This window comes from Bos taurus, chromosome 4 (assembly GCF_002263795.3).
Source record: "Bos taurus isolate L1 Dominette 01449 registration number 42190680 breed Hereford chromosome 4, ARS-UCD2.0, whole genome shotgun sequence".
NCBI classification, from domain to species: Eukaryota; Metazoa; Chordata; class Mammalia; order Artiodactyla; family Bovidae; genus Bos; species Bos taurus.
Genome location: NC_037331.1, coordinates 113,501,956 through 113,571,243, shown reverse-complemented (window position 1 = coordinate 113,571,243; position 69,288 = coordinate 113,501,956). Strand labels below are relative to the sequence as shown.

General features: G+C 56.0%; 1 protein-coding gene across 7 annotated transcripts; it reads left to right on the top strand.

Moving 5' to 3' along the window:
- Nucleotides 1-9,084: 9,084 nt before the first annotated feature.
- Nucleotides 9,085-45,058, top strand: KCNH2 (potassium voltage-gated channel subfamily H member 2). Of its 7 annotated transcripts, XM_024990840.2 has the most exons (16): nucleotides 9,085-9,544; nucleotides 12,376-12,606; nucleotides 29,565-29,729; nucleotides 31,427-31,897; nucleotides 32,460-32,671; nucleotides 37,217-37,645; nucleotides 38,364-38,509; nucleotides 38,666-38,751; nucleotides 39,039-39,238; nucleotides 39,692-39,944; nucleotides 41,070-41,263; nucleotides 41,524-41,623; nucleotides 42,220-42,492; nucleotides 42,582-42,768; nucleotides 43,076-43,253; nucleotides 44,512-45,058. In XM_024990840.2, exons 1-16 carry the CDS (start codon nucleotides 9,469-9,471, stop codon nucleotides 44,638-44,640), a joined length of 3,330 nt encoding a protein of 1,109 aa, XP_024846608.1. In that variant the 5' UTR covers nucleotides 9,085-9,468; the 3' UTR covers nucleotides 44,641-45,058.
- Nucleotides 45,059-69,288: the final 24,230 nt, after the last annotated feature.

The following is a 69,288-nucleotide window of genomic DNA, read 5'->3' as shown; positions in this document are numbered from 1 at the left end:
CACATGTGTATGTGTGTCTGCGTGTGCACATGCCCTTAGGTAGTGTGACCCGGGGCGGCTCACTCCTTTCCCTGCCTTCTCTTCTGCTCCCTGCCCCTTCCAAAGCTAACGTAGACCAAGAACATCAGGGTGGAAATGAATGTTTTCACATCCCTGGGGACTAGAAAATGCCCTTTGTTCCTGAGATCCTGAGTGAAAATGAGGTATTTTTAGGGTCAGGCTGAGGTTTCCTGATGGACGACCATGGGGGTCCTACGTAGAAGCGGTGGTTGTCGGGGATCAGCCTGGCAGGCCCTACCCACTTCCTCTCTCCTCCTCTCTCCTTCAATCCCTCTGGCTGCCCAGTTTCCTGGTGTGGTTGCTGGTGTGGTTCTGGGTCTCTAGGGAACGAGGACTTTGAGCATCTAGTGTGCCCAGCATGGAAATTCCTTAGCAACAATCGCTGGGGACTGGCAGGGCAGCATCTCTTCCATTTCCTCTCAGGTGCCCCTGAGGCCAGGGACGGGCTCTCTCTCCAAATCAGAGTGGAAGAGAAGACTTTGTATCCTCGCTTCTGATTTGTGAGATGGAGAGACCCTGATCCCAAGCCCTGGTACATCTTCAGTCGTTTTGTCTTTCTCCTTTCCTCCCAACCAGATCACAAGCCCCTTGACTTTCATCTCATCCTCTGTCGTCCCCTTCTCCTCCTGCCTTCAATCCTTCCCAGCATCAGGGTCTTTTCGAATGAGTCAGCTCTTCTCATCAGGTGGCCAAAGTATTGGAGTTTCAGCTTCAGCATCAGTCCTTCCAAAGAACACCCGGGACTGATCTCCTTTAGGATGGACTGGTTGGATCTCCTTGCAGTCCAAGGGACTCTCAAGAGTCTTCTCCAACACCACAGTTCAAAAACATCAATTCTTCGGCGCTCAGCTTTCTTCACAGTCCAACTCTCACATCCATACATGACCACTGGAAAAACCATAGCCTTGACTAGACGGACCTTTGTTGGCAAAGTAATATCTCTGCTTTTTAATATGCTTTCTAGGTTGGTTATGATTTTCCTTCCAAGGAGTAAGTGTTTTTTAATTTCATGGCTGCAGTCACCATCTGGACATGAGTTTGGGTAAACTCGGGGAGTTGGTGATGGACAGGGAGGTCTGGCACGCTGTGGTCCATGGGGTCGCAAAGAGTCAGACATGACTGAGTGACTGAACTGACTGAATTGACTTCGAGTTACCAGCAAACGGGCCATTCTTGTTATACTTGCTGTCGATGGTGACCTGGGCCTTTCCTGGGTCCTCATTCTGTTGTCTGGCTTCCTTAGTTCTAGTCTAGGCGGCTGTAGGAATTGGTACACCCCTGCTCTGTGTGCATGCGTGCTCAGTCACTTCAGTCATGTCCAACCCTTGGCGACCCCGTGGACTGAAGCCCGCCAGGCTCCTCTGTCTATGGGATTCTCCAGGCAAGAATATTGGAGTGGGCTGCCATGCCTTCCTCCAGGGGATCTTCCAGACCCAGGGATCGAACCCTTGTCTCTGATGTCTCCTGCACCGGCAGGCAGCTTCTTTACCACTAGCGCCACCTGGGAAGCCCATGATTTAGAGGAGCCTGATTTATATGGTGCTTTGCTTTGTGGATCCAGAAGAGGGAGCCCTCCAAGCCTCCGCTTTTTTATTTCCAGGGGAGAAAGATAAGAATCCTGTCTTCCTGGACGTTCCGGGCCCCTGCCCCCGTAATCGTGATCGGCGTCTGCTGTCACTTTCAGAGCATCACCAACTTTGTTTTCCTGCCAGAAGGGCCCATGCTGGACTGATGTTCTCTAGAGGGACAGAGATGAGGTGTCCTGACTGCCGTTCTCAGCTCAGCCAAGTTCCCCTTAAGCCTTGCTCCTTTGTGAAGACTTCCTTTTCCTTTCCAGCCTTAAAATGATCTCTCCCTGTTCTGAAGTCACAGCTTTCATGGTTTGCACCAGTACCTAGTACTTGCGATCTTGGACCATGCGGCTTATCTTAATTGGCTGCCATTATTTGTAGTCGGCTCCTGTAATATTGTCTATTTCTGTGTAAGCATCTTTTCTTCCTAACTAATTACAAACTTTTTCAGGCCCAGGGGCTGGATTCTTCACATCATGGGATGCATAGAAAGGATATTTGTTTGTGAGTAGATTGGGGAGATGTTGGAATGGGGGACTTGGTTGGACCTGAGTTCTTTTCTCCAGTCCTTCATGTCGCCTGATGATTCATGGGGTGGGATGGACACCCTTCATTCAGGATATGGAGCTAGTGATGGGTTAGCATTCCAAAGCTCATCCCTACCATCTAGCTGGGGTAGGCTATGAATTCTTCTTCTTCTTCTTTTTTAAAATATTTATTTTGTTTATTTGAGTGCATTGGGTCTTAGTTGCAGCATGTTGGATCTAATTCTCTGACCATGGATCGAACCTCTACCTCTTGGATTGAGACCTCAGAGTCTTAGCCACTGGACCACCAGGGAAGTCCCGATGCTGTAAATTCTGCCTGATGAATTTAACAGAATGAACAGGGAATAGTTTTGGAGAGCTGACATAGCCGCATCTGTATCTAGAATTCTCTGTGTCTTGTATCTTCTCTCTCTCTCTCTCACACACACCTTGAATTCTCAATTTCTTTTTTTAAAAAATAATTTCATTCATTTATTTATTTTTGGCTGTGCCTCATCTTTGCTGCGTGGACTTTTCTCTAGTTGTGGAGAGGGGACTACTCTCTAGATGCAGTGCGCAGGCTTCTCATTATGGTGGCTTCTCTTGACGTGCAGCATGGGCTTGAGGGTGCAAGGGCTTCAGCAGTTGGGCTTCCGGTCTCTAGAGCACAGGCTCAATAGTTGTGGTGAATGGGCTTAGTTGCTTTTTGGCATGCGGCATCCTCCTGGACCAGGGATCAAACCTGTGTCTCCTGCATTGGCAGGTGGGTTCTTTACCAGTAAGTCACCAGGGAAGCCCCTCAATTTCTTTTAGCTCTTACTGTATGTGGTGTATGATTGTATACCCGATCTGGTATATGCCATGAGGAAATCCCTTGACTGAGATCTAGAGGACCTGCTTCTGTTTCTCACTTGTAGCATAACCTCGAGGAAGGGTCTGTACTGCTCTGAATCTGTTTTCTCATCTGAAACATGAACGTTATTTCTTTCTGGCTCTAATATTTCATAAAGCACCATAAATCTTCAGGGGAAAGAGTTGCAAGGGTAAAGCTCAGAGGAGGATTCGTATCCTTTCCTTGATGACTTGTGTAGGGGTGAGAGTGGAAGGCCCATTCTGGTCATATGGAAATGAGATGAGGCTTCCAGGCACTGATTGGCAAAGCCAGCTCTCGATTCATCATATGCTGCCTCCTGGAGCTACTGACCAGTTCCAGAAACATTTCCATGGCTTTGGGGGACTGTTTAACTTACTTTTTTCTGGAGGAGAGCCCCGGTCTTGGTCACCTGAGCTGCCCTTGCTGGTTTCTTGCTGAGCCTGGCATGAAGGGCTTTCAGCACCCTGGACAGAGACAGAGCTCCTGGGCAGCCAAGAGAGCTTGGGATTGCCTGCCAGGCCAGCTTCTCTGGCAGAGTGGCACCAAAGCCGGTTTGCTCCTTAATATTTTTCAAAGACACCCTAAAATAAACCTCCAATCTATGTCAAAACGGTGCACTAGTTCTGCAAAATCTGATGGCATGGTTTCACAACTGCCACAATAACAACTATATCCTACAACAGTTTCAGGTACGTATTAATAGTAGGTGCTTAGTAAACACTTTAAAAGAACATATGAAAACTCAGCCTCCAGACACGTGTCCTAGCCTCCCCCCCTTATAATCAGGTTTCCCCCTCCTCATTAGCACCTCCTATATAATAATTCTGGAGCTTCCGGTACTTGTTGAGCTTCAGAGCCTCACTTAAGTCCCTTCTTGTGTTTGAGGAGGCCAAGCCCCATTCTTTAATCAAAGGAACAGATGGCTGTTAAGTTCGCAGGCAGAATAAACTTAACTTGGTCCCTCCTCTTTTTCATTTGGGAGTAAGTAGATCGGTGTGAGGACTCACACCTGACGACTATGGGGATCTTGCCTTATGAAGATGTTCACTCCCTTCCTCTGTGCCTGAGAGAAGTCTTCCAATCCAGGGGGGCTCAGCTCTCCCAGGAAGCCCTCCTGGTTCCCCTGGCGCCCTCAGAGCCCTCTCTCCTCTGGACTCCCTCGAACGTGTTGTCAGTAGAACAGCGTCACACCAGATCATTTTCATTTCAGGTTCATTGGTTCTCCCTCCCCAGTTAGATTATGACCCCCTTGCAGGTGGGGGTCCATATCATACATCTGTCTGTTTTTAAAAGACCCCACGGTGAGAAATACACAGCAAGGTGGACTGAGAGATGGATGGGTTTAAGGATCTTCTCACCTGCCCTTGAGGTATCTCCCACTCCACTTATTTTTAGTCTGAAATAAACATGTAGAATGGGCCAAGGTCCTAGCTGCGGAGTAACCAATGGTCTCAAGGATTCCTAAGATCAGAGAGCAAAGGCTGGAGGTGGAAGTAGAGGTGGAGATGGGTAAGGAGGGCAAATGGAGAGTGGATTGGTGGGTAGGGAATGTGGTTGTGTAGAAGGAAAGAATCACTCACTCTTGGGGCTGGAAGGGATCTCAGAGATCAGCTTGTTTGGTCTCCTCATTTTACAGGTAAGGAAAGTGAGATTTAGCGATCCTCCTATAGTTACACAGTCAACAGGCCCCTTTCCATCACCTCTGACCTGGTTCAAGTGTTCCACATCTTTCCCTGGACTGCTGCACAGCTTCATGTGGCAGGTGATACTTTTCCAAGATAGTCATGCCAACAGATCCATTGCACGCGCTTGTCTTATGTCAGCTCCTCCATTGAGAAGAGGGGGTCTGTGTCCCTTTGAATCTGATGGGCCATCGTTATGGCAGAACGTATGTCGTGTGACTTTCTAGGTTAACTCATTGAAGGTGGTGCAGCTGCTGCCTGGACCTCTCTGGGGACACTTGTCCTTGGAACCCAGCCACCACGCTGTGAGGAAGCCAGGCAGCCACGAGGAAAGGCTTCGTGTAGGCAATCTGGCCCCGGTCCTGAGGTCCCAGCTGACAGCCAGCAACAACCACCAAATGTGAGTGAATGAGCCTTTCAGTCCTGGGTTGAGTGGAGCCGACACAAGTGGTCTTGGTGGAACCGGTCCAAATGGCAGACCCATGAGCAAAATAAATGCTGTCATTGACTTAAGTTACTGAGGTTTGGGATGATTGAAACACCTTATGTCTGCCTCTGTTTCTCCAAACTATGATACACATTTCATTAATTCAATGGATCTGTATTAGATGCCGATCATATGCTAGGAGATGTATGAAAACAGACATGATTTCTACACTCAAGGACAATACATTTCAGGTGCCACCACTGTTCCTCTGCACACACAATAAAACCCATACTCCTCAGCCCTCTGCTCATGGTTCCAGCCTACCGCTCCAGACACCACACTGAAATATTTTGTCCCTGAACCTGAATTCACTCTCCACTCTCTGCCTTCGTTCATGTTGTCCCTTCCATCTGCCCCACATTCTCGGTCTTCAAGGACCTGTTCTGGAATCTCGCCCCTTCACCGGGCCCTGCCGCACTCCTCCAGTTGGAGGTGATCGCCACCTCCCTGGAATCCCATAGCACTTACTGCAGACTGCACAGTTTCTGTCTGCACACTGCCTCTTCAAGCTGCAGCAGACTGTGAATCCCTGGAGGAGGGAACCTGGCTTGTCCCTTCTGTCCCTCACAGCACCTGGCAGAGGGCCCAGTACCTAGGAGGCCCCAGCAAACATCTGTTGACGTGACTAGTAGCAGAACCAGAATGGAAAGTCAGGTGTCCTGAACCCTAGTCTCCAGTACCGTGCTTGCTTCTCTGGATAGCACCATGGCAGGGGAAAGTCCCAGCCATGGAGGCTATCAGGTGGGTGGGAGAAGACCTTGGTTGTGGCTGGGGGTGACAGGATCATTGGGGGTGAAGCTGCAGATGGCCGGGCAGGGATGGAGCTCTGGCTCCTGGCCAGGGCTTTGTGGTGGGTCCCTCCCTCTCTCTTCTTGCTCTCAGCAAGCCCTGAGCACCCATTTCTGGAGGGAAAATGTGCTGTTTCTTTGACCTTCCTCTCCTCTAACCCCTGTTCATTTCTGAGAATACCTTCCTTCTCAGGACCCAGTCACACAGAAACCCAGGCCCCACGTGCTATCCATGCCTACCGCACCCCCCCCCTCGCCCCGCACCGCAAGGGCCGGCTCTGCATTCTGCGTTCTTGCCCCGGGTTTCTGAGAAGCCCCGTTCTCTGAGTTCTCTTTCCTGCGCCCACCTGCCCGGAACTGCTCCCTGGTCCTGGTGGTTGTCACTGGCTCTCCTGGGCCCCATGCCCGCTGCAACTCGCCTGGCCTGTCCCTTAGGGGTTCACCAGCTGGAGCAGGCTTCAGTTCCTCTTTGTCTCCAGGGACAGGTGCCCTCAGACTGAGCAGGAGCAGAGAGTGAGGTGGGCAGGATGTTGTCCAAAGACTTTTCTTCCTGCGCTGTCTCTTTCTAGGAGCTGAGAAGGGCCTCTGTGGTTCACTGTCTGTGTGCAGCCTGTTCCCTCTCCCGTTGCATGGTCTCAGGCCGGGTGGGGGAGGATGCTTCCTAGAACTCATCCCTGCAAATGGCTTCGTGAGCCCCAGTGGGGGTGGGGCGGATTCTGGTGGCTCAGGTATTAAGGCTGAGCACTTTCCTCTCTCTGCAGAAACTGGGGTCAGTGGAGGTGGGTGGGTGGGGGCGGCTTCTCTACCACCTCCTCTGCTGCCCCTGACCTCCTGGGGGCCTGGCACCTGTGGCAGCAGGAAGGGTGTCTATGCCGTGAGCTCCTCCATATCTCACAGTCTCTGTTCCTGATCCCTGTCCTGGGCTGCGGGGATGGTTCCACCGGGCTGCCTTCAGGCTCTCTCCTGCTCGACCTCCAGGAAGTCAGTAACCTGCATTTGGCTGTGACTTCTGAGTGAGGTGTGTGTGTGTGTGAGAGAGAGACAGAGACAGAGAGAGACAAAGACTGGCCTCTCCTTAGCCTGAGGCCACAGCTCTCTCCTTGCCTGCCTGTCTCTAAGCACAGGACGGGGCTACCCTGTGCCTGGTGTCCTCTCTGTTGGGAGGACCACTGGTCTCTCTGATTCCTTCATCCTCCTGGGAACACGGGAGCCTCAGGGTAGACAGCTGGCCAGGCCAGAGGAGATGTCCCTTGCACTTCTTCCCCCATGCCCAGTTTCACTGCAGGCCCGTTCTCACTCTCTCAGTCCCTTGACCTGGAGGGGAAGACACCCCAGTTGGAGGTGGATCACCCTAGACTTAGGGCTGGCAAAGCAGCATCTAGGGGGTAGTCAGTCATTGACTGGGTTCCTCCCAGCACCCTGAGGGATGGATGTGCCTCGTGCCGGGTCACCGAAGACAGGTCGCCTGTGCAACCGAGGGCCTTGGGCACCTTGAAGGGCGAGTGAGGAAGCTGCCGGAGGTGGTGAGGGCTGAGGGGATGACTGTACAGACAAGAGCCTCTGGTCTTTTTTAGCATCAGCTGGTGGAGCCACCTCCTTTTCTCCCACTGGCTGCCTCCCTGAGTCACTGCCCACCCACCAGCAAATTAAAAAGGGGTGTCATCTGCTGGCTAGTGGCCCCATCCGGCCCCCAGGGTTTGCCTCTTTCTGCTCCCCGGTGGAAGGTGAAAGTCTAGGTAGGGTGGCCTCCGCAAAACCTTGTTCCCCCGGGCCTGTCTCTTTCCAGCCTCTGCTTCCTCCTCTGCCCTTTGTTCCTCCCCTCCCCCCACATGCCATGATGGTTCTCCCCGGTGACAAGACCCACCCCCTTGCTCCAAGGACAGAGGCAGCTGCAAGGCCTCAGGGGCCCCCCACATGGCCCCATCCATCTCGCCCGGTCTGTGATCTGGGCTGCAGGGGAGGGGACCCGCGAACGGCGGCGGCTCCCTCGCCAACTCCTCCCCGCCGGCCAGCCCAGCTGTCAACACTCGCCTGCCGGCCCCGGCCGTTCTGAGGCCCTGCCTGGTCGCTCCGGCCGGGGACATTGCGCCCCGGAGACCCTCAGGCAGACCCAGGCGGGCGGTGGGCAGGCGGCGGCGGCCACCCTGCCTTGCCCTTGAGCATCCCGGGGCCTCCTTGCCTAAATAAGGGAGCTGCAGCTGGAGGGAGCCAGCTGGCCGCGGGGAGGGGCCTGCGGCTGGGCCAGGGTTTTCCGAGGGGCTGGGCAGCCGCCGCGCCGCAGGGCCCCGAGCCTGCCGATTGGGCCTGCACCGCCGGCCCCGCGCTGCAGCGGGAGGGCGGGCCCTTCGCACAAGGGGATCCCCAAGGCTGGAATCTCGCGTTCGGGGGCCTCTCTTTGATTCCGCAGCGAGGAGGCCGAAACCGCTGTCACCATGCCCCTCTTTGGGCAGGAGAGCCTGAAATCACCCCCAGAAAGGGCTGTGTGTGTGTGTGTTGGGGAGCACCCATACCCTGGGTGCGTGCCCCCCCAATCTCATGCACCCTTATCTCAGATCTCGGTGGCCGGGTGTTCTCCAGGTTGTCTGGCCCTTCACGTTTCTCGGGTCTCCCCTGACCCTGGCCTCGTCCCGCCAGGGCCCAGGCCTCGCCCGTGTCGCCGACATTGGGCGTTGGGCGCACGCCGTGTGTATACGAGCCGGTGCTCGGCGAGGTGGGGGACCCGGGCGTCCGGGCCGGCCCTCTCCCTTAGGGGAGAGGTCAGGTCCCTCAGTCTCTCCAGGAGAGAGCGGGGCGCGGGCGGAACCCCCTCCTCCCCGCCCCCGTCTCCTCCCTGGCGCCCTCAAGGCCGGCCCTCGCACCTGTCTTCACGGTTCCCCTGCCTAAGGGTCCCTTCCCCCTCTTGGGGCGCGCGAGTCCCGGGGGCTCCGGGGCTGAGCAAGGGGCTGGGGTAGGGGGGGAGCCCTCGGCCCAGCTCAGCCAATGGGAAGGGCGGGCGCGCGGGGTGTGTGGGGGGAGAGGGCGGCGCTGCGGGCGCGCGGCGGGCGGGAGGGGGGCCGGGAGGCGGGGGCCGGAGCCCGAGGGGCGCGCGCCGCGTTAACCCTTCCGCGGCCGGGCCGAGCCGCAGGCGCAGCCCGAGCCGCGGGCGCCGGAGCGGCTGTCGGCGCGGCGGGCGGGAGCTGGGAGCCCGGCGCGCTCGGGCGGGCGGAGCGCAGCGCGGGGACGCGGCAGAGCGGGGCCCGTGGCTCGGGCTGGGGCCGGCAGACAGGTGTGCGGGCGGCCGGAGCTCAGGCCGGGCCCGCGGTCCAGAGCCGGCGCCGAGCGGAGGGACCCCGCGCCCGCAACCCAGTCCGGGCCGCGCCCGTGCTCTGCCTGGCCGCGGGGTGCGGGGACCACGGCCGGGCCGGGCCACCCGAAGCCTGTGTTGGGCCGGGCCGGGCCGGGGTGGGTGGGGGCCCGCCCGGCCCGCCCATGGGCTCAGGATGCCGGTGCGGAGGGGCCACGTCGCGCCGCAGAACACCTTTCTGGACACCATCATTCGCAAGTTTGAGGGCCAGAGTGAGTGGGGGAGGGGGCCGGCGGGGAGGGGGCTCTGGGGGCGGGCCGAGCTCTCCGGAGAGTCAATGGGGGGGGGGGCGTGCCCGGGCCGTGTGCAGCCGGCAAGTGAGTCTGTGGTGGCTGGTGACCCCAAGACCCTGACCAGGGGTCGCAGGGGCCGGGGTTGGTGCTGGGGGGCCGTGGGCTTGGGGCCAAGGGTCCTGGGGTTGGGGCGCGCAGGAGGAGGCTCAGGTTAGACTACGATCCATCGATGGGGGGGAGTGTGTGAGTATGACACCCTGAGTGTGCAGGGAAGGGAGGTAGGATGGGAGTGTGCAGGTATCTAACTCTGGGGGCCTGGGTGTGAATGGGGCTGTGTGGACCGAGAACAGAAGAATGTACCTGGCCGGAACTCTGGGACCCTAATACCACTGTGCTTGTGCAGGTCCTGATGGCTTCTGGAGACTGGAAGCCAAGCATATAGGGTCAGCGCCTCATGTGGTCTTGGGAGTGTGTGTGTGTGTGTGTGTGACCCATGAGTTCGACCCTGCATGGGCAGTGGGGAGGTATCTGGGGGCTGTGAGCTCTGGGCCTTGGAGGTGACAGGGAGCCAGGGCCCAGGCTAGGTTTTTGCGGGTCTAAGTAGGCTCTGTGTTGCAACGACCCTATGTTGCTGTTTTTTTTTTCTGTCCTGAGCCCCTTGGTGGGGACTACAGCAGCCCTAATGCCGGATGGTAGGAGAGGTTTTCAGAAGTGTCCCAGGCTAGGTGAACGTTCTGCGTGTGGGTGTTTGCACCCTCCTGGCATGCGTGTGTCTGTCCCCAAGGCTGCATGTGCCATGGTGGGTGTGACTGCCAAGGGCCCTGGGAGCGGGTGACATTCCTTGCCTATGACCCTGTGAGCACAGGACGACATGTGCTTGTAACCGAGGTGGGGGAAGGGAGGGGTCAATTCGATGGGCAGCATTGTCTGAAGCGGAGGAACAAGATGATCCTTAGGGGGAGGAGACTGCTGTGGTGGAGGGTGCTGAGGCCAGGTCTTCCCTTCCCACAGGCTCAGGGGGCTTGGGAAGCAGCTGGGCTGGGAGCTAGGGGCCTGCCTTCTGGTCCTACCTCTGCCACTGACTGCTACGTGACCTTGAGCAATTCTCTTCCACATCTGGGAAGTAGGGGGGTCTGCCAAAGGGGCCTTTCGGGTCCTTTCTGTCTCGATGGTTCTAGGAGCTCAGTGAAGGGGGGGGCGGGTAGGGACTGCCTTCGAAGAAACTGGCTCTTCTCTCCAGGCCTGGGAGTGGGGGCCAGGTGGTTTTCCATCTCCGTGTGGGGCTGGCACCCAGGACTGCCTTGGGCTCAGGTGGAGACGGAGGCTCAGTCAGGGATCATTTCCTGTGAGAGGGCACCCTGCCTCTAGGGTTGAGGGCTGCCGGGGAATTTTTTTTGGGGGGGGGCCTGGGGAACTGACCTAAAGATGACCCGACTTCAAAAAGTAACTTCCTGGAGGTCTGAGGGCAAGGGAGGGGAGGAAGGCAGGAGGAGGCCAGCTCTTGATGCAGCAGCCTTGCCCATGGGATCGCCCAGGGCTGCAGCCTGAGGGCTGTGCCCACTGGCAAGGGAGGGGGCAGGGTTCCCACTGCTACTGAAAGCCCCGGCATTAAAGGCTAAACTGGCCGGAAACTTCTGTGTTTATAAAAAGCTCTTATCCTCAGAGCATCTTTCCTGGCACAAGCTGGTGCCGCTGCCTGCCTGCTGCTCACCCACCAGCCTGGCTCTTGGGGCAGGTGTGGAGGAAATGACCCCAGTCTAGCGGCAGCGGGTCCACTGGGGCAGTCACCTTGATGGGACCAAAGTGGGGAAAACCTCGCATCCCTGATGGGAAAGCCCCTTTCCGGGGTCTGTCTGCTTACATGCTAGCTGGCCCTGGGCTCTGGGTGTTTTCAGGGTTTGGAGCTGTAGGTCCCTTTCCTTGCTCCCTGTGACCTTGGGCCTCTGCCCATGACCCTCCGCTGATTCTTCACCTTCTGCCAGACCTAGGTTCAAAAGCTGGCCCTAGCTTTTACAGGCTGCAAGATGAGGGCACGAACTTCTTTGGAGTCTCTCTTTCTTCACCTACAAGACGAGGATAATGATGGGGTTGTCAAGAGTATTAAATGAGAGAAGGGAGCTGAGGTGCTCACGTGGTACTACCTCCCTCCTCGTTGTCATCTTTGTCGGTGCGCCCACTCCCCAGTCCCTGACTGCCCTTGGAGTGGGTGCAGAAGTCCCGAGAAGTGCTGACCTGGCAGGGGCCGCTGATACTTGGAGAAGTGATTTCCTAGGGATCCCTGGGATAGGGAGTGCCCCCCCACCCCACCGCCCCCCCACCCCGGTCCAAGTCTAGAGAGCCGGGGTCAGGAAGAGAAGCCAGAACCAGTGCAAAAGGGAAGGCTGGCCGCCATCTCTGGCCCTTCCCAGGCTCCGTCTCTAGGCTCAGTGTTTATCCCTCCGCCGCGGCTGCTGACACGCGTTGCCGACACCCGCCCAGACTGGCCTCGGCCCCGGGCGCGCGGAGGGGGCGGCGGGCTGCTGGCAGTCTGCCCGGGGAAGCCACGCAGCCAGCCCGCGGGCCAGGCGGCTGGGGGAAGGGGGCGCGCCGCCCGGCCAGGGCCGGCCGAGGCACCTGTGTCGGGGCACAGCTGCGTTCGTCCCCTGTTGGGGACCCCAGGCCCCGCTGTGCTTCCTGGGGCGGGGAGTCCCTGGGCGGGCAACTGGGTGTGACAAGAGAAAGCGGGCGAGGGCTGGGGACCCCGGGGGGCAGGGGTCCCTGCTCACGTGCCCGCTTATCCCCGCCGCCTCTCCCCCCTCCGCCCACCCCAGGCCGCAAGTTCATCATCGCCAACGCTCGGGTGGAGAACTGCGCTGTCATCTACTGCAACGACGGCTTCTGCGAGCTGTGCGGCTACTCGCGGGCCGAGGTGATGCAGCGGCCGTGCACCTGCGACTTCCTGCACGGGCCGCGCACGCAGCGCCGGGCCGCCGCGCAGATCGCGCAGGCCCTGCTGGGCGCAGAGGAGCGCAAAGTGGAGATCGCCTTCTACCGGAAAGATGGTAGGTGCGGCCTGGGGCGGGGCGGGGCCGCGGGGAGGGGCGGGGCCATGGCGGGAGCGGGGCTGGAAGGCCGTGGGGGCGGGGCCGTGGGTGAGGGGCGGCCAGAGATTGGCCGGAGTCCCGGCCGTTGACCCCAGCCGGGGCCTGGGGGTGGGCGTGACCCCAGCCGGGACCTGTGCGCCAGGTGGGAGGCACGGGCTGCTGGGCCGGTCTGGATCTCTTGGCCTCAAGCACTATGTTGGGATTGTTTTATGGGGTGGCCAGGGTGCTGCTTGGCTGTGGTCTGGCGCCTCTGGTTCCTTCCTCCCTGGGCAGATGTGGGCGCGTTGAGCTGGGTGGGTTGGAGTTTGACGGCACGGCCCTGGTATGGCAATATGCGTGCCCGGACGGAGGTAATGAAAGTCCAGGCTGGTGGGTGGGCGCTGACCTCCGGCCACAGGCCTCCAGTCACCCTAGTCCCTGCCAGGTGACTGGTCTGGGCCTTGTCCTCGAGGCGAGGCGGGGAAGGGCTGCAGGACTCTGGTTGGCTCTCAGCCGCCCCTTTGCTGTCCCCCGTCTCTTCCCCGCTTCACCTGGGCGGGAGGTGTGTGCCTCTCCGCACAACCTCAGTTCCCTTTGTCTCATCTTTTTGCGCGCCCCGCCCTGCACCCCTTCCTGCGCCAGGTGTCTCTGCTCAGCCACCGCCTCCCCGCCCAGCTGCTCTGGGTTTCCGGAGAGCGGATAAACAGAGCCCTGGGCCGGACTGCTCCCACACCCGCTCCTGCCCTGGCCGGGTGCAGCCCTGCTCAGGAAGGCCAGTGCAGCAAGGCTTTGGGGGACCCACAGGTAGCAGGGGGCTGGGGAGGGGCTCCAGATGGTGCCACTGGGCTGCCCACAGTGCTGCTGCCCTGTGGTATGTGACCAGCACTTACTGAACCCCTGGGAGCCGGATGAAGCAAGGTCTGGAGATGGGGCAAGGTACCAGACCAGGGGTTCCTGCCCAATGCCTGCTTACCCGCTGTGGACAGCACTGTCTGTCGCCGCCCCACCCCCCTCCCCGCCCCCGCCCCCGGGGGCAGACTGAGCCAGTAGCCTCTGTGTGCCCCTGGCCTTTGCTCAGGGTTCACTAAGACTGCCCTGCACAGGCTTAGATCCCCAGGTGGTCTTTCACAAGCGTGCCTAGCTGTGAGATCCCTGGACAGAATCAGAGGGGCATATGGTCATGGGGACCCGTGGAAGAGGGTTTGCTCACAGCACAATGGGCATGCTGGCTGGGAGGCAAGGGCTGGGAAGATTAGATGCAAACTCTGAAGGTAGGGTCTTCCTTCCGACTCTTCACTCAAATCTCCCCAGAACCTTAATCAGAGCAGGTGAGCAGGTCTGCTTTTATATCTGTCTGCCTGGCGATCTAGTACTAGCTAATGTCAGTGGGTGCTGTCTATGCACTGGGCCCTGGGCTGACTGTTTCACTTGCTGTCTCTTGTGGAATCTTCACAAGGCTGGGAAGTAGATGCTAGTTTTTCTCCACTTTGTGGGATAAAGAAACTGAAGTTTAGGGAAATTAAGAAACTTCCCTTAAACAAAGATAAAGAATCTGATTGTAATGCAGGAGACCCAAGTTTGAGTCCTGGGTCTGGAAGAGACCCTGGAGAAGCAAATGGCAACCCACTCCAGTTTTCTTGCGTGGAGAATCCCATGGACAGAGGAGCCCGGCGGGCTCCAGTCCATGGGGTCAGAAGAGTGGGACACGACTTAGTGACTAAACCACCTCCACCAAGAAACTTCCCTAGAGAATGCAGAGCTGGGAGTGGAACCATGTCTGGCCCATCAGAGCCCTGTCCACTCTGCTGTGCTGTCATGCGTTGAAAATGACACACAATAGTTACAGGTGTGTCTATATAGACTGCCTGTTGTGGCATGCACACTTTTATTTGGAAAGTGTGCAAACCGCTAGTGTCCTGTAAAGAATGAATATATAAGTCCTGGATTTGGGACTCACACCAGAAATTCTGCGATATGGACCAAGCTGGTTATTGCCTCGGGCCTGTTTCTACTTCTGGGACTGTGTGCCTGCTGGGCTCCTCGGTGGCACCCCGACTGCCTCTGTCTTCGCCGTAGTGTGTGAGGAGCTGGCCCTCCGTCCCTCCTGCCCCAGGCTGGCTCCTTTGGGAGAGGATGGCCCTGGGACCCCTTCTGCTGAGGTGCTATCATGGAATCTGGGTGACCTTGCAGATCACTTAATCCAGTCTACTCAAGTTACAGATGGAAAAACTGTAGAAGCAGAGGTCAAGTTACCCGTGAATCAAAGGAGACAATGGGACTGGAACAGCCCTCCCACCCAAGTTCAAGTTATTTCCCCACCCCAGTTATTTCCCTACTCCAGTTGGGGCTGTGACCCAGAAGGTTCTGTGCCAGCCTTCCCTGCCTGCCTGTCCCCTTCTCTGCTCTCACTAGTTTCCATGGGGGTCAGGTGTCTCCTGGTGGCCAACAGTCTGGCCTGGGCCCTCTGGTCACGTGGGCCCCTGCCTGTCCTGGCACTCGGGGCCCAGGGTGCAGACAGGTCTCCTCTGCCGCCTCTCCCTGTCCCTTTGCTCAGCCCCTTGGGCAGATCTCCATGCCTGAGCTGGGCCGCGTGTGTGTGTTGTTTGTGAGCTCACAGCCTGGTGCATGGGCAGAGGAGGAGAGGCCGGTGCTGCCTCTCGTTTCTGTTCAGGCCTTTCTCAGGGTCTCTGCCCAGGCCGTCCAGGGCAGAGTGGGTCCCTGAGCTCCAGCCCCAGGGAGGTGGGTGGCTGGAAAGGGGGGCAGGGCCTCCTGCTGGCAGGCGCCCCTGTGGACAGCTGTGCTGTGTCGGTGCCTCGAGCCCAGCTCTGTGTAGCATCAAGGCCCTGAGCCAGACAGCCCCATTATTTAGCTGCTGGGACTGCTAGGAGGTGGGGAGGCCCGACTAGGGTGGGGGAGCAACACGGGGTGCCAGGGGTGTTCTGGCTCTGTGTCCATGCCCCTTCACGGCAGGCTGGGGATTAAGGTGGAACTGGGGGCAGGGCCCAGCAGTGCAGGGCGGGCAGATGGCCGGCATCCGCGCCCTGGGCTCGGGGTGCTACCTGGGCAGGGAGCGATGCTGGGGCATACCTGCTTTCCAGGCCACCCCGGAGGGCGGCGGCCCCTTCCAGCACGGCCCCTCCTTTGTCCCCTGAGCTCTTTGTTTCCGCCTCTCCGTCTCTGCCGCCTGCCGGCCCTTGTCCCTGTGGTCTTCATCTCCTTCCCCCCGCAGCTGTCTCTCTTTCTCTCCCCACTTCGGCACCCCGGAGCCTCCCTCCTTGCCTCTGTCCCTCTGCCCTGGTGGCCTCCGCCTTTTGGTGCTCCAAGTTCTCTGTCCGTCCTGGCCTGGTCTCCGTGTCCCCGTGTCCCCAGGAGCCTGTGCGTGGGTGGGGATGGGGGTGTCTCTAGAGAAGAGTCTGTCGGCTTCTTCACTCCAGCTGCAGGCTGGTTGTCATGGTAACAGGGTCAGAGGGCCCCCACTGTAACAGCTGAGCTGTGGGCTGGGGGAGGGGTGGGGATCAGAAGGCCAGCATGCTCCCCAGGGTCCCCAGAACCCGTGGTGAGCCAGAACCCCAGAAGTGGCCCCATGCCTACTGGTCTGCGGTCCCCAGACTCACACTTTAGCTCCTCAGGTGCTTGTGCAGGCACTCCTAGCTCCAGTGATACTTCCTCTGGGCCTCCTGTGACTGGCCACGTGGTGGTGGTTTAGTCACTATGTCATGTCCAACTGCTGCGACCCCGTGGACTCTAGCCCACCAGGCTCCTCTGTCCATGGGATTCTCCTAGGCAAGAATACTGGAGTGGGTTGCCATTTCCTCCTCCAGGGAATCTTCCTGATCCAGGGATCGAACCCATGTCTCTTGCACTGCAGGTGGATTCTTTATCCCTGAGCCACCTGGGAAGCCATATCCCGGGCTATTTCATTATCTCTTCCCTGGTCCCTGAAGGCCGGCCGACTCCTCACTGTGACACACCTCCTTCTCCATCATGGCCCCAAGCTCAGACACCTGCTCCCTGCCACCCCGTCCCCTCCAAGCTGCAATCCTCAGGTCCTCAGACTCCCCTCACTCAGGGTAGTTGGTGAGGGAGCCCTGGGATAGGTTGAGTCTGGCAGGCAGGTTAGATGGAGGCTGGTGCCTGGGTTTGTATTCTGTGTCCTTGAGATGGAGCTGACCAGGCTGAGCCCAAGAGGAGTGAGGTTAGACACAGACAGCCCTTTTCTTGGGGGGCTGGGGAAGCCATTGGGGGCCCCCCTCCACCTTGGGCCTTCTGATCAGGGCCTGGGTCAGGCTGGAGTCGGGCAGATGAGGCCCTTGCACGATGGTGGCTGGGAGCTGGGTGGGGGGTGCTGCATCACAGCCCAGCAGCCCTTTCCCTCCACGGCTCCAGACAGGGATCATTCCGGAGCCGGAGCAGGGTGCCCTGGCCGGTGTGGGGGGCTTCGTGTCCCAGCCCCACCCTGGGGGCCAGGCGGGCCTGCCTCCACCGAGGATGTGGGCCACTCCTGGCCTCTTCTGGGGTCTGGAGAGTGTCGGGAGGGCGGCTCCTCCGTGTTGTGTCTGCTGGAGCCCCCGAGAGGAGCTATGTAAATATTTGTGCAGAGCGCGTCTGGGATGGGAGCAGAGTTTGATGGTGGCCTTGGGCTCTGGGGAGGGGGGCCGTGGGCAGCAGGAGGGCCAGCTGGGGGGCGTGAGACAGGGTGAGCCTCATTCTCTTCTCTGCCCAGAGGTGGCTTCCAGGGAGGTAGGGCTTCAAAGAGCCTGAGACGGTCCTTTCACAGTTAAACATCCTCCCGAGGGGGCTTGGAAGGCCTCCCTTTGGGATCTGCTCGTCTGGGTGGAGAGCGAAACTTTTATAAAGACGTTCTCTCACGTCACCCCTGCCCTGTAAGCGGGGAGGAGTGTGGACACGGCTCACGATCACTGTGAAAGACTTTCACTGACACTTTCCCCCCTGATGTGGCGGGAGGCGCCCATGGGGTCAGGGCCAGAAGAGGGGATGCAGAAGGATACCCGGCATGAGTGATGAGTATGGGGGAGGCTTGGGGTGAACCACTGTCCCCCTAAAGCCCCTTCCTGTCCCTAGCCCAGGGCCCATAAAGAGCTCCACGCTGTGCCTCGTGGTTGGCCTCAATCCGGCCCCTCTCCAAATTCGGTCCTGTGTGTACTGAGCTGGAAGCACCTTGAGGGCCAGGCGGTGTCGTCTTCTCCTTAACCCCCATCTCCCCGGCTCACAGTTCTCGGGGAGGCTGCCGCGTCCGATGCCCCCACTCTAGACTGTAAGCTCTGGGAGGGCAGACGGCGGCCTCTTTCGTGCCCCATTGTGACTGAGTGTCTGCCACATAGGGAGCTGAGTTCCTGCTCTCTGAACAAATGAATGATCGAAAGACTCTGGCTGAGTTACAGGCGGGCTGTGTGACCTTGGACAAATCACTTCCCATCTCTGGGCTGCGATGGCTCCTTCTGTGAAGAGCCTTAGAATAACAGAATGCCGAGGCTGGGAGGGACCTTATAAGAGCATGGGGAGGCTATCAGAGCCAGAGGGAGGTGGGCTAGGGAGACGTGGCCCGAGGTGGCCACCTAGAGCAGCCAGTCCCCTAGTCCTGCTGTGCGGGGGAGGGGGCGTCATTGTTGGGGAACAGGGATGGCATCTGGGGATTCTCAGTCTTCCCAGAGATGGACCCAGGAGGCCTGGATGGGGGGAGCTGAGCTGGGGCAGGGGGCAGTGTCGCAGGCACCCTCGCTGTTGTGACTGCACTTACCATTTGCAAGCTGGGACGCAGGCTGTGGGAAGGTGGTCCTTAGCGGGGTCCTCCCCAGGTGCCAGACTCACTCAGAAAGGCTAAGGGGAATCAAGCAGCTGGCAGGGGCCTGAGTGGGAGCTCCAGCCATTTTCCTCTTTCCACTCAAGTCCTGCCCTGCACAGAACCCCACTGCCCACTCTGGGCCATCCAGGCCCTGGCACTGGGTCCCCACCCCAGTCTGGCTTATCACGTTGGCCTAGAAGAATCAGGACCCCCAAGCTTGATCTCTGTGGCCCCTTCTGATGTGAAGCCTGTTGGTTTGCACCCAGCGTGCTCCTCACCACACCCTGTGCGCAGACCCTCTTGTGCCCCTTGGCTGCCTCCTCCCACCCAGCCTCGACTGCCCTGTCCTCCCCAAGCCCCATCCACCCATCCACTGCACCTGCCCCCTACCAGGGCCTTCCCCCTCCAGGATCTATCTCTCAGACTCTTCTTTCTTCCCAGGGCTGAGACACCACCCCCACCCCCAGCCACCACCTTCAGGAAGCCCTCACTGACTGCACCCCTCTATCCCCGCTTCTGACCAGAGTCCACTCCCACCTCACTTCCAGACGGCCATGTGGGGCAGCAATAGGCCCAGAGCCCCTGGGACATTTGGGTTAATAGAACAAAATGTAGATTCCCGACCAGGGATCAAACCTGTGTCCCCCTGCATCGGGAGGTGGATTCTTAACCACTGGACCGCCAGGGAAGTCCTTCTCTTTCTCTTTTCATGGGTTTTTTCCTCTTTTCCGTTTTTCTCAGTCCCCAGTCCCATTACGGTTCCCTTAGGCAGCCATTCAAATGTACTTCCTGTGAATGTGTTGCTTGCATATGTTCTTGCAGAATGTGTGTTTTGTCTGGCTGCGTATAGGTTTAATTTATGTAAATGATATGTGCTGTGTATTGTATTCTGGTGTTCACTTTTGCTGCCCGGGAGTCCGCCTCTGAGTCCAGCCAGCTTGTTGCTTGACACTAAGTCTAGGGCCCCATATTCTCTGGTGTGCTCCCAGCTCCTTTTACCTGTCCCCTCTTGGGGAGGGCTCTGCGGTTGTCCCGATAAAGGATGTTAAAGTGGACATCCTCACGCGTGGCCCCTTTTGGACTCATGTGAGGACATCTTTGGGATTTATCCCCAGGGGTGAGTGGCGTTGCTGGATCACAGGGTATGTGGACACTTAATCAACCCAGCACTGTCAGGCTGTGTGTGAGCAGGGCTACAGCTAACACCACCCTCCTAAGCAGAGCATAGAATTCCCCTGCATCTCTGACACACTTGGCATTAGCCACCTTGCTAATTTCTGCAAGTGTAATAGGTGAAAGTGATATCTTACTGCTTTAATTTGCATTTCTTTGATTTCATGCGAATCCTGAGTCCCGAGCATCTTGTAAGTGACCGTTCCGGTTTCTTTCCCGTGAATTGCTTGCTCATATCCTGGGCTCACGTTTCCATGAAACTGCTGTCTTTTGTTCTTGTTGATTTGTAAGAATTGCTTATGGATTCTGGAAATACAAATGCATACAGTTAAATATTCAATGCGTATTCTGGATGTTAATCCCTGTTGACTCAAGATATTGCAAATATCTGCTCTCATTCAGTCATCTGTCAGATTTATCCCACAAAGATACTTAATTTTGATACAAGCAAATTCACAGATCTTTTTAGCTTTCTTTATGCTTTTGAAGTTTTTAGAAACCCTTCACCATCCTGAGGCTGCAAAGATCTACATTTTTTTCTCTTCACTTAAAGACTCAGTCGAGTCTTTAATCTATCCTGAGCCTACCTCTGTCTGTGGTGTCAAATAGGGATCAAGCTGTATTTTTTTTTTCCGTGTGCTGAGCCAGTTTTCCCAACACATCAGTAAACAGCCTATTCTTCTCTGTTGATTTGTGGGGCCACTGTTATCACTGGTTAATTCCCCATGTGTCTATGGGTCTGTCTTTGAGCTCTCTTGTTTTGTTTCAAGTATTTATTTGTTCATGCATCAAAACCCCATTAAAAGTATGGCAGTTAGTATGTCTTGGTATCTGGAAAGGCACATCTTCCCTCCTTGTTCTTTTTTCTTAAAAAATGTTATTTATTTCGTTTTGGCTGCACTGGGTCTTTGTTTCTGTGTGTTGGCTTTCTCTAGGTGAGGTGCACAGGCTTCTCATTGCAGTGGCTTCTCTTGCTGCGGAGCACAGGAGTTGTGGCACACAGGCTTAGCTGCCCTGCAGCATGTAGAATCTTCTCAGACCAGGGATTGAACTCACGTCCCCTGCACTGGCAGGCGGATGCTTTACCACTGGATCACCAGGAAGTCCCCTCCGTGTTCTGTTGAAAGATTGACACACATATTTGAGGACCTATCTTCTCCTTTACAAACTCTAGAGAAAGTTTATCAAGTTCCTGGGAAGAAAAATGCCACTAGAATCTTGACTGGAATTAGATTGGTTTTATAGGTTAATTTGGGGGAGAATTGACATCTTTAGATTATCTGTCCCTTCTGAGAGTCTGGAGTGACTCTCCATTTATCAGATTATTTCTGCATCCTGTATTAGTTTAAAGCTTTTTTTTTTCCCTATAGAGATCTTGTGCATTCTTGGTCACTTCCTAGATACTTCAGATTTTGTTGCTGTTGTAAAAGAGATCTTATCTTTGGCTACTTATTCTAATGGGCTTCCCAGGTGGCGCTAGTGGTAAAGAACCTGCCTGCCAATGCAGGAGACATAAGAGACACAGGTCTGATGCCTGGATCGGGAAGATTCCCCTGGTGGAGGACACAGCAACCCACTCCAGGATTCTTGCCTGGAGAATCCCATGGCCAGAGGAGCTTTGCAGGCTCTAATCTATAGGGCCACATGGAGTTGGACACGACTGAAGCGCCTTAGCACACACATGTTCTGATAGCTTTATGCTGGTAGAGAGAAATGCTGTATGTTCCATGGGCTGATCTTGTATTTGGCAGCCTCCCTGGATGAGCTCTCTTATTAGTTCTAATTGTTTATCTGTTGATTTTATTGGTCCTTTAGGGAGATGATCCTATCATCTGAATAACACTGCTTCTCTCTGTTTATGTCTGGGTCATTGCCATATGTGTCGACGTGGGAACGTTCCAGCTGCCTTTTCAGCAGGCTTTCACATGCACATGTATTTGTCTGTTGGAGTCCTGGGAGGTGGGCAAGTCAGGGAAGGGGTGCAAGTCTCCATTTAATGACTGAGAAGCCAGCCCTTCCCTGATTGGGTGACCTTTGGGACAGGCCCTCTAGGGTATGTCAGGAGCCAGGTGGGAGAGCTGTTCTAGAAGCTTGCTGAGCCCTGGATGGGGGCAGAGACCCCAGCTGTCCTAGTGGGCCTTGATTCTGTGTGCCCTTGCTTCCTGTGCCAGCTGGGGTAGGGGTCCTCATGAAGAGGGGTTGGTGGGGATCTGAGGCTCAGAGATACCCCGACCTCCTTGCCCAGATTTCTGGGCTGTCAGCCTCGGTGTTCTGTGCTCACTGTTGACTAGATTGACTAGAACAGCACTTCAGCAGAAAGTGTTAAAGTGTTAGTTGCTCAGTCATGTCTGACTCTTTTTGACCCTGTATACTGTAGCCTACCAGGCTTCTCTGTCCATGGGCTTATCCAGGCAAGAACACTGGAGTGGGTAGCCATTCCCTTCTCCAGGGGATCTTCCCAACCTGGGGATCGAACCCAGGTCTTTCGGGTTTTACGCAGATTCTTTATCCTTTGAGCCACCAGGGAAACCCTACACTTCAGCAGAAGATGCCACCTGTTGCTCAGTCACTCAGTTGTGTCCAGCTCTTTGTGACCCCATGGACTGCAGCAGGCCAGGCTTCCCTGTCCTTCAGTCATCTCCCGGAGTTTTCTTGAACTCATGTCCATCAAGTCAGTGATGCCATCCAACCATCTCATCCTCTGTCATCCCCTTCTCCTCCTGTCTTCAATCTTTCCCAGCATCAGGGTCTTTTCCAATGAGTCAGTTCTTCCCATCAGAATCCCTAGGGGGGAAAATAATTTCTAGGGAATTCTGACTGCTGTCCAGACTCAGGGTGGGTTTGAAATGAGCAGATCCTGTTGGGAAAGGACAGTCAGTGCCCCTGGATCTGAAAGGGAGCTGAAAGGGTGAGGGAGACAGCCCTGTCCCCACCTGCTGTCAGCGTGGGTCCCTGCCCTGAGCCCAGGATCAACTAGACATCTGCCTACCCAGTACTTCCCTTGTAGTCTAGCCCTGGCTTCAGGGCTCTGGCTCTGGGCAGAGGGAGAAAGCTGCCCTCCCCAAGAAGCCAGGGTACAGTTACCTCCTACATTAGAGATGTATTGAGTTGGCCAGATAGAAAAGAATGAACTTTTTCGCCAGCCCAATAGTTTTAGACAAACCTAGATAACATATTAAAGAGCGGAGACATTACTTTGCTGATAAAGGTCCGTCTAGTCAAAGCTGTGGTTTTTCTAGTAGTCATGTATGGATGTGAGAGTTGGACCATAAAGAAAGCTGAGCACCAAAGAATTGATGCTTTTGAACTGTGGTGTTGGAGAAGACTCTTGAGAGTCCCCTGGACAGCAAGGAGATCCAACCTCTCCACCCTAAAGGAAATCAGTCCTGAATATTCATTGGAAGGACTGATGCTGAAGCTGAAACTCCAATACTTTGGCCACCTGATGGGAAGAACTGCCTCATTGGAAAAGACCCTGATGCTGGGAAAGATTGAAGGCAGGAGAAGGGGATGACAGAGGATGAGATGGTTGGATTGCATCACCAACTCGATGGACATGAGTTTGAGTAAGCTCCAGGAGTTGGTGATGGACAGGGAAGCCTGGCGTGCTGCAGTCCATGGGGTTGCAAAGGGTCGGACACAACTGAGGGAAGGAACTGATCTCAATCATTTTAGATGAGCTTTCAATGAGAAACATCCCTGTGGCCCGGATGGAGCCGTCAAGAAAGCTCTGGTAGAGGGGGTCCTCTGGGCACCTAGAGAGAGGGAGGCAAGGTGTGTCTGTGAGCAGTGGGAGGGTCTGTGAAGCTGGGGTCCACTGAAGGGGGCTCTGAGGCCAGCTGGCCTGGGACTCGGCAAGTCTCGGTGGGAGGCCAGGCTGGGAGGGCAGCTGAGCATGCAACCTGGCTGGGGACAGGGGATTCTGGAGGGCTGAGGAGGGCCAGGCTCCAGGAAGCCGGAGGAGGGAGGTTAAGGGCAGAGGCTTCAGGGAGGAGGGGCATGGGATGCGCCCATAAAGTGAAGCTTCCCCCAGATAAACATGGCCTGGTTTCACCTTCCCGGGCCTTGCTGCGGCACAGGGCAGGGCTGTGACTCCCAGTTTACAGATGCGTCCCCGGGGCTTTTCTAGAAAGAGCTCTCCTCGTGAGGCCATCACAGCCACCCTGGGGAACAGTAGCACAGACAGGCCACAAGCAGTGGGTTTGGGCGGGGTCTGGATGCCAGGTAGAGGCCCCCTGAGGCCCTGCATCAAGCCCTGCAGATCCCTGGGAAGGTGTTAGGCCGGCGGGCTTAGTGGAGGGTCTGTTTGGAGATGCTCCTTGCATGTGAGCTGGAGTCTGGACCGCGCTCCCCACGCCCGGCCTCTGCAGCGAGTTTCCCTGGTAGTGGTGGTGGTGGGGGGGGTCTGTTCCACTCAGCTCCTGGAGTCAGGGGATTGGCTACCCGCCTCTCTCTCTCACACACTGACACACGCACGCACGCACACACTCATTCACTGGCTGGCCTCTCAGGCTCCCCTGCGCCGTCCCCTGGGCCTGCAGTGTGCCTGGCCTTCCCTGGGCCCCCACTGCCCAAGAGAGGGATGTTGGCGACACGGTGGCCCCCGGCCAGGACCGGCTCCCCACGGCATCTTCCTGTCGCCGCCACCAGGCTAAATATAACCTGACACTGCGCAGCCCTGGGCCGCCGTAGAGACAGCCTCTGCCGGGGGCGGACAGGCTGACTGCAGCCCCAGCCTCCTGCCCTCGGCGTGACTTTGGGCCCAACTCCTCCCGCTCCAGCAAGGCAGGCCGGTGACCGGGCGAGGACGGCTGCCTCCTCAAGGCCTCCCTCCCCATGAGGACCCAGCCCCCGGCCTTGATGCTGCTCCGGATGCTTCCACAGGCCATCTGTCATCTCATCCGGCACCCGGGGCCGGAGTCGCTTGTCCTTGCAGTACTCAGAGGAAATCTGATGCTCAGAGAGGTGGCTGACCTGGCCACAGTCACACAGCAATGGTCCGGTCCCCTGAGGATGGGGGCAGATCAGCTCGGCTCAGCTCCCCAGAACTCCTCTGTCTGTCAACTCAGCCTGGACCCCGAACCAGGAGTTCCGTTGACTCCTCGACCCAGGGAGGCTGGGGGCCCAGCCTGTCTTGTTCATATGTGTGTGAATATTTTAGGGGGATGAAGGAGCTGTGATGATACCTAGTTTGCAGACGAGCCACTAGACACTCTGGGGAGCTTGTCCAAAGACACTCAGGTCACCTGCTGCCCTCCCCTTCCCCCCTTTTCCCCCCGCCCCCCAGCGGGTGCTGCCCTGAGAGATAAGGCCTGCCCCTGTGAAAGCCAAGGGCAGCTCCTGCCTGGGGCCAAGCTGGCAGTGCCTAGAGGTGGGCAGTTGGGTTTGGGACTGTGAGTGGGGCCCCTGGATGGGCTGGGAGGCAGGGGAGTGATGATACCCAGGTACACTGTTGGGCACGGGCGAACCAGGTGGAAGCAAGCCAGTGTTGCGTTCTGATGAAGACAGTGCCCTTCCCCAGGGGCAGGAGGAGCTGTACCTGCTGCACCTGGGGGGGGGGGGCAGGCCTGGTCCCCCGGGGCCCTCCCGCTGCCCTGCCCCCCTTCTCACACTTTCAGTGGCCTGCAGTGAGCCGTGTGACCTCTGCAGCCCTTATGATCCGAGGCTCAGAGGAACCTGTCCTTGTGTGGCGTCAGTCCTGTGACTGCCTCTCCTCTCCTGGTCATCCCCCCCAGGCCCAGGGCGCCTCCCCTGAGCCCAGGAGGCAGGCAGAGGAGCCTGGGTGCCACAGCTGGGGCTGGGGATTCCGGGGGTGTGAGTCAGGCGTTCTTTGGCATCAGCCATGTGAGCCAGGTGGGCCCTCTCCCTCTCCTCCTTCTCCATTTATACAGACCTCCCTGGGGACTTCCCTGCCGGTTTTCAGCACTTCTGTCCAGGGAGCGAGGATTATATCCCTCGGTTAAGACTCCACAGTTCCCTGGCGGGAGTGAGGTGGGTGTGGGAGTGGTTTGGGGGGTTGGTCGAGGATTCTATCCTTGGTTGGGGAGCTAAGATTCTCCCATGCTGCACCTGGTGGTCCAAAACAGACAGACAAACAAGACCTTCTTGGGTTCTCCTGCCTCACAGTGCCCCGTCATCCATCCCTCCAGACCGTGACATGGGGCGATGGGGCATGGTCATCGCCCCATGTTGCACACGAGCTCTTTGGGGCTGGGGGGTGGGGTGGGCAGGGAACTTGCCCAAAGTCCTTCTGATGCAGTGAGCAAAGGCCGATGAACTCCGTACCGTGTGCTCCCCAACCGCGACCTTTGCGCCCGGGAGCCCCACAGCCGTTCGGTGGGTTGGGCAGGAACCTCTCCCACCCGTTCCGTCCTGCGCCAGCCTTCCGGGTCCCCGCGGCCTCGGGAGCGCGGGCCGCGCCTGCCACCCAGCGGCCCCCGGCGGAAGTGCAGCCTCACCCGGCTCTGGGCCGAAGTCCTCATCGGCTCCCTCCCCGGAGGTGCTCGGCGGGGCCGGGGCGAGGCGGAGGGAGGAGGGGCGCAGAGTGATGAGCAGGGTCTGGAGTACCGGGGAGCGGGGCTTGCGGAGGGCAAGGCGCGGCTCCGTAGGGCGGTGCGCCAGCGCAGGGCTCCCTGGGGGCGAGCGGGACGCCGAATCTCCGTGTCTCTTCTCTGCTGAGCTGCGTGAAGGTCACGGCCACACCGCCCCGCAGGCGGCGATTTGCCCTCTCCGCCCGATGCCCAGTCCTGGCTGTCCCTGTGTCCCTCCCCTGGCCTGCTGACTTTCAGCTGCCCACAGGGATCCCCCAACCCCCCATCATTTCAGCCAGTGATGGGATGGGGTCCTCTGGTAGTTCTGTTTCAAGAGCCGGGTGTGTGTGTGTATGTGTGACATGGCAGCCCACAGAAGACCCAGCCAGCCAGGCAGGGTGGTGGGAGGCAGAGCCTCTCGCAGCCCTGGCCAACCTGGGCCACCTGCTTTCCTTCCTTCCATTATGTCCCGTCACAGACAGCGACCAGAGCCTCTCCATGCTGCCCCCCCACCTCGTCTCCCCCCTACAAGCCATCAGGCAGGGTTCCAGTTCACATTTTTGGAATAACAAGGGCTTTTATAAAGTTATTTGAAAGGGAAAAATTCCTTGAATATCGACAAAGGGAGAGGACCAAGGGGGCTCCGAGTGTCTCATACAGACGCAGCCCCCGGGGGTGGGCCTGCGCTGTAAGGGGGGCTTGTATCTGGAGTTTCTGACATCCCTGGGCTGTCAGGATCCGGGGATGTCTGGGTCCTGGGCTGTCTGGGCCGCGGAGTGCAGTTCTGGCCTCTCTGGCTGAGAATCCGCAACTGAAGCGGGCATGGGGTGTTGAGGCCTCAGGTTCCGAATCCTGAGCTGGTGTCCTGGGGGCAGAATTCCCCAGGCCATCCAGAAGGTTGGGTTCATCCAGGGTCCAGGCTCTGGACTTATCTTAGATAAGTTTCCCAGGGGAGAATGAGGATTCAGGGCCTGGATCACTGAACTCCCAAGGCGTGGGTGTTGGGGGGTGGTCTCCAGGGCTAAGGGTTTCCTGGTCTCTGGCCTCTCCTTAGTCCTTGTGAGGGCCAGTCCCTGCTCAGGCCGCTGCCGGCCATCACCATATTAGGGCATAAACTCCAGGCGGGCTGTCTGGGTGCCAAACGGTCTCCAGCTGGGCCCAGCCTCCTGCAGCTCCCAACACCACGGCCGAGCTTCAGCCGGGCCATGTCAGAGGCCGGAGGTCAGAGGACAGGAGCAGCTACTGGAGGGGAGACCCGGACAGAGCCTCCCAGGTCAGGTCTTGTGCGCTGAGCCATGAGGGCCTGGGTGAGTGGAAGGGCTTTGGGGTGGGGCGGAGAATTCCTGGCCAGCCCCTCCCCTGGCCCAGCCTCCCTCATCTCAGTGCTTTCCTGTTTCCCTTGGTTTTAGAGGATCTCCATCCCGAGATTAATCCCATAGCTGTTAGAATTGCTGCTCTGCTGCCTCTCTTAGCCCTGTCCCCAGCAGATCTTCCTTGAGCCCGGCCAGCCTCTCCTTTTGTGCTGGGACTTGTCAGGTTCTTGGTGAAGCTTCTGCCGTACTCCCCAGACATAGCCCCCCCAGGCCTTTTTAGCCACCAGCCCCTCCAGGTTGTTGGCCTTGACTTAGTTCACCCCAGCCATGGCCCCTCCAGAATCCAGTCCCCATCCTTGACCCCTCCCCTACCATCAGCACCACCCCATCACCAAGCCCTCTGGCCAGCACCTGCTCCCTGGTGCATTGTTCTGGCTGCTAGGCCTGTCAGAGGGGACACAGACACTGGCGAGTTAGGTGCCTGCAGTTCACAGGACACAGATAAGCACCAGGAAAGAAGTCTCTGCCCTGGAAGAGGAGATGAAGAGTATGCTTGGTCCCCATTGGGTCCCTGGAGGAGGAATGGGATGTTAACGCACCTTCTTGTTGCAACAGCAAGGGCTTCCTGCAGGGGGCGATTCTGAGCTGGGCCTTAGGCAGAGCCTGAAAGCCCACAGGGTCTCTTTCAGAACTAACTAGAGAGGAGGGTGAGTGGGCCGGGTCCTGGTCAGGGCAGAGGCATATTGGGTACATTTGGCCTGGTGAACTGACATCACCTGGAATAGGGGCCCTGGTGGCCAGAGAGAGGTTGGGAGGGGAAAGAAAGTCAAGAAGAGAGAAAAAGACAGATGTCTCTCACCAGAGTCAGAGATGAAAGATCTAGAAACAGTGCTTCTTGACTCTGGTGAATTTCTAATGTGTTACAGACCAGTTCTTGTTGTTCAGTCACTCGTCTGTGTCCCACTCTTTGCGACCCAATGGACTGCAGCATGCCAGGCTTCCCTGTCCTTCACCGTCTCCCAGAGTTTGCTCAAACTCATGTCCATTGAGTTGATAATGCCACCCAACCATCTCATCCTCTGTCGTCCCCTTCTCCTCCTGCCTTCAATCTTTCCCAGCATCAGGGTCTTTCCCAATGAGTCAGATCTTTGCATCAGGTGGCCAAAGGATTGGAGCATCGGCTTCAGCATCAGTCCTTCCAATGAATATTCAGGACTGATATCCTTTAGGATGGACTGGTTTGATCTCATTGCAGTCCAAGGGACTCTTGAGTCCTCCAACACCACAGTTCAAAAGCGTCAGTTCTTCGGCGCTCAGCCTTCTTTACAGACCAGTACTGGTGTGAAATGCAAAAACCATATGCTTGGCTATTGTGGCAATGTCAAATTGCTGTAAAGCTTTTGAAACTCTAGCTCTCAACTTCTGCACTTCTTGTGGGCAACACACCATCTGGGGACTGAGAAAGAGGAGCAAAAACAGAACAAGGGGCCAGGGTGCCGGCTAACCTGTAGTGTTCAGTGCATGCCAGGCACTACACTAAGCGCCTGGCACGTGTTGACTTTCTGGCCACAACTCATGAGGAGAGAACGGTCATCGTTCCCATTTTTGAGATGAGGAAAATGAAGTACAAGTAGGGTAAACATGGAAGAAAAGGCACGTGTGACTAGGCAGCAGAGCTAGGATCTGGACCCTGAGATCCTGGGCTTAAAGTCTGGGCGTCCCCTCTGGGCTGCACCGTCTTGCCTGAGGAAGAGCAGAGATACAGCGTGAGAGGAGAGGGGAAGTGATGCAGGAAGAAAGGAAGGAGCAGAAGGCAGTGCGAGGAGAAGGCACACGGGGAGAGAGGCCAGGAGCCGCATGGCTGGCAGAGAGAGAGGAGGGGAGAGCTCTGGAAGGGGAAAGCTGGCGTGGCCCATCAGGGAGGCGGCTCTGGCTGCCACGTGGTAGGAGGTGGCAGGGTGGGGCAGGAGACGCTGGCGAGACGAGGGGGCAACACTGGGCTCGGGAGCCGTGGGGGCGTCAGAAGCGGACAGGCCCCTTCAGGTTCTGGAGTGGGGTGGGGTGGCGGGGGTGTCCATCCCACCTGGGAGCACAGGGGCCCGTGTCCTCACTTTGCAGGGAGCTGCTTCCTGTGCCTGGTGGATGTGGTACCTGTGAAGAATGAAGATGGAGCCGTCATCATGTTCATTCTCAACTTTGAGGTGGTGATGGAGAAGGGCCTGGTGGGGTCGCCGGCCCGGGACACCAACCACCGCGCCCCTCCCACCAGCTGGCTGGCCGCCGGTAAGTGCAGCGGTGCTGTCTGGCTGGTGCAGGAATATATGGTTTCCCTCCCCTGGGGTCATGAGGCTACCCAAGGCCAAGGTTCTGCAGGCAGCGATTCGGAGGCAGGTTCAGGGGGACACCTTTCAGAGATGGGGAGTGAACACGAAGGATATGGCCAGTCCCATGTGGCTCAGCGTGGACAGATGGTGTGGAGTGACCGAGTCCAGACTCCGCTTTCCTTCGGGGGCAGGATCACAACTGGCTTCACAGCCTTACCGGCTTGGGTTCCCCCTCCAGCAGCCCCCTGGGAGTGGTCCTCTCTCCAGCCCCAGGGACGGTGGGGTTCCCCCTTCCTGGCTGGCCCTGGTCACTCCAGGGCAGCTCCCACTGCTCATGAGAAGGCCTCGTCTCCCTCATGGACTCAGCTCTGGGACGTTTCTGCCACTGATCCTAGCTCTGGACTGGTTGCTTCCCGGATACTTGAGAACATGAGGGGACTGCTTCCTGGGGCTGGAGACAGGGAGGCCTCACCTCATCCTCCTGTGACTCAAAGGCTCAGACACCACCCCGCCCATCCCCTTCTGTGGCCTCTTTGGATTTAATTTTAAATGTTCCCTCAGAGTCAGGGCAAAAGAAACCGCCTCTGGTTTCTCAAGCTCTAAAACAGCAGCCTCAATAAAGCTGGCCCGACCTCTCCCATGGGTACCACCCGTAAGGTGGCAGGGTACAGCAGGAACCCGTGGCATCATTCCTTCTCCACTCAGATGCAGGCTCTGCCAGCTCGTGTGTTCAGTTCAGTTCAGTCACTCAGTCATGTCTGACTCTTTGCAACCCCATGGACTGCAGCACGTCAGGCCTCCCCGTCCATCACCAACTCCCGGAGTTTACTCAAAGTCCTGTCCATTGAGTCGGTGATGCCATCCAACCATCTCATCCTCTGTCGTCCCCTTCTCCTCACGCTTTCAATCTTTCCCAGCGTCAGGGTCTTTTCCAATGAGTCAGTTCTTCGCATCAGGTGGCCAAAGTATTGGAGTTTCAGCTTTAGCATCAGTCCTTCCAACGAATTTTCAGGACTGATTTCGTTTAGGATGGACTGGTTGGATCTCCTTGCAGTCCAAGGGACTCTCAAGAGTCTTCTCCAACACCACAGTTCAAAAGCATCAAAAGCTTCTGTGTGACCTCCCACAAATGACAGAACTCACTGATGCCTGAATTTCTTCCAGTCTAAAAAGTGGAGATACTGACACCCACTGGGCGCAGTTGGGAGAGTCACAGGTGGTTTGCTGGAGAACCCCCCTCACGGGGGATGTGAGGCTCAAAAGACAGTGGTTTATTATTGCTGGAGTCTTAGATAAGATTGTGTTCTAGGCCAGTGTTCTCCAACCTTTGTGGCACGAGGGACGGGTTTCCACCGATCAGGGGTTGGAGAGGGGAGGTGGTTTCCAGATAATTCAAGTTTCTTGATTTCTGTTTTGTTACATCAGCTCCACCTCTGGGCATCAGACATTAGATTCCGAGGTTGGGGACCCCTCTTCTAAACTTCTTTGGAGACTTGAGTCCTGTGTAGCAGGGATGGGGGTGGAGGGGTGCCCTCCAGCTATCGGGGCCCCCACTTTCCCTCCTCCTCCCCTTGGTGACTGGAGCTCCAGCTCCTAGGCCTTGCCCTCTCCCAGGCTGCTGGGGCCACGCACCTCCCCTCTGCCCCCCACCCGCAGGCCGCGCCAAGACCTTCCGATTGAAGCTACCCGCGCTGCTGGCCTTGACTGCCCGGGATTCGTCGGTGCGGCCGGGTAGCGCAGGCGGTGCGGGCGCCCCGGGGGCCGTGGTGGTGGACGTGGACTTGACGCCCGCGGCCCCCAGCAGCGAGTCCCTGGCCCTGGATGAGGTGACGGCCATGGACAACCACGTGGCGGGGAGGGCGGCGGAGGAGCGGCGCGCGCTGGTGGGTCCCGGCTCGCCGCCGCCCCCGCCTCCTCCGCCGCCTCTGCCGGCTTGTGTGCCAGGCCCGCATCCATCGCCCCGGGCGCACAGCCTCAACCCTGATGCCTCAGGCTCCAGCTGCAGTCTGGCCCGGACGCGCTCACGAGAGAGCTGCGCCAGCGTGCGCCGGGCCTCCTCTGCCGACGACATCGAGGCCATGCGCACCGGGGCGCTGCCCCCGCCACCGCCGCGCCACGCCAGCACCGGTGAGGGTCGCCCCCCACCCCACCCCATGCAGGAACTGCCCCACCGCCGGGTCCCCACCCGAAGGACCTCAGCTTCCTCCCTCTCCGCCCTGTCCTGTGTGCCTGGGAGATGGAAATCCTATTAAGCACTTATTTAATCCCATTAAGTAGCCTTTTACTCCATTAAACCGTGCATTCATCCCTGTTGCATTCTTCTACTCTGGGAGCCGGTGTGGGCCAGGAGCTGGCACTCCCAGGCCTGCCTGCAGCCGGGATGCCCACGGGGGAGTCAGGAGGGCTGAAGAGGCCTCAGGGGCCCTGCCGCACCACCTGGGCCTGGGGCAGGCTCCCAGTGCCTGTTGAACAGACCCCAGTGAAGGCTTTTGCTCCTTCTTCTTCTCCTAGTGCCTCAGGGGCTGCTTCCATAAAGTGGGGAGGGGTTCTGGCCTCACTTATTTCTCAGGGACACTGCTCCCCCCGTCTCCTGAACTGGCCTGCCTTACTGCCCAGCTCTGAGTCGTTGACCTGACGGCCTTTGCCCCTGCCTGCCTGCCGCCCTGACAGCCTCTCCCCTCCACCCCAGGGGCCATGCACCCCCTGCGCAGCGGCCTGCTTAACTCCACCTCTGATTCGGACCTCGTGCGCTACCGCACCATCAGCAAGATCCCCCAGATCACCCTCAACTTCGTGGATCTCAAGGGCGACCCCTTCCTGGCTTCGCCCACCAGCGACAGGGAGATCATAGCCCCTAAGATAAAGGAGCGGACCCACAACGTCACCGAGAAGGTCACCCAGGTAGGCGTGCCTGGCCCCCCACTCACCTGGGAGGAGCTTGGAGGGGATGGAGGGGTGCAGTCAGTGAGGGCTTCCTGAAGGTGGTGGCTGGGGGTGGGGGTGGTGTTTCAGTGCTGGGACGAGAGAAGAGTCTGAGAGCTCCTGGAGAAAGGGAGCCTGGAGTGGGGAAGCCCGGGGAGGGGGCAGGTACAGGGGACAGGTGGATGGGGCTTGGGGAGGACAGGGCAGTCGAGGCTGGGCACCTGGTAGGGTCAAGGTGGGTGGGAGAAGGCAACCATGAGGCACAAGGGGGTCTGCGCACAGGGTGTGGTAAAGACATACTGGAGGCAAACCAACAGGCTTCACATCAGAAGGGGCCACAGAGGTCAAGGTGGCTTCCCTGGTGGCTCAGACGGTAAAGAACGTGCCTGCATTGCGTGTGACCCGAGTTCGATCCCTGGGTTTCAGAAGATCCCCTGGAGAAGGGAATGGCAACCCACTCCAGTGTTCTTGCCTGGAGAATCCCATGGACAGAGGAGCTTGGCAGGCTACAGTCCATAGGGTAGCAAAGAATTGGACAGGACTGAGCAACTCACACACCCAGAGGTCAAGGTTGGGGGGTCCTGATTCTTCTAGGCTAATGTGATGAGCCAGGCTGGGGTTGGGGACCCAGTGCCAGGATGACCCAGAGGTGCCCACCCCTGTCTGCAAGCCACAGAAGAGGAGAGTTTCCTTCCCAGGTCGGGAGGGGACTCGATGGAGGTTGGGGAACACATAGAGAGAGGGTCAGGTCTTTGAATCCTGGGCTGGAGAAGACTGCCAGTCTTGGGGGGAAACTGCCCAACGTTGCCCAGTGCCAGAACCAGCCTGGTGTCCTGCCTCGTCTTGGCAGCAAGATCACATATCTGCACGACTCCCTCCGCCCCCAGCCACTGCCCAGTCCATCCCAGCCCCTTCCCATCCTGGCCTGGGGGGTAGGGGAGGGTCAGGACTGAGGAGCCAGAGACAGCCAGCGACCCTGTTGCCCCCTCCAGCCCCTTTGGCAGCAGTGACCCGAGTGAGGGAGCTGTCCGTCTGCTGGGGCCTCCTCGGCCCTCCTCCTGGCCCTGCTCCCGCTGCTGCCTCTGGCTCTCTGGGTCTCTGCCAGGTCTCCAGCCCCTTGGCCTTGACTCCAGAACCTTCCCCCAACATGCTGGGCCCCTTATCTGGCAGCCGACCCCCACTCCCCCCCACCACCGCCCTCTCCCCTGGCCCCACCTGGAGCCCTGCCTGCCACCCTGCTCCCGCGTGCCCACGGGGTGTGCTGTTTGTTGTGTTGTGGGCTCTGTGTGTGTGTGTGCGCACACACGCACGCGTCTGTGTGTGCCAGTGTGCGGGTGTGTTCCTGGGCTCTCTGGTCACCGGGCAGGCAGTCTCTCTGTTTCTGGGTGTCTGTCTGACTCTGGCCGGCGGGGCGGGGGTGTTGAAGGGCCCATTAATCTGCAGTGACAGGCCGGCTGCCGGGGGCCGGGGGAGGGGCGCGGGCTGCAGGAGCGGCTGCAGTAGGAGCCCCGGGCGGGGGCCGCGGGGGAGGGGGCCTCCGGCCGGCCGGGCGGGGTGGGGGTGGGGACCCAAGAGGAGGAGGGGCCGGCTGGAGGAGCTGGAGGTTCCAAGAGCGCCGGGCGCCGGCTGCTGGGCTGGCAGCGGGCAGAGCGCAGCTCCCGGCCGTGGGGCCCGCACCGGGGTTGCGGGAGGAACCATGGGCCGCCCTAGCCAGGTGGGCTGCTGGCCACACTCCCTGCCAGGGTGACCCCAGCCCTGAGGCCCAGCCCCGGCGACCCTGGCCGCCAGGCCAGAGGCTGCCCTGGGAGCCAGGCCGCCAGCCTCTGGGGTGCAGGTGAGGTGCTGGCGTGGGCCCTTGGGGCCCCAGGGCAGGCAGGCTGGGGGGAGCCAAGTCCTCCATGGCGGCCCCGTCGGGGAAGGCGAGCAGGACAGGGGTCCTGCAGCCCAGGGCCCAGAAAGGCCGGGTGAGACGGGCCGTGCGCATCTCCAGCCTGGTGGCCCAGGAGGTAGGTGTTCCCCCCAGCTCCCCTCTTCCCCCCGCCCCCCACCCTCCTGCGGGTCCAACGCGGCTCTGAGGGCTCTGGCTCCAGGTCAGGAGAGGGCTTCCGAGGTGCAGGATGGTTTTGAGGGCGGGGAATCCCCGGGAGCTGTGGCCCGGCCTGTCCCACTCTTGGCTCCAGCTTGTTCTTCTCCAGTCCCGCCGGGCCTAGGTGGACAGTGTTTGTCTTGCCAGGGCTTCCTTCCTCCTTGGCCTTCCTGGCCTGGCCTTCTAGCTGGATACACGGAAGGAGGAGAGGGGAGAACAGGAAAGTGTGTGCCCCAGAGAGCTCGGCGGGGAGCTGGGGGTGGCGTGGGGCGGGGAGGAGGGGAGCCACTCCGGCTTCCACCCCACCTCCCCTGGTGCGCAGGCAGCAGCTGGGCCTGGCGCCCAGGCCCGGGGCCCCACCCCGCTAGCACTCTGTGCCTTGGGGGTGGACTCTGGGGGTGAGGGAGGCATGGGCTGCTTCAGGGGTCTGGGTTTGGGGGCTGGGGGTCAGAGGCCACTGGATGAGCGGAGAGGGTCGTCTGAACCAGGCACCTGGTCCAACCTGAAGAGCTGGTTGTTCCCCCGGGCTGACAGCTTGGTAGGCACCTCTGGGGAGCCACCTCTCCACATTCCCCCCACCCAGGGGCAGCGGGGTAGGGTGAGGGGCTCTGTCACAGAGCCAGGGGCCAGCTCAGGATGGCAGGGGGAGCTGGAGGCGGCTCAGGGTGCGGTCTGAGCACCCTTACCTCTGTTGCCGGCACCTGAACCCTCTGCCTTGGCTCTTGCGCTCCCCCCAGTGCAGGGACAGGTATGGGGCGGGGGTGGATTCTCTCAGCCACAGGTTGAGCTCAGGTTGAGCTTAAAAGAGCTTTAGCATTCTGTGTGACCGTGGGTCAGGGGAGGTTACACGCCCACCCAAGTCCAAGGCGGTGTGCTGAGCTGTTGGCTGCAGACTTGAGCTGGGCCGGGGCCTGTAAGATGGGGTCTGTGGGTCCCGGGCTGGTGCCCTGGGCTTCCCCCGGCGTGTGCTTGTGCCTGGGGCGGTGCTGGCCCTGCTGTGGGCGGATGCGGGGGGTGGGGGGGGCAGGATCACATTTATCAGGTGTGGTCCAGCCCAGGGGGCCTGGCCACTCAGTGGGGTGAGGAGCCCCTGCAGGAGCCTTCTTCTGCCTCCTGTCTGCTGGGTCCCTGGTCAGTTCTGTTTTTTCAACCCTCTCTTGATCCCAGGAAGGTCACTGCCCCATGTTCTCTGCCTTAAGGAGCGAGTGGCTGGGGCTGAAGTCTGGGCAGAAGTTGGGGCCTCGAAGCCACAGACTCCTTCCCCTGCCCCAGACCCCATCGCGTGCCTCCAGAGAGCCCCTGTGGTTACCCCGGGGTGGCCAAACCCCCAGCCGCAGCCGGTCTTAACTTCCAGTTACTTCTGCTAAGGAGGTGCCTTCCAAACAGTCCATCTGTTTGTAAGGGTGGTTCCAGGGGGGGTCCCCAGCATGAATGTGAATGGGAGTCTTTGGGGCTCCACCCCCTCCCCAGGACAAGGCCTGAGGATGTGGGCCCTGGCATTTTGTGCTGTTCCTGCAGGGCCGGCAGCCTTGGCTCTTAAGGGGGAGGGTGGGTGAGGCCTTGCACCTGGCTGCCCAGGATGGCAGAGCCAGGCTGGGAGAGTTTGGGGATTGCGTGGGGGCAGGGGGAGGCCCCAAGGGGACAGGCCAAGGCTCCCAGGGTGGCGTGGGAAAGCTGGTCACAGCTCTTCCTAGTTTGGCTTGGGGGTGGGGGTAGGTGTGGTGGCTGCTGTCCGCAGATCTGGGTGGCGTGCCGCCTCTGCCTGAGTGATGAGGGGCAGGATGAGAGATGAGCCTGGGTGGGCTTGGGGGTCATGTCTGAGTGGCGGCCCCAGGCAAGGGTGAGTAGGGAGAGGGGAGCAAGTGTCATGGTGTCTCCTCTCCTGGGTGCCAAGGGACCTGAGTCTGGGTGGCTGGTATCCTTGGGTCAGTGGCAGGAAGGGACACTTAGGCCCTCAGTCCCTGGGCCACCAGCAACGGGACTTGCAGGGAACCACAGTGACTACCGCTGTTTACATCGCCCTGGGCTGGAAGCTGTAGTCCTTGGAGCATTTGCTGGCAGACACAGTGGTGTATATGGGACGTGTGTGTGTGTGTGTGGTTGCCATGGGGGTGAGCAAGGTGGAAGTTATATCCACAGCTGTGGGTCTGTATCGCTGGTGGGGAGTCGTGCTTGTGGGCGTTACTGTGAGGTGCCCTGGACTCAAGAGCCAGCCAGGAGGCCACATGGGGAATGGCAGTCAGCAGCCATGTCCACGCGGTTGAGGGTGGGCTGGGTGGGCCCCCCTCCTACACCCCCCCTCCTACAGATCCCCTCTTACACCCCCTCCTCTTACTCTGCTTGGCCCCTTCTCTGAGGGCCCAGCCCAGGCGTCACAGGGCCTGTGGCCTGCCCTCCCCCGCCCCACCCCTCAGCGCCACCTTCCCCGCCCTGCCCAGGTCCTGTCCCTGGGGGCTGACGTGCTGCCGGAGTACAAGCTGCAGGCGCCCCGCATCCACCGCTGGACCATCCTGCACTACAGCCCCTTCAAGGCCGTGTGGGACTGGCTCATCCTGCTCCTGGTCATCTACACCGCGGTCTTCACCCCCTACTCAGCCGCCTTCCTGCTGAAGGAGACTGAAGAGGCGCCCCTGGCCCCCGACTGTGGCTACGCCTGCCAGCCGCTGGCTGTGGTGGACCTCATCGTCGACATCATGTTCATCGTGGACATCCTCATCAACTTCCGCACCACCTACGTCAACGCCAACGAGGAGGTGGTCAGCCACCCCGGCCGCATCGCCGTCCACTACTTCAAGGGCTGGTTCCTCATTGACATGGTGGCCGCCATCCCCTTTGACCTGCTCATCTTCGGCTCTGGCTCCGAGGAGGTGGGCTGGCCAGGAGGCATGGGGGCAGGGGGGAGGGCAGCAGGGGGTGGGGTGAGGGGGTGGCAGACGCACGGGGCCCCCAGCTCAGCCCTGCCTGCACCCCTTTCCGTGCGAGCCGCTTCCTGGTTGTAAAGGTCCAGGGGCCCCGCCTTTTCCCAGTGTGTCTGTCCAGAGTGGCCACTGCCTTCTGATTCATATGAAAAGGCCTTGAAGCCGGTGGAGCTCTGGCTAGGCACCTGAGGGTGGGTGCACCTTTCTGAGCCCCAGTTGTTTCATCCTGGTTGTGGGGAACTGTGAGCCATTTGTTACTGTGAAGTGAAAGTGTTGGTCGCTCAGTTGTGTCCGACTCTTTGTGACCCCATGGACTGTAGCCCACCAGGTTTCCTCTGTCCGTGGGATTCTCCAGGCAAGAACACTGGAGTGGGTTGTCATTCCCTTCCCCAGGGGATCTTCCCAACCCAGGGATTGAACCTGGGACTCTTACACTGCAGGTGGATTCTTTACTGTCTGAGCCACCCGGGAGTGGCACAAAAGGGGAATGGGACTCTGCCGGGCACAGCGGGTGGGAGGTGCTCCTACTGACATTAGGAGGAGGTTCTGGGGAGAGTCTTTGGGGATCTTCCCTCTGCTGCCTCCGCACTGAGGGCTGCAGTGCCGCCCATGCTTCATCCATCACCACCCCCACTTCACCCCACTGATTATCTGCTGCTCCCCGTAGCTGATTGGGCTGCTGAAGACGGCGCGGCTGCTGCGGCTGGTACGTGTGGCCCGGAAGCTGGACCGATACTCGGAATATGGGGCGGCCGTGCTCTTTCTGCTCATGTGCACCTTCGCACTCATCGCGCACTGGCTGGCCTGCATCTGGTACGCCATAGGCAACATGGAGCAGCCGCATATGGACTCCCGCATCGGCTGGCTGCACAACCTGGGCGATCAGATCGGCAAGCCCTACAACAGCAGCGGCCTGGGCGGCCCCTCCATCAAAGACAAGTATGTCACCGCCCTCTACTTCACCTTCAGCAGCCTCACCAGCGTGGGCTTCGGCAACGTGTCCCCCAACACCAACTCGGAGAAGATCTTTTCCATCTGTGTCATGCTCATTGGCTGTGAGTGCATCCCTGGGGGCGGGTGTGGGCACAAGTCACACAGGAGAGGGAGGGTGTTAGAGGGGCCCGAGTGGGCGCCCCCCACCCCCCAGGGGCCCCCATCACAGTGCTGGGAACACCAGGGCAGAGGCACAAGGCAGGGGCTGAGGAGCGTGTGTGCCCGGGCTTCTGTGCATGCATCTCACGTGTGTGCTCACACTGAGGCGGGAGTGTGTGTTGGCACTGACCTGGTGCTGGGGTGGACAGGGTCCCTCGGAGGCTGACGGCCCCACTCACCCCGCCCCCAGCCCTCATGTATGCCAGTATCTTCGGCAACGTGTCGGCCATCATCCAGCGGCTATACTCGGGCACAGCGCGCTACCACACACAGATGCTCCGTGTTCGGGAGTTCATCCGCTTCCACCAGATCCCCAACCCGCTGCGCCAGCGCCTTGAGGAGTACTTCCAGCATGCCTGGTCCTACACCAACGGCATCGACATGAATGCGGTGAGGGCCTGGGCTGGGCTGGGGGGCAGGGTGCCGGTGGGGACTCCTCTGGGTTCGCCAGAGTCACACTCCCCCCCTACCCCGGCCCAGGTGGGCCCAGGTAGTGCTGGAAGGACCCTGAGAGGTAGTTACCCTCCCTCTGCCCGTGGAGTTCATTTCCTGGGCAAGTTCTCACTTTGGGGCAGGCTCTGGGTGATCCGTGGTTGATCCACAGGACAGCCCCAGGCAGGAGATGGTCTCCATGCCTCACACACTAGAAGGTGGAGGTGAAAGCAGGGAGGTGTCGTCCCAAGGGTGCACAGTCTGCAGGGAGGAGGGGTGGAGCTGGCGTGGACGCCCAGGGCCTTCCTCTGATAGATCCTGGACGTCCTGGTGCTCCCTGCTGGCTCTCCAAGGTGGGGGGTGGGAGTGGACTCCCAGGAGAGGGCGTCCTGAGCCGCCCCCCGCCCCCAGGTGCTGAAGGGCTTCCCCGAGTGCCTGCAGGCTGACATCTGTCTGCACCTGAACCGCTCGCTGCTGCAGCACTGCAAGCCCTTCCGAGGGGCCACCAAGGGCTGCCTGCGGGCCCTGGCCATGAAGTTCAAGACGACGCACGCACCGCCCGGAGACACGCTGGTGCACGCCGGGGACCTGCTCACAGCCCTCTACTTCATCTCCCGGGGCTCCATCGAGATCCTGCGGGGTGACGTGGTCGTGGCCATCCTGGGTACGGCAGGGACCGGGAGCTGGGCCCGGAGTCCCTGCCGCAGCTGCAGAGGCCCAGCCCTCGAAGGACACAGCCCTGGGGGCTGTGGCCCTGTGACTGCCCACAGGGGCCTTGGGCTCCTTTAATGCACCCAAGCTCAGGCCCTCCCAGGGGGCCGGGGAGAGGAGCCCTACGTGGTGGGGGTGTGGGGCGGGTGCTGCTGAATTCTGGAGGTTTCTGAATTCGGTTCCCCTTTGGGGGTCTCCTCAAGGGCTGCGACACTCTTTGTTTCTTAAAATGGGATCAAATCCGAATGCTCCAAGGTAGGCAGTGGGGGAGGTTGTGCGACTGATTCCCACTTAGGGCCACACAGTTCCCTGTGGTACAGCCAAACCCTCACTTCCAGAGCAGAGGGAGTCTGCCCCTCTTCCCCTCGCATCCCTTCTTCTCCGCCCTACCTGTGCACGTGGACAGGTGTGCCTGGGTGCTGGGGACTTCCTGCCCTCTGCCTGTCCTCCCCTTGGCCCTGGCCACCTCAGGGCTGATGTGTCACAGTGGGGCTTAATGCTTGTGCCGCAAGCACCCCAAACACCACTGGAACCAAAGTTTTGCTAAACTGCAGTTGCTTTAACTGCATCCCGGTGTTTTCCATTCTGTGCCTGTGCTTACCTATGCTATCCTGTTTTCTCTCAGTAAACAAAATGCTGGTCTTGATTCACTACTGTGTTATGATCTGTAGCTTGAAGAACATGTTCATGGGGGTGCAGTGCTTTAGCCAGGGGGTGTTTGGGAATGGGCTTTGGTGGGGGGGGGCGCAATACCAGAGGAGTTAGAACCTAAGGAGGAAGCCAGGGTCTTGGGCAGAGCTGGGCATCCAGGCTGGAGCTGCTGGCTGGCCCTACAGTAGGTGGGAGGCACGGGTTCCTGGCCCTTCTCCTCCAGGGCACCGCACTGCACCTGTCCTGCCTTTGGGAGCTGGGGGCAGACGAGCTGGCTGGTGCCCCCCTGGCCCTGGGGGCTGGGGCTGAGCAACACGTGAGCAGACTGAGGGGAGGTGCCTGGCCAGGGTGACAATGCACGGAAGACAGGTGCCTGCTGCCTCCGCTGCCGCCCCCGGGGCTGAGCCCCCCTCTCGGTGGCCTCCAGGGAAGAACGACATCTTCGGAGAGCCTCTGAACCTGTACGCGCGCCCTGGGAAGTCCAACGGGGACGTGCGGGCCCTCACCTACTGCGACCTGCACAAGATCCACCGCGACGACCTGCTGGAGGTGCTGGACATGTACCCCGAGTTCTCTGACCACTTCTGGTCCAGCCTGGAGATCACCTTCAACCTGCGGGATGTGAGTGGGCCATGCGGCCGACCGCCCTGCTGGGTGGCTGTCCCTTCGCCGCGGGACCTTCTCTCTGGGCTTGTTTAATGGTATCTGGGGCAGACCAGGTTGTGAAAAGTGCCAGTCTCAGCCCTGGTCCTGCGGCGGAGCTTACACCCCACGGAGCGGGCATGCCCTGTTCCACCTCCACTGGTCATGAGAGGGTCTTCCCCGGGACCGGGCAGGGCAGGTGGACGCGGAAGGGCCCTGACACCGCTCTTGGGTTTCAGACCAACATGATCCCCGGCTCTCCGGGCAGCGCGGAGTTGGAGGGCGGGTTCAACCGGCAACGCAAACGCAAGCTGTCCTTCCGACGGCGCACGGACAAGGGTGAGGCGGGGGAGGGGAGGGGGCGGGGCCCAGGCGAGCCGGAAGGCGGGCGGGGGCGTGGCCCAGAGGGGGGCGGAGCAGAGGGCGGGGCCGGTGGGTCTGCTCCTCCCAGGCCCCACAGACCTTCCGTCCCCTACCATCAGCGTTCCCTTCTCACTCCATCCGTTCAGGCCAACTTGAAATGTCACCTCCTCCAGGAAGCCCTCTTCCACACTCCAGGGCAGGGGCGCGCCTAAGTATATTGGGTCCTCACAGGGCTGGCGTCTTGATGGGCGCTGCTTTGAACCAACGAGGGGAGGAAAGACAGGGCAAAGGAGGGAGAGGTGGCCAGCATGGCAGGGGAGGGCTAGGGCCCGGGGTCCCAGAGAGCCCCGCCCAGCAGTGCTACTGACCCAGCTCGGGCAGCCAGCGGTCACAGCCCATCTGGTCCCGCCCCCGGAGTTCTCAGTCCTCTTGGAAGTGGGTGAGAGCACAAGACAGGATTGGGGACAACCCAGGGCGTCCTGCCCCCGGTCCCCTCCCCTCCCCTTCCGGCCCTCCCCTCCTCTCTGTGCCACCTCCTGCCTTCTCTGAGGCCCGTTCTCTGTCTCCCACAGACCCGGAGCAGCCAGGGGAGGTGTCGGCCTTGGGGCCGAGCCGGGCGGGGGCAGGGCCGAGTGGCCGGGGCCGGCAGGGGGGGCCGTGGGGGGAGAGCCTGTCCAGCGGCCCCTCCAGCCCCGAGAGCAGTGAGGATGAGGGCCCAGGCCGCAGCTCCAGCCCCCTCCGCCTGGTGCCCTTCTCCAGCCCCAGGCCCCCCGGAGAGCCGCCGGGTGGGGACCCCCTGACCGAGGATGGCGAGAAGAGCAGCGACACTTGTAACCCACTATCAGGTAGGGTGAGCCCCCCCACCCCCCTACCTCTGCTCGGCAGGTGGGGCATGGGCTTCTCTTCCAGCCTCAACCCTGCTCTCTGGCTGCAGGCGCCTTCTCAGGAGTGTCCAACATCTTCAGCTTCTGGGGGGACAGCCGTGGCCGCCAGTACCAGGAGCTGCCTCGCTGTCCTGCCCCCGCCCCCAGCCTCCTCAACATCCCCCTTTCCAGCCCTGGCCGTCGGCCGCGGGGAGACGTGGAGACCAGGCTGGACGCCCTCCAGAGGCAGCTCAATAGGTGAGTGTCCAGGGGGACAGGCTAGGAGGTGTTGGACAGGGGAGTGCTGCAGTGTGATCTGTGGGTTTCGGGCAGTGTTGTCGGGTGCCGGTGGGGTGGGGGTTGTTTGCTCCATCTAGACCTGTGCATGTGTACCAGCGGCTTAGCCCTCTCTTTCTGTTCGGAGACAAGCTGGGGCTGCCACACCTAGGATGGAGAGTTGGCCTGAGGGTTGACCAGCTGGCTGTCCACAGGGCGGTCCTGAAGTCACAGTTGCTGGTGTCTCCACTTCTCTGAGACCCAGAGCATCCTCCTCCTTCTCGCCCAGGCTGGAGACCCGGCTGAGTGCAGACATGGCCACCGTCCTGCAGCTGCTGCAGAGACAGATGACGCTGGTCCCGCCAGCCTACAGTGCTGTGACCACCCCGGGGCCCGGCCCCGCCTCCACCTCCCCCCTGCTGCCCGCAGGCCCCATCCCCACCCTCACCCTGGACTCGCTTTCTCAGGTGAGTTCCCAGCACCCCCGGCCTTGCCTTTTCTACACTGATTTCACCCCAGGCCTGCTTTGCTGCCCCTTCTGTGGCCTTGGGCCCCAGCCTCCTCCCCTCCCCCATCCCTGCCCTCCTCCCAGGCAGTATTCTTGGAGGAGGAGGAGCTGTGAGCACAGAGCACAAAGCACGCAGAGGCTGGGACAAGGCAGCCCGCAGGCCGCAGGCCGAGTGGTCTGCGTTCCCCTGGGGTCACCTGAAGGGCCGGGTCTACTCAGGGTGCCTGTGTCCATGGCTGCATGTGGAGGAGACTGTTGAGCCCTGGGGGGGCTGGTGGTGGGTGCTGGGTGCCAGTGCGCCCTTGGGACAGAGTCCCACGGCCCTGCTGACACCCCCAGGTCTGACTCTCCACTCGATCCATGACTTTCATGCTTGGCACTTTGCAGGGTTGTCCCGGAGGCTTTGGTTAAGCCCCAGGGTGGCCTTTCCGGTCGGCTTGTCTCCCCCACTGCTAGAGGTGGGCCTCTGTCATCCTTTGTCCTCTCCTGAATGGACCTGTGTGTTCCTGGCCTCCTGATAGGGCAGTGGTGTCTGGGTCTCAAGCTGGGGGTCCTTCGGGCACCCCGAGGTGGCCTGGGCTTCGCTGCCCCCCGCCCCCCAGCCCGGCATCTGCTCCCCTCCCATATGGTGCCTGCTCCTGTTTGCCGACACCAGGGCCCACGTCAGCAAATGTGCCAGTCTCCCTTCACAGCCTCCCCCGCAGAGATCTCACAGCAGACTCGTCAGCACCCACAAAGCCCCTCCCGCCTGCCCTGGCACTCTCCCTGGCCTTCCGAAGCCTGGCCGCCAGCCTGCCTCTGTTTCTAGGTCCCGGAGTCCTTTCGAGACTGCAGGCAGGAACCTTGTCTCTTTTTCTGTCTAGCTTTGGTGCCAGCTCAGGGCCCCTTATTCCGCGTCGGCGTTGAATCCAGCGGCCAGGTTCCCTGGGGAGGGAAGTGGCTGAGGTCTGGGGCTCCCTGCAGGATCAGACAGATGCTGCCTCGGGGTCCCCAGCTGCCCGGCCTGGCTCTTGTCCACCCAGAGCATATACCTCCACGTCCAGTCTTGCCCCCCTCCCTTGGCAGTTGGAGTCCTGCTCTGTCTCCCTCAGCTCTTCTGTCTCCTCCAAACCCCCTCCTGTCTGGCCCCAGAGTTCCCAGACCCTCTCTCTTCTCTGACCCTTTCCCTCTCCCGCTCCTCGACTCTGGGCCCCCCACACTCTTTGTTTTCTCCGCAGGTTTCCCAGTTCATGGCGTGCGAGGAGCTGCCCCAAGACGGACCCACTCGACGCCTCTCCCTGCCGGGCCAGCTGGGGGCCCTAACCTCCCAGCCCCTGCACAGACATGGCTCAGACCCGGGAAGTTAGTGGGGCTGCCCAGTGTGGACACGTGGCTCACCCAGGGTTCAGTGCACTGCCTGGGCCCCTCCCCGTGGAGGCCCTGCCCGGGAGGCCCTGGCCGCCGACGGGAGAGGAATAGGAAGGCACGGCCCCTCCCCCAGCCCTTGGGGGCCCACCTCCTCCTGAGGTCCCCAGGGGCCCCGGGTGTGGGGGGGCACAGGGGCAGGGACAGGGCCGGGCAGTGGATGGGGGTCTGTGGTCCCCCCACTGCCCTGGGGCAGTAGCTGGTCTAACTGCCTGGAGGCACCCGGCCCTGGGCCTTAGGCACCTCAAGGACTTTTCTGCTATTTACTGCTCTTATTGTTAAGGATAATAATTAAGGATCATATGAATAATTAATGAAGATGCTGATGACTATGAATAATAAATAATTATCCTGAGGAGACTCCAGTGGTGCTGGGAAGTGTAATAGCTACCTGCTGTATCCTGTGTTCGTGGCCATAGCATTGTGGGCATGGGCCAGTCCGTCTGTGTGCGCCGGGCCTGCAGGGGCAGCTCCAACATCTGGGTGTGGGGTGGGTGCAGTGAGGGGTGCTCCCTTGGGGCTGATACACATCACCTTCAGGGCTTCTTGCCTCCGGAGGGCCCTGCTTCCCTGTGGTCCTGGATTCAGGATGGCAAAGAGTTACCTGGACTGCAATGAATGTAGAGGTTGTCCTAATGAGATGCCGGGCCTGGGGTCCCACACTTCAGAGCCTTGGTGGCTAATGGATTGGCACACTGGCCCCTGAAACTGACCCCACGATGACGGCTGATGCAGCCATGCTCTCCCCCACACACAGCTCTTGAGCCCAGCCCATGCTGTTATATTTGGCCACGTCCCCAACTTGGCCTCGCATGCATGCCAAGTTCCTTCAGTCGTGTCTGATTCTTTGCCATCCCATAGGCTGTAGCCCGCCAGGCTCCTCTATCCATGGAATTCTCCAGGCAAGAGCACTGGAGGGGGATGCCATTTCCTCCCCCAGGGGATCTTCCTGACCCAGGGATTAAACCCGAGTCTCTCATGTCTCCTGCAGTGGCAGGTGGGTTCTTTACCACAAGCACCACCTGGGAACCCTTATCCTGACCTTTAACTCAGCCTCATGTGGATCCTGTATGATTGGGCTCCCACAGTGAACCGACTCTGGGCACGCTGGTTTTCTCAGCTCCTATCAGAGGCCCACTGATGTCTGCCTGCAGACGGGCCTCATCCACCTGCATCCCTTGGTCACCCGTGATCCTGGACCAGAGGAGCTGGAAGTTTCAGGGTGGCTCCTTCCCATCCCTGGAGGAAGAAGTCAGATGTCCTGGGGTCAGTGAAGGGTGGAGGGCATGTGCGTCTGTGCTTGTGTGTGCACGTGCTGCTGGTCTTGTGGGACCACACAGCCTCTCAGAGGAGCTGCCATCCAGTGGCCGAGTCAGGGCAGCTGCAGCCAGCAGGAGGAGCTGATGGGCATCATTGCTGCCCAAGGCCTCCAGGGCCACTTAATCCTACAACCCCCGAGCCTTCGAGCTGGGTTGGTTAACCTTGCTTTGAAGAAAATGCATTATATCTCAGGCCTGGGGTCAGGAGGCTACTGGGAGAAGACCCTGGTCTCTGAGCCACCTGAAGGTGCCCTTTGCCCAGATGGGGTAGGAGAGACGTTCCCAGTGGTCCTGCATCAGGGCCCAGGCTCCCCTCCCAGAGCGTGTGACCAGCAAGGGGCCCCTGTGAGTTCAGTGTGCCCTGGGGTTCGGGACCTGGAAGATGGGCATGGGGCAGAGAGGTGGGGAGAAGGTTTAGACCTCTGGGATGTGGGGAGGGGTGACACAGAAGGGAGCCAGGCAGAAAAGGTAGCTTTGTGTGACAGGATCTGGCACACGTGTTCAGGGGTCTACACATGAAACATGAGCACGCATCTGTTCGTGGCTCACACGCAGGCCTCCCTGGTGGACTGATGTGCGTGGGTGCAGGGTGGGAGTTCTAGCTGGGGCAATGCCCTCAATCATGGGTTTCGGGCACAAGCGGGTGGCATCAGGATCTCAGCCCAGGGCACGACACAGACATGGTCAGAGGCTGCTGCGAGGCCGATGGCGAGAAGTGAAGGTGCAGACGAAGCTCACTCTGCTTGGCCCAGACGGGCCAAAGCGCTGGGCCGAGTCCCTGCCTCCGTCCTTCTTCCCATCTCCCCTGTCCTTAGAGCACCTTCTTCTGGGAGCTCAGCCCGATCCACAGCACTCTGTCCAAGGATGGGGGGCAAGGGCTGGGGGAGCCTGGGGGGGCCTGGGACAGAGGCTAGGGGCCAGCCCAGTGCATCAGCACTGTGTGCTGATGAGCAGAGGAGAGGAGAACTTCACGTGTGCTCTCTGGGCTTTGTATCAGGTTTGAATGGTGGTTATTTCTCTTCAGCACATGCCAACCCCCTGGTCAGCTGCCTACGGTCAGCTGCCTGGCCTGGAGTCCTGATGTATGCGCTTCCAGGGATGAGAGTGTGTGTGTGTGTGTGTGTGTGTGTGTGTGCGTGTGCAAGTGAACATGTCTATGCTCAGGGTGGGGGCGGGGCCAGCAGAGAAGAACCTCTAAGTGCTTGTCCTCAGTGAAAGCACATGGGTGCCCAGGGCTCGGTCCACTCCGTCCGGGTGAAGGAGCTTCCAGCGTGGCTGAAACACCAGGCCCAGGTCCCTGCCAGGAGCCGCCACTGAGATTTGAGAGGCTGGGTGGGGGACGACAGCCACGGTGGCTCCATCTCCTGACAGCTCCATCTGTCCAGCTGCATCATTGAACCCCTGACAGCCTATAGAGGGAGGTGTCACTAGTCCACGTGAGGATAGTCATCTCAGGGTGGTCAGTGACTGGCCAGGGGTCATGCTGCAGGCAGATGGCATTGTGAAGCTCCAGGTTGCACAGGAGGGTGGCGGTGACCCTCAGAAGCAACACTGGGGCCAACACTGGCCAGTTGCAGGGTGTGGGCTCAGATCTGGGCCTTGGAGGGGCCTGAGAGGCCGGCGAGGGTGCTGTGAATGGGCATCACAGCTCAGCATGGAGCCCAGCACAGAGACTGTCCATTCTCAGCCTGCTCTGTCCTCCCCACCCCTGGCCAGGTGGTAGCACTCTCCCCCTGATAGTCAGGAGGCCAGGCTCCACCCAACCCAGTAGTGCATAAACCCAAGCTATGCCTGTGTTCTGGGAACTCTCTGCTGGGCTGCATTAAGTTCTTGGGTAGGGTCAAGGCTGAAGGCTTCCTAGAGCAGTGGGGTAGCAGTGGGGTAGCCTTCAGGCTCTGCCCAAGAACCCTAACCCTAACCCTAAAGTGAGTGAAGTCGCTCAGTTGTGTCCAATTCTTTGCGATACCATGGTCTGTAGCCCACCAGGCTTCTCTGTCCATGGCATTTTCCAGGCAAGAGTACTGGAGTGGGTTTCTATTTCCTTCTCCAAGGGATCTTCCTGACCCAGGGATCGAACCCGGATCTCCCACATTGCAGGCAGATGCTTTACCATATGAACCCTAACCCTAACCCCTACTCTAGGCTGGTTGCACCTCAAGGGGGTCCTGCTGTGTCTCTGGCCAGGTTCTTAGGTGTGTTAGGTCGTGTGGGGGGCAATTCTGGGGGCTGGCTGGGGGTATGGCAGGCTATTTTCCACCACCGTGCATTACCCACTCCTTTAAGGTCCAACTTCATCTTTTTTTTTTTTTTAATAGAAATCATCAGTGAAAATGCTTTGGACAGGAGAGGAAGGACCTTCAGAAGCCAGTAGCCTGTGAGCCTGAGGGGCATCTTGTTACTGGGGGGCTCAGGAAGAGAGGAAAGAGGGAGGTGTGGGAACCAGTGTGCACCCCTCTGCCCCCAGGGGCCGGTCCCACAGCTGAGGGAGTGAATCACGTTCCCTGCTGGCCCAAGGCAATGAGCTATGAGTATTAGCTCTGTTGAAGGAGGGGCAGGGAGGCTTGTTTGACTTCGCAGGGACCCAACAGTGCTGGGCACTGGGGTATGCTCAGTGCTTCCCGAATGAAGGAAGGCAGGAAGGAAGGAAGGAGGGAAGGAAGGCAGGAAGGAAGGAATGCAAACACTGCTTTTCGCCCTGGGACGGAGACCCTCAGGCTGGAAGGAGACCCTCGGGCTGGATGGAGACCCTTGGGCTGGATAGAGACCCTTGGGCTGTGCAGGCAGGGTGGGGAAGTCCTCCAGTGGCTGGCAGAGCTGAAGTGGGCCTCTGCCCAGGGCTCTGGGCCCTCACCCTGGGCCTGCAGGTCACCACCTTCTCCTCCATGCCTGTCCTCAAGCTTGTGCTGCCCAGCTCTGTGGCAACTGCCTGCTGCTCCAGACCCGCTCCCTGGCCTTCCCTGTCACCTGGGCTCCCAGGGACACAGGACTCTGGTGGCGGAGAGTGGTGGGGAACAGTTCCCTTGTCTCCTGCAGGGCCGGCCACCCACTGCTGGGGGCTGTTGTCTAGAGCTCAGTGTTCTCCCAAACCAAGAGGACCAGAGGGGTGGGGCGGGACCTGGAGGGGTGCCTGTGGCCAGGCTTGGGCTGCCTCCCCCGACCCCCACCACTGCTCCTAAAGATCCAGGAGCCGAAAGAACAGAAGCACTCTGGGTGTGTCCCGGCCTCCTGACTCGTGACTGCTGCGCGGGGGTCCAGGTGCAAACTCGCCCCGCCCTGTCCTTACCGGGACTCCGCCCCTGCCCCGCCCCAGCAGCTCACGTTTCAGTCTCAAATAAGAATCATGGATCTTACAGGGGCTCATCCTTTGTCGTGAGCCTTGTTCTCACGGCCTGCCTGAAGTCCGACGCCCAGAGGCTGGCGGAAGCTGCTGGGTCCACGGCTGCCGAAGGAGGAGCTGGAACGTGAACGCCGGCAGAACTTTGCCCATGTCTGAGATTTCTAGAACCTTCTTCCCCCTGCAGGCTTTTGTGCCTTCTGCCCCTTTTGCCTCCCGGCCCTTTGTTTAGTGACTTCCTGCCGGTCCTCGGGTGACCCTTGGACACACTGGGGTGCGCCCCCTGCCGGGGCTGGGACCCTTTTCTGCCTTCCCCAGCCTGTTCTCCGTACCCTAGACTGCGGAGTCTTGGGGCTCGTCACCTCTGTGTCCCCCAACACCATGCACAGTGGCTCCCCCAGAGCAAGCACTCTATAATTTATTCACTTAATGAGCATTTCTGGATTTAGGGAGTAATGTGGCTCAGCTGGTAAAGAATCTGCCTGCAATGCGGGAGAAGGGAAAGGCTACCCACTCCAGTAGTCTGGCCTGGAGAATTCCAGGGACTGTATAGTCCATGAGGTTGCGAAGAGTCAGACACGACTGAGTGACTTTCACTTTCACACTTTGGCAGTAAAATCCTTACCCTCCAAAGGGCCTGTGTGCTTGACTTTGGGGGCCTGTGACTTCCTGGGCAGCCAGGGCTGAAGAAGGGACTCTGGGGTAACTGGCACCCCTTGAGCCTCCTCAGCCCATAAGCAGACACGGGTTCTCGTACCCCTGGGATGACCCCAGAAGGCCCACATGGCTTACATCTTCTGCCCCACTCCGCTGGCTCCGCTGGGCTGGCGGGGCTCGCCCTTGGTCTGAGTTAGCATTAGGGAATAGTCTGGTGCTCTGGAGGGCTGGAATCCCTCCTGATGGGCATCTTGGGGGCACAGCTGGGTATCCCATGATGGCCACTGCTCACCTGGGCTTTGGGGAGGGCCCGCCTCTGCTTCTTATCACAGCAAGCTCATCGCCCTCTCAAATGCCGGGTCCTCAGCCTGGGTGTAGCTCCAAGCACAGTAGCTCCCTGACTTTTCCAGGCTCTGTTCTGCCACAGGGCAGGCGAGGAGGCCCTTTCCGCAGCCCACCTGCCCACGTCGCAGGAGCAGATGGCTGGAGCATGCCCAGGTCCTAAAGAGACAGATGGCTTCCTTCTCTTTGCCCGTAGGACGCAGCCCTCCTCATCAGCTTGGCACCAAGGGTTCTCGTTTTCCTTTCCAGACTCACCTGCTCTTCTGCCTGCTGCTGCCACACGCCCGATGCTCCAGCCATGTGAGATTCCATGCTGTTCACTGTGCTCGAGTTCTCCCTGCATCTTTCCATCTTTCCCTCTCTTTGGAAATAAACTCTATCCTTCCCGGCCTGGAGAGAAAGCCTTCCACTTCAAGTCCTAGCTTAGACGTCATCTCCTCCAGGAGGCCCTCTCTAGGTGTCTTGGTGGATTTAAACCTCCCATCGTTCTCCTGTCTGTCGTCTGAGAAAGGACTGGCAGAGTACTGGCGGTCTGTGTGTCTCCTGGAGGCCTCTGTTGTGGGGCCAGGGAGGTGGCAGGCACTTTGCCAGCGTGTCTTGCTCTGTCTCCACTTCCCAACTGGCTTCTGTGTGGATGGCTCCTGCCCGCCGCCCTCTGTGACTGCTCATTTGTCCTTTGATGGTCAAGGCTGAGAGAAAGTCCCCCTTGGGCTCTTCCGTTCCAGCTTCAGGTCTGCAGTACCCACAATCCCCCAGGTGGTGGCCAGTCCAGTGGGAACCGAAGGGCACTCGTCCTGGCTGCTCAGGGTGGCCTCCATTGCTCACACAGGTTCTGAGTAGGAGTCCTGGTGGTCCCACCAGGACAAGGGTCATGGAAAGCACACAAGCAGTGAGTGTAGTCTATCTTAAGTTCTCAAAAACATGGAAACAAATTTGAAGCATAAAGCCTTTCAAAGTGACTATTTGGCAGCAGTTTTCAGGTAATTGTATATCATAAAAGAGTGGTTGGTGTAAAAATCAGTGAGGATTCAGTAAAAGATTGAATAGTAACAGGTTTCTTTAAGCTGCATGGGTGTATGATATCAAACGCTATAAAGGCTCAATTTGGTCATCTTATTGCGGTAGAATTTAAAATAAAGTGATTCTTGATACTTTATTTCCTAAAAGTGTAAGTCAAGAATTTTTTTTTTAGCTAACTTTTGTCTTTCAAAAAAAACAAAAACAAAAACAAATGAGTTCCAAGGCATTTATTAACTAATTAGCTTCATTATTTTATAATCACACCTTACAAGTGAGCTGGAAGTCGACAAGAGCCAGCACTTAGAAACCCAAACAGGAGAATTTAGCTCAACTGTCCTACCATTATTTTAAAATTAGCAATAGCATAAGGCCTGGCTGCAAAAAGCTGAGATGCTAACTGGCAAGAAAATCAGTCATTAGGGAAACATCTCGGAGAGGCTCCCGCAACAGGGCAGCCGCACATAACGGCTTGGCTTCCTCTTTCTGCGCTGCCTGGTGATGACAACTGGGAAATCAGAGGAAACGTGATGGCCAGGGACACTCGGAAGGTCAAATGAGTCTGATCTTATGGTCTTAAGAGGCCTGCATGTGTTGTGTTTTAGTCACATCTGACTCTTCGTGACTCTGTGGACTCTAGCCTGCCAGGCTCCTCAGTCCATGGGATTCCCCAGGCAAGAATCCTAGAGTGGGTTCCCATTCCTCCTGTAGGGGATTGTCCTGACCCAGGAATTGAACCTGCATCTCTTATGTCTTCTGTATTGGCAGAGGGTTCTTTACCACGAGTGCCACTTGGGAAGCTTCTTAAGAGGCCTCATTTCAGTCAGTTCAGTTCAGTCATTCAGTCGGGTCCAACTTTTTGTGACTCCACAGACTGCAGCACACCAGGCTTCCCTGTTCGTCATCAACTCCTGGAGCTTGCTCAAACTCACGTCCATCGAGTCGGTGATGCCATCCAACCATCTCATCCTCTGTTGTCCCCTTCTCCTCCTGCCTTCAATCTTTCCCAGCATCAGGGTCTTTTCCAGTGAGTCAGTTCTTCCCATCAGGTGGCCAAAGTATTGGAGCTTCAGCTTCAGCATCAGTCCTTCCAATGAATTTTCAAGACTGATTTCCTTTAGGATGGACTGGTTGGATCTCCTTGCAGTCCAAGGGACTCTCAAGAGTCTTCTCCCAACACCACAGTTCAAAAGTGTGCCGGCACTCAGCTTTCTTTATAGTCCAACTCTCACATCCATACATGACTACTGGAAAAACCATGGCTTTGACTAGATGGACCTTTGTCGGCAAGGTAATGTCTCTGCTTTTTTATGTGCTGTCTAGAGTGGTCATAGCTTCTCTTCCAAGGAGCAAGTGTCTTTTAATTTAAGAGGCCTAGGTGAAAGGAAACTGTTAACAGATGGGAAAGTGAGCCTAGAGGGCTTTATTTCATGTCAGTCTGCCTTAGGCCCCTGGACCTGTAACTGTTCCGCAGGGATGTTTGGTTTTACTTGCGACTCTGAGTGGCCATAAAGAAGTGTACTCGGGGCTGATGGGAGGAGCGTGGGGGAACGAGGTTAAACAGCAGTGAGCGCCATGACCCAGCTGCCCTCTATCCACCAGTACCCCCCCGGGGGGGGGCCCTTTCTGTAGGAAGCTGAGAAGTGGCTGGAGCCCCAACCGGGGAAGAGGAAGGTGTGCCCAGTGCTTCCCTTGGGTCTCTGTGGATGCTGCAGGGGTGAGGCTTCTGTTCTGGGCTAATGCCCCTGTGACCTCTGTCTCTGCAGACACCTGTCCTGTAAGCGAGGGATAGTTCCTGTGCCTGCTGCCACCTCTCTTCCAGACCACCCTGACTCCAGATGGACCCTGTTCCCCAAAGTACCACTAACCCGAGGTGTCGCCCATGGTGGATGATTAGTGAAGATGTTGGGGGTCATTGTGAGTGCTGGGGAAGTCATTCAGGCCAGAAAACAACTTGAAAGATGACCTTAGACATCCTAGTCCTGGATTCTTGTCTGTTTCCACGTTGGTGCCTTTCTCACTGGCTGACCTCTTTCCAAGTCCTTCCAAGACCCTCTTGGTCAGTTTCTACTTCCTGAAGACCCTTCTCTGCCTCTTCTTTCCTCCACTTCCCTGGCTGCCCCTAGGCTTCCCCTCACTGCCTTGGGCAGATCCATTCAAGAGTCTCTGGTCAGCTCTTAGCTGACCTTGCCCGGAGCTCCACCCTTCTCCTTCTTGCAGGCTATAGGACATCATGATCCAGATGTGTATCTGATGGACTCAGAGTGAGCTGACCATGGCCCTAGTGGGGAGAGGGGGCCCTGGTAAAGCTGGCTTTCTTGTTCTCTTCCTCCTTTCTTTTTTTGGTCTGCACTGCCTGTCTTGCGGAATCTCACTTCCCCAACCAGGGAGGGAAATCAGGCCCTGGGCAGTGAAAGTGCAGAGTCCTAACCACTGTACCACCAGAGAATTCCCCTCCCTCCCTTTCTTCCTTCCCTTTTTTTTGTTTTTTGTTTTGGATTGGCAAGCAGTTTTCCTGCAATAGTAATTAGTGATGGCTAGTGAGGCACCTGGAGAAGGCAATGGCACCCCACTCCAGTACTCTTGCCTGGAAAATCCCATGGACGGAGGAGCCTGGTGGGCTGCAGTCCATGGGGTCGCTAAGAGTCGGACACGACTGAGCGACTTGACTTTCACTTTTCACTTTCATGCATTGGAGAAGGAAATGGCAACCCACTCCAGTGTTCTTGCCTGGAGAATCCCAGGGATGGAGCCTGGTGGGCTGCCGTCTATGTGGTCGCACAGAGTCGGACACGACTGAAGTGACTTAGCAGCAGTCAGGCACCTGGGGGCAGAGATCTGAGCTTCCTGGGTGTCAAAGTGGAAAAGAAACTGCCTGCCAGTGCAGGAGATGCAAGAGTATGGTTCGATCTCTGGGTCGGGAAGATCCTCTGGAGGAGGAAATGGCCACCCACTCCAGTATTCTTGCCGGGAAAATCCCATGGACAGAGGAGCCTGATGGGCTACAGTCCATGGGGTTTAAAAGAGTTGGACACGACTGGGCACACAACAGGGGCAGAGATGGCGGTTAGAGAGGAGGTGAGGAAAACGCAAAGGAAACAGCAGAGAGGGAGGCTGGGAGCCAGAAGGGGCAGGTCTGAGGACTGCTCGGCTCCATCCAGGGGTTCCCGTCACTGTCCCTCCAGGCAGGTGTCCTGAAGGGCACAGAGGTAATGCTTGGTTTGGAGCTGATGCTTGGTTGGGGGATATGCTTGGTTTGGGCCACTGGGGCTGATGCTTGGTTTGGGGCTGGGCCGTTCAGCCCAGGTCTCAGGAAATTTGCTCCATGAGCCAATTTGCTTCCCCTCGTGGAGGCCCAGGCTTGTGAGAGCTCGGGCATTTGGTGGAGGATCAGGTCCGGAAGGGACAGTGGGAGTCACTCCTTATCAGAGATCCACCTCACACCGGACACGGCCCTGAGGGAGAGGGCTGCTTGCTGAAGCCGGAATCTTCGTGGCTTCCTGCTAGTTTTTTTTACCAACATTGAATATTCTGGGTAACTGTGAAATTCGTGGTTTGGAAAGGAATAAATTGCAGAAGAGCTGTGACTGACCTTGGTGGAGGGGCAGCTCTGTGGACTAAGTGCTGGATGAGGGGGAAGGAACGGATGCCCATGGGACCAGCACTTCTCTTCCCAACTCCGTCCTCACTGGGTGGCCGGGTGGTGTCTCCCTGGCTCCGGACCCTGCTTAGCCCCATCCCGGTCCTGGGTTGCATTGCTGAGGGTCCCACCCTATTGACCTGACTCCAAGCAGAGCAAACTCGACTGTCTGCAGTGGCTTTTCCCACCCCGCGCTCCCCTATCTTGACCTCAACCAAAAGCAGGATAGTTTTCAAGTAAAATATTTCTCTTGAGCATCCCCTAGATTGGCAGAAAGTCAAGAAAGTTCCTTAGAGGACAGAGTGCACCCCCCTTAATTTTCAGGGGAGGAGAATGAGGCCCAGAGTGGCCAAAAGCTAGAGAGTTAAGGGCAACACAGCTTCCTGACCCCCAGCCCGCTGCAAGCTGGGTGCCGTGTTGATCACAACAGCGCTTGTATGAGACCTGGCCTTTTAGTGATCTTGTATTTCAGTTTGGAAACTGTTGGGAGAAGCAGAAGAACATAATGAAGCTCCCCTTTCAGATTGCCCAACACAGCTTCTTTCATTCCTTCTCAAGTCCTTCTCACTCTCCAAGACCCGCCTCATGGTTGGCCGCTCCATGGAGGCTTGTCCGTGATGTTTCTGCACAGACATGCTGCACGGGCTGTGATGACTCTTAGTTGTAAGAGCTGTATGTTGGTCAAGCAGAGCTGGGGTTTAGGGGGACACCTCTGATGGGGGTGGAGACACTCTCCTCCATGATGACCTGTCCACTCCCTGACTTAAAAAAATATATATATTTATTTATTTTGGCTCCACTGGGTGGCATGTGGGATCAGCATGACCAGGGTTTGAACCCAGGCCTCTCACATTAGGAGTGCTCCCTGAATTGGGAGTGCAGAGTCTTAGCCACTGAGCTACCAGGGAAGTTTCCCGCTCCCCGAATTTTTAAAAAATTATTTATTTTATTTTTGGCTGTGCTGGGTTTTTTTTTTTTTTTTGCTTCCTGTGCACTTTCTCTAGATTCAGTGAGTGGGGCTCCTCCCTAGTTGCGGTGCACAGCCTTCTCATTGCGGTGGCTTCTCTTGCTGCAGAGCACAGGCTCTAGAGCATGGACTCAGTAGTTGTGGTGCGTGGATTTAGTTGCCCCGCGGCACGTGGAATTTTCCTGGACCAGGGATTGAACCCGTGTCCCCTGCATAAGCAGGTAGATTCTTATCTACTGCACCACCAAGGACGTCCCACTCTCTTGACATTTTTCCCAAACACAGGCACATCCTTTCAGCCCTGATGCATGACGGAAGTCCCAGTGAAGTCTTCACGGATGGAGATAGGGATGCTAGCTGTCTAGCAAGAAAGGGCTGTTGCTCCCTCCGCTAGTCCCCTCGTTCAGCCTATCCACAGTGTGGCCCGTTCACATTCTCAGTTCCTGATTTCCTCCCTGGATTCAGGACGCCCCCTGACTTGTGGGCAGGTGCATCTGTGCCTTATTCTTCCTCAGGCTCTGCGCTGGTCATGTGCAGCTGGTAATTCGTGGGGTGTGTTCACCCCTTCTTCAGCAGCAGAGACTCCCATGACTGTCGGGTCTCTGATTCCAAGTCCTCCCCACCCTCTCTCCCCACAAGGTCCCTTTCTCCCGTGGGACCAGGGGTCTGTGTGAATTGCAGCTTGGGAGCGAGGTACACTCGAGTTAGAAGCAACCTCCTTTCAGAGCCACCCATGTGCTACCTGGTTACCTGAGATTCTGGTCTCACCTGCCACCCCCATGCCCAGATGATGGCTCCAGATGACTCTTGAAAGGACTGAACTTTCACTTCTTGCTGCAGAGACAGCCGGGGTGGAAGTTTTCTGGGCAGATGGTGCATTCTCTTTACTCCAAAGGAGAGCCTGAAAGGGGGGCTTCTGTAGTTACAGCAATGCTCAATCATTTTCTGAATCTTTCAGACACAAAGAGTCCCACATAGGGGAGGACTCTACAGCTGGAGTCTGAACCTGGCAGGGTCCCATTTGTCCCCCAGCTCCTCAGATGGGACTAGTCTGATGACAGTTCACCTGAAGTCACACTCTGATGCATGATGGCACCTGCACATGTGTGTGTGTGTGGGGTCACTTGAATTGCAGCCCTGAAGGCTCTGTGAGGGCACCTGGGGAAGAGATGTGGAAACAACAGCCCCCGAGGACTGCCAGGGGCTAGAGGAGTCTCAGCTGTTCAGGCTGCTGTAACAAAAACACCACAGACGGGGTAGCCTGTGAACAACAGAAGTTTATTTCTCACAGTTGTGGAGACAGACAAGTCCAACATCAAGGCATTGGCAGATCTTTCTGTCGAGTTCTGCCTCCTGGTGGCTGTCCTCACACGTCTGAAGATGTGAAGGAGGTCTTGGGGCCTCTTTCACAAGGGCACTAACTCCACTCACAAGGGCTCCACCCTCATGATCTAATCCCCTCCCACAGCCCCCACGTCCTAATACCATCACCTTGGGGATTAGGTTTCCATATATGAATTTTGGGGACACAAATATTCAGTTCCAGCAGAATGGACTAACCAGAGCAGGAAGTCCAGTTAGAACAAATGGTACACCCTATATGGACCAGATAGATACCTGCTTCTCCATCAGGAAGGAAGAAGTGTTAGTCTCTCAGTTGTGTCTGACTCTTTGTGACCCCCCTGGACTGTAGCCTGCTAGGCTCCTCTGTCCATGGAATTCTCCAGGCAAGAATACTGGAGTGGGTTGCCATGCTTTCCTCCAGGGGATCTTCCCGACTCAGGGTTCAAACCTGGGTCTCCTGCATTACAGATTCTTTACCTTCTGAGCCACCAGGGAAGCCCAGAGGAGGAAAAAAGGGTAGCAGGGATGAACTATCGATACTGAATTTATTCTTGTCCTATTTTTTTGGTAAATCTTTTTTTTTGGTGGGGGGGTAAATTTAAAAAATTTGAAGTTTAGTTGACTTACAATGCTATGTTAGTTTCAGGTATATAGCAAAGTGTTCAGTTTCTAAGTTGTGTCCGACTCTTTGTGACCCTATGGACTGCAGCATGCCAGGCTTCCCTGTCCTTCACTATCTCTGGGAGTTTGCTCACATTCATGTCTACACAGTCGGTAATGCTATCTAACCATCTCATCCTCTGTAGCCCTCTTCTCCTTTGCTCTTCAATCTTTCTCAGCATCAGAGTCTTTTGCAATGAGTCCGCTCTTTGCATCAGGTGGCCAAAGTATACTTATATCTATATCTATATATATAAATTTTCAGATTCTTTTCTATATTATTATAAAATATTGAGTATAGTTCCTCATGCTATACAGTAGGTCTTTATTGTATTTTATATGTAGTAGTGTATATCTGTTAACCCCAAACTCCTAATTTATCTCCCCCCTACCCCACTTTCCCTGTTGGTAACCACAAGTTTGTTTTCTATGTCTGTGAGTCTATTTAAAGCAGAATTTAAAAGCCCATGTTAAGGGTTAACAATTATGAAACAGACCTGATATAAGCCAAGTTATTCTGGGGATACATCTTACTGGTTGCTCTGCTAGAGAAGGTGGCATTTTTCACCTTTGGCCAAATAAAGTAGAAACGCGTGTTAGTCTTGCCTCCTAACACAACTATAAATTCCTTGACGATGGAGCTGAGATTGGAGTTGAAATGAAGTGGGAGGCTGTCTGAGAAAGTCTCCTAGCAGAGGAGGCCCCAAAGGCCATGGCAGACCTGGGTGTCTCTCATCCTGCATCCCTTGCCCCTGAGGATAGGAAGGAGAAATAGATGTTTTCATTTTGTACATTTTTGTGACTGTCACTTGTCGCTGAGTGGCATAGGCTGAGTAGCTGATAGAAAACGTTAAGCTGCGTGGGGCCAGCAGGTCAGAGCCAGAGGACTCTTTGGAGAGCATTGGTTCCATCCATTCATGACAGAGACAATCAGCTGAGGTCCCGGGAGAACATGCAGCCTGTCAAGTTCAGACAGTGAATAAGTGCAGGTCTGGGACACGGGGCTCCTGCCCTCCCCACCCCTCTGGCTGCCCAGCCCATGACCCTGCCAACCCCTGAAACACACTCTCGTAAAACCCAGCTGCTCTTTGGACATGAAGGTAACACACTAGACTCTTGATGGACGGCCTGTGCTTGGAGGTCTTTCTCTGGGATCAGGGAAGGATTGGGCCCCTCCCACCCACTCCTCCTGGAGGTGTCCCCGTCTCTGAGGAGACAGGGCTGTGGACCCTGTTTGGACCGATATCTGCCTGGATAACCAGCAACTTTCCCCCTCTCTACTGCCGCTCAGCAGTAGAGAAAGATGAGGCCTCTTAAAGAGAAACAACCACAACTGCGTTACTACACTGAAAATATAAAAATTTCTCGATATAATAAATGTCTGGTTAGTAGTTGAACTTCTTCAGTTTTTATACACATTTGCAAAAAAATTATTTGAATCAGAAGCCAAATAAGGCCTACTCATTGATGGGGTTCTTAAGTCCCTTTTAATCTACAGGATAATCTTCCATATTTTTCTCTCACTTTTTTGGTTTTGATCGAAGGATCTAGGTTGTTCATCTTTTGGAAATTTCTAAAACTGGATTTTGCTGATTTCGCCCTTGTGAACGAAGGTGATCAATAACGTAGGGTGACCCATCGAGCCAGTTTTCTCTGTGCTCAAATCCAGAAGTCCTTAGCAAATCAGATTGGCCACTCAATGCTTTTTCCCGTCCTTTATATTTTCTTATTGTAAGTTGGTAATTAAGTTATAGCCTTTATCAGACTCATTTAATTTTTTGACAGGATTCTTCCCTAGTTAGTGGTGTGTTATTCCAACAGCAGGCACATAAATAGCTGTTTGCCTCTCATTTTGTGATATTAGAGCCTTTCATGACCAACGCTTACATCCATTCATTCGTCACAGGTTGCAAAGCGGTGATGTTCTCGTTCTACCTTCCCTTTCCGTTTATTAGCTGGACTTCTTTTATTAGAGACACACTCAGCACCTCTCTGGTTACCCAGAGCTACAGTGCACAGGTTAAAGGCTCTATCAGCCCTTGATTCTTTCTCTTTCTTTGCTGTCTTTTCCAAATATGGCTCCTTGGCATGCCCCCAAAGGGATGAATGGTTTCCTTTAGGGGCGTTATAAACTTATGGACACAGAAAAAGCTTCAGTCTTTTGTAGTTATTATTCTTATTGATGTTTACATGTTTCCGTCTTTGGCCAGTGGGAACTTCTTCAGGTTGGTTCCTGAGTTATTTTGATATAACCCAGTACTCTTGATAGTTTCCTTGGTTTTACAATTTGACAAGATGTTCCAAACCAATTACTCAGTATACTCCTGTCCTGGTCTTGGGAATAGCCATTTCTCTAACGAATCCTGCTTCTTTTTAATGTAAAGTGTATTTACAGACAGAGATGCTCATTGCTACTAACCTGGTTGTTTTTTTCTAGTTCCTTTCAGTGGCTATAGCTAGGAAACATGTATTACTTTTAAGAGACAAAATATATAGTGTGTTCCTACTGATGTTACTAATTCAAATTCAGAGCTGCAGAGTTTTAACTGAACCTCATTGACCTTACATCTTTATCTTTTTCTCACACTGAAAATCCTGACTCTAAATGGTACCAGTGTAATTACTCCTTTGCTTTATGCCACAACCAGCACACACACAACAGTCTCTGAGTAACAATACGAACCTACACTACCGATAACAATATGATTACAGGAAACAGCGATATTTTTGAGGTTCTTTTTGTCCTGAGACTGTATGCCACTAGGGATATATAGTCAAATTACTGTGTTTAAGTCAGTGGGAATAATTCCTTCTTGGGTAGTTAAATTACCAACCGGTGGTTATGTTACATAATTATGGTTCATTTGTATAATTCCCCTTTTCATTTTTAGGGCTTGCTTTTTAAGTTTAATTCCAAGGTTGAATTTACAAAGCAAGGTACGTTCAAAGAAGTCTAGCTTCTCTCCTCATCCCCTCTATTCTGTCTCCCTTTTCCTCTTATGCTACCATTACGGTATTTTTGTGCATACTTCCATATTTTTTTTTAAATAAGCAAATGTCTGTTCATCTGTATTTATCTATCTGGTTCCTTTTTTTAAATAAAATGAATGAAAACATTCTTGGCATATTTTTCCCTTCCTTGCTTTTCCACTTGTCATCTGGAAAGCATCCATGTTTGTATGTAGAAATATCCTTCACTCCTTTTCATGGCTATGTAGGACTCCATCATGCAGATATAATAATACTTGGTTTACCTAACCAGCCTCTTACAGATTGCCATTGTCTTCTAGTCCTTTGCTATTATTATAAAGTTGTGCTCCAATAAATCTTCGGGCATGTATTTTTTCATATATCTGCTAATGTAATATATCTTTGGGATAAATTCCCAGATTTGCTGGGTCCAAAGGTCAGTGCATATGTAATTTTGTAAGGTAATACTACATTTCCCACCAGCAATGTAGGAGTGCTTCTTCCCCTTATATTGCCGACACAGCGTGGAGTCACACATTTGGCCTTGTGCCCAATTTGATAGGTTAACAAATTGTACCTCAGTGTATTTTTAATTTGTACCTTCCTGTCACAAGTTGAATTCCCTGAGAGCAGACTCTGAGACTGACTAGCCCGCAGAACAATCTTTGGACGATCACTTGGGGAGGGAGCAAGATTGGGCAGACGGACAAGTAGAGTCCCTCTACTCGACATCGGAATAGGCTGAGGCCGCAGTGGGCCGTGGAGCTGGGAAGGCCCTTCAGGGATGCTCTGAGTTGGGATGACCGGCAGGGCTGCTCATTCTCCACGTTTGTCTGTCGCAGAATGAGGGCTGCTCTGGGAGGAGGTGTGACCTTGGACCAGGCAATTTTCTCCTGCTGAGATGAACCTGCGTGAGTGCTGACAGCTGAGGGCCATCTCCTGGTGGCACTTGCAGTAGGTGGGGGGGTGGGGAACGAAACCTCTCCTTTCTGAAGGAAAATAGGTGGCACGTCCCAGCACCCACTTTGTCTGTCAGTTTATCTATAAGATCCGCCTCAGTGATTTTTCTTCTCTCAAGTTTTCTGTGTGCAGTCTTATTTCTCTCTCTCTCGTCTATCTATTTAGTTGATCTGTCTCAGTTTGAGATAGGCGTACTAAATAGTCTTGGTTTTTAACAAACGCGTTTCTACGTATTTCTCTTGTCATCTCTTACAGTTTCTGCTTTGTGAAAGTTGTTGTTCAGTCACTGCAGGCATACTCAATATTACTGTTAAAATGTCATCGCCCTGCAGACTTCAGGATTATAGTGTCTGCTTTGTTTTACTCAGCACTCTTTGGCCTGAACTCTACCTTGCTGGATATGTAGCCCACCAGGCTCCTCTGTCCATGGGGTTCTCCAGGCAAGAATACTGGAGTGGGTTGCCATTTCCTCCTCCAGGGGATCTTCCCGACCCAGGGATCAAACCTGCGTCTCCTGCATTGGCAGGCGGGTTCTTTGCCACTGAGCCACCTGTTTAGGCTGCATGTAAGTGATATTATAGCTATTTCTTTGTCTGACTTACTTCACTTAGTATGGCAATCTCTTGGTTCAGTCATGCTGCTGAAAACAGCATTATTTCATTCTTTTTTTCTTTATGGCTGAGTAATCCGTTGTATGTATACATCACGCCTTCTTTATCCATTCATCTTTGGATGGACCCTTAGGTTGCTTCCATATATTCATTACTGTGAACAGTGCTGTTATGAACATTGGAGTGTGCGTATATATATATTTTTTGGCTTCCCTAGTGGCTCAGCTGGTAAAGAGTCCACCAGCAATGCAGGAGACCTGGGTTCAATCCCTGGGTATTTTTTATTGTTTAAATTATGAAAATGAAACAAATTTACAGGAGACTTGGAAAATATAGATCAAAGTTACATATAGTTCCACTATATACTGCAATTATTGTTAAGTAGATAAATTAAGATTTTTAGTTGGAGTTTCAATATCAAACTCTCAAAAATTAATAGAATGAATATACAGAGAAGTAGAAGGATATGGTAGACCTGAAAAGTACTGTGAACCAATTCAATATAATTAAGATTTACATAATTTTCACACAATAGTAGAGTACAAATTCAATTCAAGTTCCCATAGACTATAAACTAGGAGACACTGGAACATACCCAGGGACATAAGTCCAGGTACAAAAATTTCATGGTCTGAAGGTATTGAAATCATACAGAGTCTGTTCTCTTATCATTGTGGTATTATGTTAGGGATCAATATCAAAAGATATTTGTAAATAACCCACAAATTCGGGACATTTACGTAGAGACATCTTTAGCTTAGGCAATGAAAACTGCAAAGTCGGAAGACTGAAAAAAGAAAAAAACAGAGTGATTGCAGAGAAGAAAGCATTTAAATGAGAAATTAATATCAAAGTGAAAAATTAAAGCTAATATCAAAGATACTTTAAAAATTCCATATATTTGGAAATTAATGTTCACTTTTAAATGAGGGGTGCGTATATCCTTTTAAATGATAGTTTTATCCAGATATACGCCCAGGAGTGGGATTTCTGGATCATATGACAACTCTGTTTTTAGTTTTTTAAGGACCTTCCATACTGTTCTCCACAGTTTGCCTATTTTATGTCTCTTTCCTTCGAGGAGCAATATTAAAATGAGCTGGTGAATTCTTCCTGCTCCCCTGAGTCTCCCGCAGCGTGTAATTTGAAGTCCGACGTGTTCACTTCCCATTGGGCAATTAGCAAGCTGGTCCTGCGTTTTGTGTACCTTTCCCACTCTTTCCCTCCCCCATCTGTGAGTACTGTGTTGCATCCACAGCGTCAGGGCACAGCCATCGCCTTCCCGGGGATGCCCCCTACTACTGTCACTTGGTCTTGGCGCCAAGCTTGCTGTCCGACCCCTCAGCTCCTTCCAGCCAGTGTTGTCTGAAGCTTGCTCTCGGGTCGATCCTTAGTAAGAGCTCGTGAGAATACAAGCCTCCTGGACTCTTGACTGTTTACAGCAATCTATCTACGGTCTTGACACTTACAGGTTGGCTTGGCTCCTGTTTTCTTTCCTTGCCTAGCAAATATTCTGCTCCATTGCTTTCTGGCCTACAGTACGGCTGCTGAGAGGTCTAACTGCAATCTGATACTTTTTTCTTTCTTTCTTTTTTGGCTGCACTGGGTTTCCTTTGCTGTGCCTGGGCTCTTCATTGTGAGTCCGTTGCTGTGTGGCATGTGGGAATCTTAGCTCCCCAACCAGGAACTGAACCCACATCCCCTGCATCGGAAGGTGGATTCCTCACCACTGCACCACCAGGAAGTCCCTGACACATTTTCCTTTATAAGTGACTTGGACTATGTAACCAACGTCTGAGGATGTTTTGCTTCCTGAAAGTTCGATAGCTCCACTAGCATGTATCTCGACTATATGTCGACTGTGCTGGGTGGGACGGTGTGCCCTTGAAGTGAAGTTTCAAGTATTTTTGCTTCAGGAAACATGTTCTAAACTTTAATTTTGAGTATTATCCTGTTTTATAGCTTTGGTTTTCTTCTGGAGGTTTCCTATTATATGAAGATTTGACTCTTGGCTATCTCCTGCCACTTTCTCTGGAAATCTTTCCATTTTCTTACTCTTTCCTTTTGACTAAAATGTTTCTCCTTTTCACCTGTTTCACTTAAGACATTGTCTTTTGCATGTATTTGTATTTGTGATTCTGGCTTAGTCCTCATTTAGTAGTCATTTTAACTTCATACCTAACCTCCTTCCCCTCTTTTTCCACATTGTTATTTTTTTGATTTTTTTTTTTTAAGGCTATGCTGTATGGCGTGTGGGATCTTAGTTCCTTGACCAGGATTTGAACCCATGCCCTCTGCTTTGAAAGTGTGGACTCTTAACCCCTGGGCCGCCAGGAAAGGGCCCATGCTATCCTTTTCTTTAATCACCTCCTTTCTGAGCTTTTCTAATTCTGAGTTTGTGATGTTCTTTCATATTCTTTACATTTTATTATTTTTTTTAGCCCATTTTGAAATATGAAGTGACCCGTTTTCATCTGTGTCTGGCCATGTCAGTCTGCTGTGTCTTCCTGGGCCATGGTGGTCTCACATTACCTCTCATCTCTTTTCCCTCAAGTTGACTTACTGTGATATCTGAAAGAAATTCTTTTCAGCTGCTTGTGTTTAAGTAAAATAATTTCCTGTACTTCTAGGGGAGAAGCTTGGGCTGAGAGAGAGGTCCCGAACTTCATGAGTCCAGAGCTCTTGTGTCTCTTACTTGCTATGAAGTTTTATAAAATATGTCTTGCTGGGCTCTGATGTCTCACGCCTTCCTCACTATTCATTGGGCCTTCTCTTCCCTCTGCCCCTGTGGTCTTGACCTCATCAGTTCAGACTTTTTCCGCAGCAGTTTTCTGCTCAGCACAGGGTCTCGGTTTTCAGGGGGCTCTGGTATTAACTGTGTGAGTTCACATCTTGGGCACGTCTGGTGTGCTGTGGCTCCTCTTCTCACCCGTGACTTGGAGCCTTCAAGATCCCCCTCTCAGTTTCGCTTGCTTTCCTCAGATGGACCACAGTTCAGTTCAGTTCAGTCACTCAGTCGTGTCCCACTCTTTGCGACCTCATGAACCGCAGCACATCAGGCCTCCCTGTCCATCACCAACTCCCGGAGTCCACCCAAACTCATGTCCATCGAGTCGGTGATGCCATCCAACCATCTCATCCTCTGTCGTCCCCTTCTCCTCCTGCCCTCAATCTTTCCCAGCATCAGGGTCTTTTCCAATGAGTCAGCTCTTCACATCAGGTGGCCAAAGTATTGGAGTTTCAGCTTCAGCATCAGTCCTCCCAATGAACATTCAGGACCAATTTCCTTTAGGATGGACTGGTTGGATCTCCTTGCAGTCCAGGGACTCTCAAGAGTCTTCTCCAACACCACAGTTCAAAAGCATCAATTCTTCATCGCTCAGTTTTCTTCACAGTCCAACTCTCACATCCATACATGACCACTGGAAAAACCATAGCCTTGACTAGATGGACCACAGTGAGTACCTAGAAAAGTATCAGGTAAATTGTGTGTGTGTGTGTGTGTGTGTGTGTCTTTTGGCTGCACTGTGAGGCTACGTGGGATCTTAGTTCCCCAACCAGGAACTGAACCCAGGCCTTCTGCGGTGGAAGTACAGAGTCCTAACTGCTGCTTTTAGGGATGCCCCTAAATTGTGTTTTGTGATTCTCAGGACCCGCAGAGAGAGGACCAGCCCGATTTTCCTCAGCATCCTTCTGCACACTTGTTTATCTCACACTGCCCCGCAGCTACTAGCCGTTTGGCTTTAGACACATTCTGGGTGTGTGGAGACCTTGTCACTGTTTTTGTTGCAGATGTCGCCCACCAAGTTTTGGTTTTGTTACTCCAGTTCTGTCCTCTTTTTATGTGGAGACTTGGGGCTTCCCTGGTGGCTCAGACAGTACAGAATCTGCCCACAGTGCAGGAAACCTGGGTTCAATCTTTGGGTCGGGAAGATCCCCTGGAGAAGGGAATGGCAACCCACTCCAGCATTCTTGTCTGGAGAATTCCATGGATGGAACTTAGTGGGCTACAGTCCACAGGGTTGCAAAGAGTCAGGTATGACTGAGGGGCTAACACAAACACTTTGGGGATGTTAAAAATATATAGGCTGTTAATATTCATTTCCTACACTTTTTATTAGTTGAAATTATTAAGAAATTTTAAATAACCTGGTGAAGAGCTAACCAGTCACTGCATCCTGTGTGTCAGAAATGTCCTCTCCAGGGCAATGTGTCTAAAAGGACACGCACTGAACACAGGTAACAAAGATTAGGGGTTGTGTTAACTTTTCTGGGGCTGCTGTAACAAAGCACCCTAAAGCAGGTGGCTTAAAGCAACAGAAACTTATTCTCTCACGGTTCTGGAGGTTGGAAGCCCAAAGGTGCTGGTAGGGCGCGCTCCCTGTGAAGGGTCTCTTATTTCTTCTCCTGGCTGTAGTGGTGACCAGCAGTCTTTGGCGTGTGGCTGCGTGGCTCCTGTTTCTGTCTCTGTCTTCACATGGCGTTCTCTCTGTCTTGTCTCTTCTCCTGAGGTCACCAGCCATTGGATTAGGGCCCAAGCTTCAATACTTTGGCCACCTGATGTGAAGAGCCAATTCATTGGAAAAGACCCTGATGCTGGGAAGGATTGAAGGCAGGAGGAGAAGGGGATGACAGAGCATGAGATGCTTGGATGGCATCACCGACTCAGTAGACATGAGTTTGAGCAAGCTCTGGGAGATGGTGAAGGACAGGGAGGCCTGGCGTGCTCCCATCCATGGGGTCGCAAAGAATTGGACGTGACTGAGTGACTGAACAGCAACAAACCCAAGATGGGGCTTCTGTGGTGGTTCAGCGACAAAGAATCCACCTGCCAAGCAGAACACGCAGGTTCGATCCCTGGGTCAGGAAGATCCCCTGGAGAAGGAAATGGCAACTCTCTCCAGTAGTCTTACATGGGAAATCCCGTGGACAGAGGAGCCTGGCAGGCTACAGTCCACAAGGTCACAAGGAGTCAGAAACAACTTAGTGACTAAACAACAACAAATCCAGTTTATGATCTCATTTTACAATTATATCTGCAAAGACCTCATTTCTAATTAAGCCACTGTCCCAGGCATGGGGTGGACTTGGACTTTGGGGAACATTATTCAACTCAATACAAGGGTCGTAGGCTAAATACTTGTATAATAGGAGGATTTCCTGGATAAAGAGAAAGAAAAATGTTTCCTACAGAGTGGAGTGACAAGATTTAAGCTCTTTCCGTGTCCTCATCAAGCAAAAGCATGTGCCTCATGACTCAGCTGGGGCCTGGGGGTCAAGAGCCCCCAGGTCGGCTCTGGGCTCCTCCTGAGTTTCCATTGTGCCCGTGGAGGTCTCCTCTGGGCTAATCGCCACGTGGACCTTGCACGAGGCTGGGGCCTGATTCCCTGCCGTCCTTTCAGGAGGAAAGGACGTCAAAGAGAAGCTGTCAAAGAAAAGCCTTCTATCTCTGGACCCAGTGGGTGGGAAGCCAAAAAGAACTGCTCTGTGCTTCCCATTCGACCATTGAATCCCGATAATTGAGCTTCTTTTTAAAAAGCCCCAAACCCTCACACATGCAGAGAAGGAAGCAAGGAGTCAGAATAGGTGCCAAGAGCTATAAATTTTCCCTGTCTGTCTGGGGCCATTATTCCATTGCCTACAGGCACTCTCTTGGCAGCTCAAAGTAAATCAGTCAGGTTCACCAGTCCAGGTGCAGGCACTGGTTATTGAATTAATTGGATGTACATAGTTCAGTGTCCTAGCTCTTGCATGGGGGTGTCTGCCAAATCCCCAGCAGTCTAGAAATATCCCAAAGAACTTTTCTGACTTATAAATAGAATTGCTATAAGCATCCCTCCCTTGTTCACCTCAAGGCCTATCTCTCCTCAGTCTGTTTTAACAACAATAATAACAACTCCATCCCAACCCACCACTTCTGGGTAGTGTTCTGTGTCTTTGGAACATTTACAGCTGCTTCACAATGAATGGGAGAAGTCTCCCAGCTTGTTGACATGGCCTCATGCCAGGTATTTGTGCCTTTTGCCTTGATGCATTATTTTGATTTGAGGAGCTTTTCCGGGAACTTAACTCTAGGGGACATCATCCATTGGGTAGCCTTAGCAGTCTAATTTCCAGATTTCAGTTACCCAGTTTGTCCCTCACTAACTGTCACCATTCTCATCAGTCTTCTATTAATTATCTAGTACCGTTCTACCAACATCCCATCAACTTCAACAACAAACCTGCCTCTCAGTTCCAACATCATCAGCCAGTCATCACTAATCCTCACGCTATTGTCCCTCGAAACCTGATGTCAGATGCTGCATGAACTTCCGTTTACTCTTTTTTAAAAAACAATTATTTGTTTATGTATTGGCTGTGCTGGGTCTTTGCTGCTGTGTGCGGGCTTTCTCCAGTTTCACCGAGCGGAGGCTACTCTCTGACTGCGGTATGAGAGCTTCTGGTTGAGGTGGCCTCTCGTTGCAGAGCACAGGCTTTAGGGCGTGTGGGATCCAGCAGCTGTGGCTCGCCAGCTCTAGAGTTGTGGCAGCGGTTGTGGCACATGCGCCTAGTTGTCCCGCCACGTGTGGCATCTTCCCAGACCAGGGACTGAACCCGTGTCCCCCTGCAATGGCAGGCAGATTCTTAACCACTGGGCCACCAGAGAAATCCTTCCTTTACTCCTATATGGAGCATCTTCTTGGGACACTGATGGATGGTGCTCTCGGATCATTTGGGTGCTTGTATCAGTCACTGCGTGTATATTTCTTCTCTCCCTCTGGTACTA

Excerpts from the sequence above, each read along its gene's own strand:
- KCNH2 (NM_001427867.1), top strand. The coding sequence starts at position 9,469 with ATGCCGGTGCGGAGGGGCCACGTCGCGCCGCAGAACACCTTTCTGGAC. Across the intron at positions 31,898-32,459 it reads GCCGCGCCACGCCAGCACCG|GGGCCATGCACCCCCTGCGC; the intron begins GTGAGGGTCGCC and ends CCTCCACCCCAG. Across the intron at positions 39,239-39,691 it reads ACGGCATCGACATGAATGCG|GTGCTGAAGGGCTTCCCCGA; the intron begins GTGAGGGCCTGG and ends CCCCGCCCCCAG.